General features: G+C 30.8%; 3 protein-coding genes across 14 annotated transcripts; 1 reads left to right on the forward strand and 2 right to left on the reverse strand.

The window, feature by feature from the left end:
• Positions 1-35297: 35297 nt before the first annotated feature.
• Positions 35298-43117, forward strand: LOC110410333 (U4/U6.U5 small nuclear ribonucleoprotein). 10 transcript variants are annotated; one of them, XM_089782581.1, is made up of 7 exons: positions 35298-36091; positions 36546-36678; positions 40321-40408; positions 40510-40587; positions 40674-40726; positions 40803-40923; positions 42798-43117. In XM_089782581.1, exon 1 carries the CDS (start codon positions 35431-35433, stop codon positions 36058-36060), a length of 630 nt encoding a protein of 209 aa, XP_089638707.1. In that variant the 5' UTR covers positions 35298-35430; the 3' UTR covers positions 36061-36091; positions 36546-36678; positions 40321-40408; positions 40510-40587; positions 40674-40726; positions 40803-40923; positions 42798-43117. The 10 variants fall into 10 exon arrangements, with proteins under 10 accessions (XP_089638707.1, XP_089638706.1, XP_089638708.1 ...); XM_089782580.1 differs by having other exon boundaries at positions 40321-40587; XM_089782582.1 differs by having other exon boundaries at positions 40321-40587; positions 40869-40923.
• LOC110410335 (ribulose bisphosphate carboxylase small subunit, chloroplastic-like) lies at positions 42044-44215 on the reverse strand. Its single transcript, XM_021419980.2, has 3 exons — positions 43355-44215; positions 43127-43258; positions 42044-42580 (listed from the first exon to the last, which is right to left on the reverse strand). The coding sequence occupies exons 1-3, from the start codon at positions 43499-43501 to the stop codon at positions 42356-42358; spliced, it is 504 nt and encodes a 167-aa protein (XP_021275655.1). The 5' UTR covers positions 43502-44215; the 3' UTR covers positions 42044-42355.
• A 928-nt stretch (positions 44216-45143) lies between these two features.
• Positions 45144-53052, reverse strand: LOC110410448 (VIN3-like protein 2). 3 transcript variants are annotated; one of them, XM_021420138.2, is made up of 5 exons: positions 52645-53052; positions 52291-52411; positions 50412-51090; positions 46715-47034; positions 45144-46559 (listed from the first exon to the last, which is right to left on the reverse strand). In XM_021420138.2, exons 2-5 carry the CDS (start codon positions 52307-52309, stop codon positions 45361-45363), a joined length of 2217 nt encoding a protein of 738 aa, XP_021275813.1. In that variant the 5' UTR covers positions 52310-52411; positions 52645-53052; the 3' UTR covers positions 45144-45360. The 3 variants fall into 3 exon arrangements, with proteins under 3 accessions (XP_021275813.1, XP_021275812.1, XP_021275814.1); XM_021420137.2 differs by having other exon boundaries at positions 52291-52385; positions 52645-53051; XM_021420139.2 differs by lacking the exon at positions 52291-52411.
• Positions 53053-72089: the final 19037 nt, after the last annotated feature.

Raw genomic sequence — 72089 nt, forward strand, 5'->3', positions numbered from 1 at the left:
TGATTTGTGTATCTAATTGAGACTCGACACAGAGATTTAGATTGGACTAAGATTTGAATAGTATATGTTCATGTCACTTAGGTGATCTGCTTCACGATTCGGGTAGACATACACCAATTACCATATATAATCAAATTAGAACACTTGCTTAATGAATTTTATTTAATTGATTACTATAGACATATAGTGACCCAATTAAGTTAGGTATTTGTGCAAGTATCTCGACAAAGACTTGTTTATAACTTTAGATTCTGGGTTAGTAAAACTACCTATGAATATAAATAATAAGAGAAGCTAGTATCAGATGAAGTGTTGAATGAACTCATAATTCTAAGTTTTAATATATTGTCTTTCTTAAATGAATTTTTAGTTTTTGTTAATTACTTTTAGTATTTGATTTAATTTAGTATTAATTAATTTTTCATAAAATCGAGTTACTTGAATAAGATTGATATATCATAATTTTAGTATTTAGTGAATAATTAGGAGCAAATATATATGGAATACAATTTTGGACTTACTGTTTAAATTACTTATCCGATAGGTATGCTTACGTGTGTAAAAATGACAACACCTTAAACTAGCATAACTTTCAACTACCCATCTTAACACATGCTAGTTTCAGATTCCAAGATAAAATACCTAAACCCTTAACTTGCTGAGATTCGACCTCATATTCAAATATGAAAATAATTAATAAATTAAAAATATAAGGCAACGGAATAATAAACTAGGATTAAATCAGAAAAATGGTCAAATCCTACAGGATCAATGTTTGTATTTTTCATACAATTTTTTAATTAATTATGAACATTCATAAGTTTAAGAGTTACATACCTTACTTTGGATATCGTAATCAAGAGCCAATTAAATCAAAATTTTTGCTTTTTTACTTTTAGCATTTATCAAATCTTCAGCCATCCAAGTGTTTGTCATCTAATAGTAATCTACGCAATGATCGAATAAAACCTTCTCAAAGGTAGGATTTAACTTGTGTTAGCAAGTGTTTTTTTTTTCTAAAATAAAAAACTAAAAATTTTTGTCGAATATTATTTTTGTCAGACAAAGAAAATTATTTTTCTTTTCTTATTTTATGAAACGGTTGAAAAGTAACTGGAGGCTTACAATTTTAATTTACTAACATAATATATTTATATAGCCAAACTAAGTTGAAACCCTAAATACAACAGTTTTATTTTAATTTAATTAAATCTTTGTGAACTTAATTAATTTTTCACTTTATTTTAATCTTTTTCAATTAAGTCCAACTTAGTTAATTATTCTTATTTAATTCCAATCATGTCACTTAATGTGTGTGACCCATTAGGTAATTCTAAATATAAATCCTAATCAAATATTAATTTGATAATTGATTTATATTTATAAATAATGAACGGCATTTAGCAATACATCATGACCACCAAAATGTTATAGAGTCAATTAAAGAATTTGGCGAAGCCCTTCAGTGATAAGTTTTTCAATGCAATAGGTCTTTTTGTCAAATATCCCGGATATGTTATAAAGCATGGCTCAGTGTCTACTTATAACATTCATATTAGTTCTTATAATTTATGACTAACCTTATGAATTTAGGAAACTAACTTTCCTCAAATTCATCATGCTTAGGTCAAAGATTTTATACAAGTTAATCAAGAATTGAAAATAAGTGAGATACATACCCTCATATCATTTATGGTGATGAATCTTCTCTTGACCACTTATTCACCTTCGCATGCTTCATGGCATATCGAAAAACTTCCTGTTTAGGCATCTAGTCACCTTCAAACTCGCAGGAATAAAATCAAACTATGTCATTTCCTATACAAGATGACCTGATGTCTCAATTCTAAGGACTATCATATGAGAACATATTCTTTAGACACTTGAGTGAAATACCAAATGGAGTTCTCATAGCGGGTCATGTTCAGTAAACTTGTCCTTTAACAAACACCTACATGCTATCCTTAAATATCTCATATACTTCAATCTATAAGACTGATTGCTTACTTTCCAAGTATGGAGGCTTAACATGTACCATTCTTTGAGCATTGTCAATGCCCTAACTTAACAATACAATGACCAAGAACAATTTTAGAAATATAGCTTTAATGCATAGTGATCTCATAATTGTAACAATTTTACAATTCTCTTGCAAACCTTTATGTTCCATGGGCTTCATCCAATTAGTCCTTAATAACTCTTCATTATTACACTAACATGAAGGAAAACCTTTATCACATATAATTATGCAATTAAGTATGAATTAAATGACAATATATATTACTTGACCAATCTAATTAGCTTAAGGGCATGTACTAACATAACTTAATGTTGATTCAAACCTTCTAAAACACCAAAATTCTAGTAGCTTAAGAGGAAGACCAATTGAGCTAAAACCATAAACAAATTCTTATTTTTGAACTAATTAAAATGTAGCTCATGGTGGTAAAAGGTTTAATCTTACCTCAAATATGAATTTTCAAGCTTCTAAATCTTTTAAATTAGCTTTAATTTATTAAGGGGATCTTAGGGTTTTGATGGCAGTAGGGAAAAGCTTTTTTTCTTTTGTTTTACAAATGGGTGGAATGCTTCAAGCTTATATATTTTTGTCATTCCAAAGGCACGTATCAATAAATTGGTGAATTTATCAATACATTCTTGAAAATTTTCTTAGAAGCTATTGATACATTTGTTAATGTATCAATAAAAATTAAATAAAATGCTCTATGCTTGAAATGTATCGATAGATTTGGGGAATCTATAGATACATTTTTCACAAAATGTCCCCTTTCCAAAATCTATCGATACTAGTGTTGATTTTATTGATAGAATTTCGACAGAATGTCTCCTACCTGAAATCTATTGATACATCCTTGAATTTATTGATAGTTTTCTTACATAATGCTTCCCAAAAGCATTTTGCTGAGAATGTATTGATAGGCCATTGATTCTATCTATACATTTGCTCTACAATGTAAATTTTTAACACTTTTAGTTACCTAACTCCAAATCTAAAACTCCCAAACCATTTCCTATTTCAACATTCATCTCAATGCAGCTAGTATGAACTACATTAACCAATATTAAGAGTCAAGGTATATCAACACATAGCTCAAGATCTTAATCTCATTGATAACATAACATTTCATCATTCATTAAGTCCACAACACATGGTCATTTATTCACATATTATGTACATATATTCAAATCTTATAGCAAATCACCACATAGGTCACACAAGCCATAAAACAGCTTAGGCAACAACATATATAGTTCGTATCCAAGTCAAGGTGTTACACTTTAATGCACAATCTTACTTTGTAATTAATATCTTTTCATGAATCTAATATCCTAGCAAGACATAGAGCATAACTCGTGTCTACTCAATGTTGTGTTTACCATGTTAGCTTTTGGTATTTAAAATCAATTTTTTTAATGAGGTTTGAAAACCATTTTCTCCAAAACCTCATTTTGCCTTAGCTAAAAATTCCTATGAATTATTACATATCAAGATGTAATAGGATATTCCCCTTAATATTACTTAAAGTGATGAATCCTTTATTGGTCATTCTTCTACCTCGATATGTTTCATGCTTTACTCAATATCCAACTTATTATGTATTCTTGATTAGGACCACTTAAGATAGCATCAAAATATAACAATCCTTATATAAGGCAACCTAATAATCTGATATCTAAGGATTACTTACACAACTCTCACAGGAGAGTGTCATACCAAATGAAATTCTTAATGTGGGTCATGTTCAATGAATTTGTTCATATAACAAGCACCATATATTAATTCAGGTATCCATATGCATTAATCTATGAGATTGATTGCTCATTTCACAAGTGAGGAACATAACTATGTACTAGTCTCTTAGCTTTATCAATGTCCAAACTCCTTATAGCATTGACTAAGAACATTTAGGAATAATGTTTTAATGCAATAAGGATATCAAATTTATTACATTTTATAATTTTTTCTGCAAAGCATGGATTATTCCATGGATAAGATAAAGAAAAGCTTATATTAATTAATGTAATGCTTAAATTAACTCTATACCCAACCCATTGGCTTATAAGGAATACATTATCATTATAAAAAAAGGGAAAATAATAATAATAATAATAATAATAATAATAATAAAGATACTAATCAAATATAAAATTAAAGATTATCTTATCAATGTTACAATGGGATAACAGGTGATTAATTGATAACATTCTTTGAGCAAGCACTGGTAAGGTATTTCTAATATCTTGTGTATAATAGTACTCCTAAACCTTAATTCTGTTTTGAAATCTAAAATTTGTCTTTTGTCATGAATCTAAATAAAACTTAGGATTTCTATTAGACAACATAGATTTAATTGAGTGGTTAATCACACCTATACAAAAAAGTTTCGTGGTAACTTCTATATTTGTTAAGTGATCTAGTTTTCGAATCTACACATTACAACATGTAGTAGTATGAAAAGTCATATATGCTTTTCCATTAATTAGTGTACACATGCAAGTATTACTATTGTAAAATGAGATCTTCATTCTTCGATGATAGCCTTTTGTTATTGGATCCATCTAGCCATTGAGTGATCCCTAATAATTAAGATAAATAATAAATAGTTGGAATAAGTAGAAAACATAATACTTTGAACTAAGAAACCAAAAAAGTTTTTAAAGTTTGTGTTATTTATAATACCTTCCTCATGTGTAACTATTGTCCCAAATCATAATTACATTTCAAAAATCTAAGCCCATCCTTAATAATGAATATAAGTAGAGCTTTAGATTTCTATTAAAAAATAGATTCAATTAAATGACCAATCACATTTATACAAAAAAGTTTGATCATAACTTTTATATTTTTTAAGCAATCGGGTTCTAAACCTACATGTTACAACATATGGTAGTATATAAAGTCCTATATGCTTTTCCACTAATCAGTGTACACATGCAAGTATTACTATATAAAATGGGATCTTCATTCTTTGATGATGGTATTTTGTTATTGTATCCCTCGAGCCATTGAGTAAGCCTTGATAATTAAGGAAAATAATAAAGAGTTGAAATGGAAAAAAATATAATAGTTTGAAATAAGAGAACATAAAATTCCTTAAAGTTTGTATTATTTATACCAATGAGGCCTTGATTCAATAGCAAGGAGAAGACCTTGGAACCTTTATAACATAGGTTGAGTTTCATCCAACTTTGTTTTGAGTTATTGGTTTATTTAGTTTGTTGATTAGTTTCTTCTTTATTGTAATTGCCATGTCATATATGTGGAGTGATGATTTAATCCATTATAATTTTCTTCTTGTACACATAATTTCATGAAAAAATATTTAATTATTCACAAACATCATTATTTTTGTATTTTATATTTGGATTTCAAACCATTTGGTACAATCTGATAATTAATTAGTGTTATAATCAAAGGCGGAGGGAGAGGGGTTAGTAGGGGCCCCCTGTCACGAATCTCATATTAATAAGAGATGGAGTGGGTCTTAAGTATATAAACATGGACCTATCATCACTTTTCAAACATGCTTTTTTTGTTAGAAATGTGGACCTATGACAAGTGGTATCAAAGCAGACTCAGATCTTAATTGATGTGGGGCTTTAATGAAAGATATAAAGGTCGATATAAACCTAGACTAATGTAAGAGTCTCCCTCCTTTATGGATAAAGAGCCAATATAACAGGGGCATTGCATTATTGGGTGAGGTAGAATGTTAGGAATCCCACATCAATGAGAGAGGGGGTAGTTTTTGGTGTATATAAATATGGACCTTCCATCAGCTATAAGGTATTTCTTTTGGATTAGAAATGTAGGTCCGTGACACTCCACTCCTTCAAAAGTTTTAAAATTTTATAATTTTCCCTTGCTTTTTTTAAAATTTTATAATTTTGATCACTTTTTTTAAATTTTATAGTTTTGTCCCTACAAACATTGAATTTCTAATATGACTATTTTATAAACATTATTTTTACTTCACAAACATGAAATTCTGGCTCTGTCATTGGTTATAATGCTATATTTAGTTTGATGTTTGAAAAACAATTGAAAGTAAAGAAATAGAAATAATTGTTTGATGAAATAAACAACTTCTACTTCAAAGATAAAAGTTTAGGTTTTTTAAAGATTGTGAAGGATCACATTAATGAGTGCTTATAGACAGCACTTGTTAAGATTAGATAAATTTTTATTTTAGAAAATAGTTTTCATTTAATGTGTTTTTATAACCAATTCAAAAATAAAAGATAATATATTAATTACAAATTTTTTGCTATAAATATCACCTAACATTTCCCTTAAGTAAAATGAGAAATATATTATTTGTTCCAACATTTTTGTGCCAATTGTTTGTCTCACCTAATATAACTAAAATCTATTGGTTAAACTTAAACATACATTAATTGTTGACTTGTAGATCCCATTATTGAATTTGTCCAATAAATTTTTGTTACGGCTAGTTAGATAAGAAATTGAGATAAAATTATTGGGGCAAGTAATATTACTTATAAAATGATATCTTTACTGTATGTATTAGAATTTATCACATTTGTTATCAACTATTCTATTGAAGGTAAAAATATTAATATATATAGCACCGAACTAGTACTTATTACAGATGACAAAAGCCATAAAATTAACTCACAACAATAAACTTTGACTTTAGATACACTTATTTGGGGGTAAAATCCAAAAACGTCCTCCAATCACTCTAGAAAGAAACTTTGCCGTTTCTTATTTTAAAATGATATTTTGGGTCTTTTGACTGTTAACATTATTAGTTAACAATTAAAAAAATACAATCCAATATTACATAAATATTTCAAACACAAATATCCTCTTTTATAAAAGGCTTATCTCTTTTCTTTTCCAAAAAACCTTAATAAAAAAAAACTGAAGGAATTTTGATATGCTTTCTTCAAATTTTCATCTTTTGCATTTTAATCCATATGAAGAATTTTGTAATAATCAACACTCATTTTTTGAATTCCTTCTTTTTCCTATAACTAGAAGAATTTTATCTTTCCTCTTTGGATCTTGTTTTCTTTTTCTTTTTCTCACAACTTTAGCCCTTTTTTAGATAAAATCATTGTATTTATATGGGAAGAAGCTACAAAGTGCTGTTTCAAGTTTTCACCAACTTAGTTTAAAGACTTTGCGCAACAATCTACAACCCCCTACAAAAACTACATAAATTTGGACCAGCATGAGTACTAGGTTGCCCTGCAAAAAAGATACTTAGGCTTAGTGTGATTTACAGAAAGGTTATCACACTCATTATTTGTGTCAATAACAAAAACCATCATAATCACAATTAGATGATTATCAAATTCAAACCTAATAACAGTATACACAATACCACTCACCAACAAGACCACTTGTTATCTAGGCCTTTAAATCTTCTGTAATATGAATAAAGCTTCCTTCCACCAATATAAAAAATCCTATCAGATTTCAAAAATCACAAGAATTAAAACCCCACATACAAAAAGAACCTGCAATAAGATCATATAAATCCAACATCCATCCATAGACAAATCAAACCTACAACCTAAATATGAGAGAAAGAGATAAAAATTATTGGTGTTGTCAAAATTTGACAAATTACAACTTTAGGTTTTTTAACTAAAGGAATTTTGATTAGAAAGGAAAAAAATTCAAAAAAATTATTGATATTTCTTGGCCTCTACCATTTAAAGAGGATAAAATTCAATAACATTGATCCCATGGAAGATGAATCTGTTGAGGTCTTGCGTTTCTTTTCTTCTTTTATATTTTTTTCAGTTTTTTATCTTTTTTTTTGTGTTCAAAATCCTATTTTTAACAATTTTTTTTTTCTGATCAAGGTTTTTGGAAGAGGATGAGAAGATTTTTATTTTTTTTCAAAAAGAATATGCCTAAATTGAAAAAAATGATATAAGAGTCATTGGTATCTTAAAATATTTATGTGATATTGAGTTCTAATATTTTTTTAATTGTTACTAACAAAGTTAACAGTCAAAAGGCTAAAAATATTATTTTAAAATAAAAAAGATTAAAGTGTCTTTTTAGAATGATTAGAGGGGGATATTTGGATTTACCCCTTTAACAACAATTACTGTAATTTAAATTTTTGGGTACATTTTTTCTCCTTTACCAACCATTAAAGTATAAACATTGTTAGCAACATTTCATTTAAAATATTTTCAAAATTTTATATAATACAATTAAATCTAAATAAATACTGTTAAAAACGTAAAAAGAGCGCAATTAAAAAGACTTTTAAAATTTATGTCGAAGAAAATGGAAACCAAAATTCAATTTTAATATAATAACTTTTGTAATTCATTTGGGCCGACAAATATTCCAATTAATTCTACTTCTTGATTAATTTTATTTTCTTGATACTATTAATTTTTGAATTGAAAGATGCCAATCAGTTATTGATATCTGTTAACCTCTTCCAAAAAAAACAAAAAATACATGTGTGGGTTTTCCATATTTCAGCAAAATTTCGGCCCAATCTTATGCTAAACCAAGATTCTGTACAAGCCCAATTCTATGACTGACCATGCCTGAGTGTATTTTTGGTATTAAACCACGACTCAAGAAAGCCCAAGTTTCATGGTTATATGAGCTACTGAAATGTGCTGTCACTGCAACTGCCGGTAAAATACATAAGCTTCTTTTAATACACTCCTTGTTGTTTCAAAATGTATTATTTGATTCATTAATTATTTATTATCATCAACAATTATTTATAAGTATGAACATTCTTAGTTACCCTCAAATAATTGACAAATAAGAAATACAAACAATATCATAATCTAACTAAATTTAGTAATAATAAAAATATTTTCTATTCAACGTTTATCAACTTAAAAAATAAAAAAAAAGATATGAGAAAAAAGGAAAAATTAAAAAAAGAAATAAATTATTTTGGACTATTTTATTAACAATTCAAAAAAACTCATAATTTTGAACTGTAAAAAAATCTGAAAACATTAAATAATAATATACTAATTAAATTAGATATAATTTTTTAATTGTTTTCTTTGTTTTTCCATTCCAAATTTATGAGCTTTGAATACCCTTTTTTTTTGGAAAATTAAAATTTTGAATACTTACATATTTTTAAACTTTAGTATTACATCAAACATTTTATTATAATTTGAATATAAAATGGATAATTAACCAAACATCTTTTTCTTATTGCTAGAAAACAAACTTCTTTTGCAACATCTAAAGGTAGAAATTTAAATTACCATTCATTAACCTAAAGGGAAAGGAAATTCTTAAGACATATTTTATATGTTTATTAAAAAAATAGTTTACCAAATAGGTCAATTTACTTTAAGGGCTTAATTTTTCATTTTACCATAATGAAAACTTGAGGTTAAATGAGTTTGTTAATTCTCTAATGAAGGGAAAAGGACGAGTTCAATATGTTGATTGCTTTTGCAACAAGTACTAAACTTACTCTAGTTTAGACTATCCTTTAGAGTGCTTCAAACACTTTAAGTAAACAAGAAATAGAAGATAAAAAAAGAGATAAAAATGATCACCTAACTAATTTAAGTAGTACAAACTTTAACTCAAACACTTTCACAAAGATATGAGTGAAATATAGGTGTAAAAGAGAAGGTTTTTGCTCTTTTAAACTCTTTCAAACTTTTAAGAACTTCTCTCATTGATTTTAGACAATTGGAGAGACTTTAAATTCTTGAAAAATCACTTTTGGTTGTTGGAGACAGAAATTAGTCATTACAAATAGTTCCTAGTGGTTATTTTGTCCTTTTGTGTTTGAATTCAAATATATTGATAGTGTTTTATTAACCAGTTAAAGACAAGTTTTAATCGATTAAACGTTCTTTAACTTGCAAACTATTTCATTGTGTTAACTAGTTAACAGTAGTTTTAACTGATTAATAACTTTCTGTTGTCAAGCACCTTTAAACATTGTTTTTCATAAATCATTCTTCAACTAATTAAAGCTTTTACTAACTGATTAAGGCTTTTTTTCCTTTCATTCTTAATTAATTAAAATGGGCTTTAACCAATTAACAATTCTTCAACTTTGAATCTCTTGATTTAGTGCCTTTAGACATTAACATTAATTTGAATTTGAGTTTAGGTGCTTCTAGGTGTTTTAAGTTTGAGTCTTAACCAATTAGCCCTTTTGCTTAATCGATTAACGAGCTTCTGTGTTTAGCTTTTAGCACTCTCTTAATCAGTTAAACCTTGTGCTAACTAATTAAGGCTTTTCTATCTTGCTTTTGTATAGTGCCAACTTTGCCTTGACTGATTAAGACTCCATGTTAATCAATTAATCAGTTTTGGTTAAGGGTAATTAGGTTTCTTATTTTAATCATGTTGACTAGATTAAGGCACAAAAAATTCATATTTTAAACATGTAAAACCCGCTTAACTTATGTAAGATATCCTTGACAAGTTCTTAAAATGATTTAACTCTCATATATTTGTTCTTCCATAGTTGCAAGCTTGACTTTTGAAGTTATTGAACTACATCTATAGCTTGTATGACTTAGTTACATGAGTGCTTATGATTCCCATTCATTAAAATTTAATTTAAAGATTAAAAAAAATTTAAATGCACTAATTAAAGGGGAGTTTTGAATATCTTTTTTAAGACTAAGTTAAATAGAGTTTGATAGGTCTTTAAGTTTAATTTATGTGTGTGATGGTTAGTTATGTTTTGTTGAATATTTTGTGCTAGTTATTATAGATATTCAATATATTTTGCTTAGCTACTATGGATATTGTATATCTTATTTAGCTACTACGGACATTATAAATATTTTATTACAAATCTTTAAAGAAAACTAGATGCATTAACTTATGGGGAGCAATCCTCATTATGCATAAAGATTTAAAGCATTCATACTAAACATAGACATTGCACTCTTAATTTAGGGGTGTTTTGTCATCATAAAATATAAGATAGAGAGAATGATGACTCCATGTATTTTTTATGATAATAAAACATTTCTTATTTATTAATGTCTAACTTCACTATTTGAGGGTACAAGATAAAGTTAATTTCCCTAAAAAAATTGGTGATTAAAGGCAAGTTCAATTAAAATATGGTTAATTAGTTAAAGTGAGAAAGAATGAAAGATTTAGTGAAAATAAAACCTCATTAACTGATTAAGGAAGAGCCTTAACTAGTTAAAGCTTAACTAAGTGATGTATAAAAGAAAGGCAAAAAAGTTTTAATCAATTAGCACTAGGCTTAACCGATTAAAAAGGTGTTGGAAGCTAAAGACAGAAGCTTGTTAACCGGTTAAGCAAAGGGGTTAATCAGTTAAAGCTCAAGATTTGAAGCATTGAAGTTTAAATTCAAAACGAAGATGACTATTAAAGGGAGCCAAAATGAAGAAATTCAATTCAAAGACTTTTTTTAATTGGTTAAAGATGAAGGGAGATATGCTTTAATCAAGTAAAGGGAAGGTTAACCAATTAAAAGAAGTTTGCTAGATAGGGCACTTTGAAAATAGAGACTTTTTAATTTATTAAAGTCTCTTTTAATTGGCTAACACAGTGAACAGAGTTGCCAAACAATGCAAGTTAGAGAAAGGCTAATCAATTAGAGCCTACTTGTAACTAGTTAACGGAACTTTGTTTATGTATTTAAATTTAAATGCTAGAGGATAAAATAATAACTAGAATGACATCAGAGTTGTTCCTAAAGGCTAAAGATTGTCTCTAATAGTAAATCTGACTCTCCAAGTATAAATTGAAGCTCCAACAGTCAAAGAAGTAAGAGAAAAGCTACCAAGAGTGATTTTGAGCTTAGAAGACCAAAAACCTTCTCTTTATATATGTATTCCAATCCTATCTTTGTGAAAGTGTTTGTGTTGAAGCTTGTACAACTTCAATTAGTTAAGTGATCATTTATACATCATTTTTTCTTCTATTTCTTGCTTATTTAGAGTGAGCAAGACACTCTAAAGGTAGTCTAAGCTAGGGTGAACTTAAAACTTAGGTTAACAGCTCACCTTGTAAAACTTAGTAGAAGCTATTAATTCTATTGGTTTTAGTGAACTTAGGTTGAAAACCCTTGATTGGGAAGTTCAAGGTAGTAGATGTAGGTAAGTTGACCGAACCACTATAAATATTGTGCTTTGTCCACTTCTCTTAGCTTTTCTTTACTTGGTGTTCACTAACTTTCACAAGTTCTCAACCATCTATTTTAAATCTTCTAAATGAATTTTAAATTTCGAAAGCAACCCTCAAAAATATTTTTAAAGTGCCATTCACCTTCTTCTAGTACTCATTTTGGGACCACAATCATGTACTTTTATTTGGATGAAATAAACCATTATGACTAATAGTTGACTAGCTACTAGTAATTAAAATATCACTTGTCATTTTCATATCTAGGTGATGTTGATGTGACATTTATATAAAAAGTAAAAAATGTCATGTGACCATATTATCATGATATATCAACATGTCATGTTGTAATCAATTATGACATATCAACATGTTATATTAACATCACGTGGTATAAAATAACAAGTGACATCTTGAATAATGATAGTCATTCAATTTTTAGTCATCAGGGCTTATTTGACTCATAATAAAAGTATAAGAGCTTGATTGAATGTAATAAAAGAATAAAAGCTCATATAAATTTTCTTAAATAGTTCAACAGCCTTTTTACGTCTCATGTCATTTTTCATGAGTTTTGTTTATAGATAGCATAATGCTTATTTGCTTGATGTCTTTGGCTTTTGAAAATGGTATATTTGTGTAGATTTCAATTGATTTTTTTTTTACTTTTTTTTTGGTATGGCAGTGAATTTAATCGAGTATCTGACTCAATTAAATCCAATTAAAATGGTCTTTGATAGTATAAAATGGATAAAGGTAGAATATTGATAGTGAAATTAATGCTCGAGTATGATTTCAAGGAAGATTCAACTTTGAGAATAAAGATACTAATAACTCCATGATATAGAGTTATTTAAGATTAATTTTGATAGTAATTTAGCTTAGTTCTTATAGTAATGCATAGAAATTAGTAAGTTTTATTTAAATTATTTTAAATTGGTTAATTTAGGAGAGTCAATCTAATCTCAATTAATTTTATTCTTATTTTGGTGTTAATGTGATTAAGATAGGTTGTTGTTGATTTATTCATGCTTTTATAAGTGTTTAATGAAGGAAGAATTTTAATGGAAGAAAGAGAGCAATTTTGATGTGTAGGCTTTCACTGCATATGTTTTGGTATTTTGACCATAACTATTTCTACAAAACTCCAAATGAGATAATTATTAGACCATTGGAAAACTAAGAGAAAAATATACAACTTTTATATTTACCACTTACCCCAATTCAGCATGTAAGTTAGTAAAATATCTTGTCAAATTTAAAGCACTACAACAATCTTAGAGCAATTACGATTTCTGATAATTAATTGGTCGAGGTTATGGCCTTGGTGGAGTTAGGCCGTGTCTCATGTAGTTTGATGAGGAAATCTTGATTGAAATTGACTTCTTTCTTTACCCAACTTGGCCTAATTTTAAAGTCTTATAAAAATAACATTTCGGACGACTTTTAAAGAACAAAGAAACACCATATTAAGAGTTAAGAATCAAGTCATAAAGTCATTGAAGTTGAGAAGAATTTGAGGGATTCTAAAAGATTTTGAAGATCAAGATTACAGTTCTTGGGTTCTATTATCTTTTTGTTATACTTTTGTTTCCTTAGTTTGATTTTAATGTTTAAACTTAATTTGATAATGATGTGTGACTTGATGAGAAATTAAATTATTTATTTAAGATTATGATTGAACTCAATATATAGTCTAATTTATGTATCTCTTTTTTGTTTATGTTTGATAGTTTTAAGTTGTTTATTCTATTTTATTCTTAATGCTTCTAAGTGATTGGCCACTAATTAGATTCAATTGAAGATGTAGATTAAACCTGGACAAAGGAGACTTAGGTAGATCTTGAATAGAATAGTATATGATCAAATGCACTTATTTGATTAAGTGGTTTGATTTGCAAACAGGGTAGACATATACCTATAAGCAACGGCGGAGCGTCCCTTTATGATGGCCCCCCCAAAGCTTTTGAAATTTTTTATATATTATATATTTTTTAATAATTTTTAAAAATATTTTTTATTAAATAATTAATATAATTAAAATATAATAAAATAACTTTATAAACTTAATTCAATTTTACTCAAATTCTTAAATTTTTTTTTAATTTTTTAAATTTCTCCATCATATTTCTCTCTTTTCTTTTCTATCCTTATATTGTGAAATTATAAAAAGATAAAATTTTTAATTAATTAATCAATTAATATTATTATTATTATTTATTTTTTTCAACACTATTCTATTTGCTAATATATTTTAAGTTTTTATAGATTTTCTCTTTTAAATTTCTACGAATCATCAACCATATTCTTTTTTTTTGTTATATAAGTTATATCTCCTAATTGTCATGGTTTTTTATTTTCTGTTATGTAGATTTTATTTTTAATAATTTTAATTTTTAAAAATTAAAAAATTATTGTATATGTAATTCTCAAATATAGGTTCTAGTGTTGCATTATTGGTTATTGTTTAAAATTTTAGTAATATATTATTTTTATTTGTCCTAATTATATAAAAAAATTTATTTTGAGTATATGTTTTTAATGTGCTTTACGTTTTATATTTTGTTAAAAAGAAATTATCTTGAGTCTAAGAATAAATTATTAATTGTTTATATCATATTTAACTATTTATATTTTATGCATTATAGTTTAATATTTAGTATTATAAACTTAAATATAATAAAATAAGAACATTGGATGTTGATTACATTAATTTTTTAGTAGTTTATATTGTGAAAGGTAAAACTTTGAAACAAAATGAATAATAAGTTTTTTACAAATAATTTAGTTGTTTATATTAAAAAAGATACTGCCATTGTCGAATAAAATTTTTTTAAAGCACTAATATAAGTTTTTTTCTTTTTATTTTTTTATTTACATGTTATAAAATTATTATCTATTATAAATATTTTGATTATTAATGGTTAAGTTCAATATATTAGTTTTAAAAATTTTTAACTTTTATTCTTCTTAACCTTTGACCCCTCCAATAAAAATTGGCTAACTCTGACTCTGCCTATAAGCCATATGTAGCTAGCATTATAACATGAACTTAATATATCTTTCTTCAATTTAATTTACGTAGATATATAGTAAGTTAATTGGGATGGATATTTTTATGAGAAACTCGACAGATACTTGTTAATAATTTAGCACTCTAAGTTAGCAACTTAATTCACTAAATTAAGTTAAGAGAGAAAGACAATAATTAGATGAAGTATTAAGGGATATCATAATCTTAGGTCTAAAAGTCAATAAGATTAAATAAAGTAATTTTGCTTATAGATTTTATATTAGTTTTAGTTATTAGATCTATTTATTTTTCTTTTTAATAATTAGCTTGTTTAGATAAAATTTGGGTGTTATAATTTTAGTAATTAGCAATTACAAATTAATTCAATTCTCCGTGGGAACAAATTTTACTTTCTATTGTATTACTTGTTAACGATACATGCATTTACGTGACAAATCAACAACAAATACCCATTACCCAAAACCATTTATAAATAGTAAGTTTTGATGGTAGGTGCCCATTTAACACCTGTTTATCTTTTAAGAAAAAATTTACAAATGAACAGATTTAAACCTTTGTCATTCTTTTCACTTATTCCACACCTTAACCAACAAGCATAGATTTTAATTATGTTATAATTTGATAAAATATTGTTGGTTTTGCAATTGATCCTAGTTTTGAGATAACAAAATCAAATAATCATAATTGCTTAAATAAGTTTTTGAAATGAAATTTAAGAAGTATGAAAAGCCCTAGATGTTTTAATTTCAAGTGGTTAAGTGTTTTGGCATGAAAAGAGATTCAAAACATTTTTAACTTTCATATCTAAGCTACAAGGATTGATCTCTAAGTTGTTGTAAGTGTATGTCCTAGAAGGCAATCGAATTGGATTAGAGACACACTTTGTTTCTTGTATTTTGGATATTCTTTTATCCTTTTATTAATAAATATTGAGGTGTTCACTTTATCAATAAGTCAATGCATGTGAAATAGTTTACTATTCACTTATTAGATAGAGCCCTTAGATAAACTTATGTCTTACAAAGAGATTGTAAATACTTGCAATTATGAGACTCTTGTGCAGTAAAGCATATATCTTACATGTTCTTAGCCATTGTATTACAGAGACGAGGCATCTATAATACCCAAAGGCCAACACATGTTATGTTCCTAGCATTGGTGGGCAATCGATCTCTTAGATTGATTGTATAGGGATACTTAGAACGAACAAGTGGGTGCTTGTTCAATTTAGAACAAGTTCATTGAACAGGACCTAATAAGAGAATTTCATTTTGTATCTCATTCAAGTGTCTATGGGATAATTCTCTAGTGACATCTATGTAAATGAATTTTAGACTTATGACACCATTTTTATCTTGTATAAGGAGTGTTATACTTTGATTCCATCTCTCTAGATCTATCAAGTATGCCCAAAAAGGATGTCAGTAGTTATAGCATGAATTATATAGAGTTATATGAACTATCTAGAAAGTAATCATTACCTTAAGTGATAAGCAATAAAAGTATCTCGTAGACTAGTTGTCTTTTATCTGCTCTTATGCAAATCCTTGACCAAGGTATAATAAAGATTTAGGAAAGATGAGTTTTCTCAAAATCTTCATTGAGCAAATTTCAAGGTCAATAGAAAACATTGAAAAAGGCATAAAGAGTAATCATTGAACCATGCTCTTTACTCATTTCAAGATACATAGTGATGGGATTATTACATAGATAAATTGTGCATTGATCAGGTTGGTCAAACCACATTGACCTTTCCAATAATTGAGGGCTATAATATGTAGCCAGACACCAATCTTAATCTATGAGTATAAATTGATCAATTAGAGAAGTAAGGATTAATTAAAATGAGGTTTGATTAATCTAATTTTAAATATAATTTAGGATTACAATTATACTCATTGTTAACATAATTAGAAACCTAATAGGTCACACACGTAAGTGAATTGTTGAAATTAATTTGAATTTAATTGGATGAGACCTAATTGATTTTATAAAGGCTTAATCCAATTAATCATTAAGTTAAATCAAATATGATTTAATGGAATATAAAGCAAGGAGAAATCGACAAGACCTGTAAAGCGTGGGATTTATGAATTCTATTGATTGGGCAAGGGATATCAGCTTAGCATGAATTAATCCCTTCGACTTTGTTTTTGACTTGATTTATGTGTTTTAATACAATTGAGCCTAGTTAGACATAAGTATGAAATTTAATTAAATAGGTAAAATACACTAACCCTTTTAAGTTTTGCCCTTAATTCCACATAGGTCAATTAGTTTGCAAAATATACAATTCACCCGAAACATGTAAATAGTATTAACGAGCAAACGTGAAATGTCTTAAATACCTTTATTCTTCCCCCACTCCTTTTCGTTATTTTCCTTTCTCTTAAGCCAACTGGCGACACACCCTTACACTGGCCAACCATCCAATGGTCAGATTTCCTAAAAGAGAGCATGATCTAGTCGCACACCATAGATCTCGTGCTCCCCTAGGGAGCACCAAATCAACACTCCCTTAAAGAAGCGTGTATTTTGGCACTCCTTTGGGGGATTGCAATCTAGCTGCACTCCCCTAAGGGAATGCGCATCTCGACGCCCCTTTTAGAAAGTGCAATATGGCTAAATCTGGCACTCCTTGGCCAAATTCAATCACGGGTGGCTTGCCAAAAAAGGTAGGGTAGAGAGAAGTTTTTTTAAATTCAAAAAAGTTTATATAGTTTGGTAATTTTTGAAATTGATGAAAAGTAAAATTGTACGAGAAATATTACCACGTCATCAAGCTAAGGGAAACATTAACAATTGACTAACAGTTGAACTGATATGTCTAGTAAAAGATTTTTTTTGGGGGTAGATTATTTATTGTTAGCACTAATGGACTCGTATGGATTTATGACTAAAACTTAAGGAGATCAGTTTGTTTTACATTAATTAAATTTATATAATTAAACAAAGGTCCAATCAGGCCTGATTAGCCCAAGACATTTTCTAATCCTTGTAGGACATGAAGTATGTCAATCCACTCTATAAAAAGATCTTTTAGGCACCCTTCAAACATATAGAAGAGTTTTGAATATAGTCTCTCATATGTTGACATAAGATTATAACCAAAAGAGAAAAACATAAGGGAGCTTAAAGTTAAGAGTTTGTTAGTATAAATTTTAGTTAAGGGATTCACTCACTTTTAATAAAGAGATTTCAACAAATCACTATATGGATCACCATTAAAGACAAGACAATTATGCTATTATGATTTGATAGGTCTTAATTGATGTACAAGAGAAAAAACCGAGGACTCCACCAAAGGAAAGTAGATATCAAATTTTCAAGTATATATCAAAATTTGTCTTATGGTTTTTCTAGATTTGTTTCAATTAAAATGATCCATGGCTTAAAGGATGAAAATTTTAATATTCGACTACATATGATCTGCCATAGCAAATCCCCATTAGTGGTATTAGAGTCTCCTTTAATTGATTTAATCTAATTTTATATTTAGTTATTGAAGATTAAAAAAACTATTGGGTTTATATGTTGATTTGATGCAAAGTTTGAAATAGTTTTTAGAACAATTTTGACTGGATTTTCTAAATCTGATTTATATTTTAAAAGACCTTAAAATTCCTGATTTATGGATTTAAAATTTAAATTTAATAAGTCTTTAATGAGTTTATAGATTTTTTTTAAGAAAATTAAAATTTGAAAAATCTGATAGAATAACGAGATCTATTTTGGAAATTTTTTTGAGAGAATAGAGAATGATTTTGTGCGTAATTTTTTGAAGGTAGAAGGTTAAGAGGATAATATCAACTGATGAAAGTTCACAGCATCCAAATACCTCATTTGGGTGGTGATCTGATGATGTTTTCACACAAACAGTTTGCTAGAAACTTGTTCTTATGTGAGAAGGACTCTTGCAAAATCATGGTTGTTTGTACTGAAAACTTGCTGAGGTTTGGAGAGCTTTTTGGTATGATGTTTAGGGAATAGGATGTCTCTAAACTATTGTCAAAATAGCAACAAACAATGAAGGATGGAGCTCTAAAGAATTCAAGATAGCATAACTGATGCAAACCTAAAGAAATTGCACTAGCTTGTGCAATTTCTTCTCTAAAGAAATTGCACTAGCTTGTGCAATTTCTTCTCTAAACAATTAAGAGCTGTACTAAATCAGTTATGACCTGCATTTAGACTGCTAATTGTTGTGGAATATATCCTAAAGAGTTTAGAATTGTGCTATGTCAGATTCTAAAATCATATTGGCAAAGCAGTAGGACTCTTGGTTATAAAGATCTAATTCAAATTAGACTAGGATTGTAAAATTGAGGATAATAAGGATTAAATTTCCTAATAGGATTAGAAAGCTTAATTGTCTAAGGATTCCTCATGAATATTAAATTTCTAATACGATTACAACTCTTATTGAGAATAAGGGTCAAATTTAAATTTAAAGTCCTAAAAGGTTTAGGATTACCAAGTCTATGCTTACTTGAACTCGTAGTTAGAATAGGACTTTTAAATTTGCACAAGACTTGTTATGGAATTAGGACATCTATTTTAATTGGACTTCCTAAAAGGCTTTAGGACAAAAGGTAATAGTTAGAAGTCAATATAATTAGGGTTTAATGAAATTTAATCCTATTGAATTTTTGGAAAATTATTTTCCATTGGCATCAAATTATTTAGTTTAATATCTTTAAAAATTGAGTGATATTACCACCAAACGACATATAAGATCTTGAGTTTGAATTAAATATAAGTTTTATATGTTCATTATATGATTATTAATATATGAGGATGATTATGGGCTTAGACCACTATAATGTGTTATGGATGGCTATGGTTAAATGCATTTGGTATTTATTTTATTTTATAAATATGGAGTGTGTGCCTTGCCTTTCCTTTATTTTATTTAAGAGTTGTAAAATTCTCTTCTCATTTTCCTCTCCTCAAATATAACTCGAGGTTTCTTTACAAATATGTAATTAGAATTCATAAGATTATATTAGGAAGAAAATTTTGTAATTCCAAGCCTATAGGACGAATGAGGCAAGGAGACATGGAGATTACAAGACTACAAGATATGGTAATATTTATACGTAATCCCTTAGGATTCGACAAAACTAGTTTCCTTTGATGGCTCAAGGAAGCTAGATTAGATAAAGTCCATAATCATACTAAGTACATGCGATAGATTTATTTATTTGATAGATAATTGTTATTCATGCTATGTATGATGAGACCTTAATTAAAATGAAAATCCCTCATACAATATTAAGTCCATGTTTTCTAACATGATCAGTTGCCTTCCGATTCTTGTGGCAATATAAACAAAAGTTCTTCATCTTAGAGGATTGTTAAGTCATTTAAGGTCATCCTTTATTAAGAATATGTTTATGATGTGAGAAATGGATCTTACTTAACTGATATTTTATGATTTGGATGTGTCACACATGATCATATAATACTGGAGGCAGTGATTAGGTAAGACATATATGATATGTTTAGACAAAGAGTTGTCGCCTAATTGATTTAGAAGTCACATGGGTTGTGATTGATAAGCTTTATTTTCTACCTAATTTACTTATCATAATATATTGAGTCACTCAAGGTTCTGAAAAGATAAATAGTACCCCACTAACAAGTCTTCCAAAGAGATTTCTTGAAATAATAGTGAAGGCTATTATCTTGAAGAAAATAGTGGAAGTAACTAATTAGAGATTTAATACCTCATTTTAAATTGGAATAAATACGTGGACTTATTGTTCTATATCTCTTTGAGGTTCTTAGAATGGTTAATATAATATCTTCACGAGGCATAGTTAATGCCATAATGCATGCTAGGCTAAAGTGTTTGGACTAGTAGAAACTGATAAGAAGTGTTCCTAATGATTTGCATAAGGAAAAGAATGCTATCTTAACATTGCTTAATATAGAAGTTAAGAAAGCAAAAAGGAATAATCCTACTCAATCTTATCTTTGGCATTGTTGACTTGGTCATATCAATGAGAATTGAATAAGTAAGCTCTTGTAATAAGGATACCTTGATCCATTTGATTATGAATCTTATGGAACTTGTGAATGTTGTCTCCTAGAAAAGATGATCAAATCACCATTTACTGAAAAAAGAGAAAGCATTGGAGTGCATTGGGTCTTGTACATTCAAATGTATATGGACCTATGAGCACAAATGCTAGAGGTGGATATTTTTATTTCATCACATTTACGAATGATCACTCTTGGGTGGGTTATGTATATTTGATGAAATATAAGTCTGAAGCTTTTAAAAAATTCAAAGAGTTCAGAATTAAGGTTGAGAAACAAATTAGGAAAAATATTCTTACACTAAGATTGGATCATGGTAGAGAATATCTAAGTTAGGAGTTTTTTGGATTATTTAATAGAGCATTAGGATTCTTTCACAATAGTAGAATGAAGTTTCTAAAAAGAGAAACCGAGCCAATCCATGATAAGCAAAGTCGATCTTCCTTTGGGATTGCTCTAGAAGCGATAACATACCTTGTTAATAAGGTTCCAACCAAATTGGTAGACAAAACACCATATGAGACATGACATGGCCAAAAGATGAATTTGTCTTGCTTGAAGATTTGGGGATGCATTGCTTATGTGAGGCATGCATCATCTTATAAGCTTAGAGTTAGATCAAATAACTGTAAGTTTATGGGGTATCCTAAGGAAACAGTAAGATATTACTTCTACAATCTACTTGAACAAAAGGTGTTTGTTTCTAAACATACTCACTTTCTAGAAAAAGAGTTTATTCAAGAAAAGAGTAATGGGAATAAAATTGAACTTGAAGAAGTTGAAGAACCACAAATAAAAAAGGAACCTGAGCTTATGGTAAATGCATTAGATGCACATCCAGAAACTCAAATACTTTAAAGATCTGGTAGGGTACGTCAAGATCTAGAGAGATATGGATTTCTATTGGAAAACAATGTATTCCCCATAAATGATGTGCCTACTAATTATGAGGAAGCAATGTTTGACATTGATTCTGTTAAATGGCAAAAGGCCATGAAATCCAAGATGGATGCCATGAATGCAAAACAAGTGTGGACTTTGGTTGATTTACTTGAAGGAATTAAGCCTATAAGGTGTAAATGGGTTTTCAAGAGGAAAATCAACATGGATGGCAAGGTGTAAACCTATAAGGCATGAAAGGTAGTGAAAGGCTATGGATAAAAAAAGAGTATCAATTATGAGGAAACCTTCTCACCAGTTGCTATGATTAAATCCATTCGGATTTTGCTTATTATAATGGCATACCATGATTATAAGATAATACCATTTGATTTGAAAAATGCCGAGGTAACTTATCAACGGGTTATGATGACTCTTTTCATGGTTTAATGCATAAGGAAATATAAGTATAAGTGGATGACATGATTGTGAAGGCTTGCAAGGTGGACTATCATGCAGTCAATTTTGAAAAGATGTTTGAAAGGCTACAAAAATTTCAACTTAGGCTAAATCCAACAAAATGTACTTTCGATGCCACTTGCGGGAAACTACTTGGCTTCATTGTCAGTGAAAAAGAAATAGAGGTTAGCCTACATAAGATTTAAGCAATCCATAATTTACCCCCTTCAAGGATGCAACACGAAGTTAAAGGTTTTTAGGAAGGTTTACTACACGACACTATTCATATTACAACTTAATTTTAAATACGATCCAATTTTCAAGCTTTTTTGTGAACACGATCCAAGGGCATGGAATGAAAAATGCCAGATTGCTTTTGACAAAGTTAAGGAATATCTTCTAAATCCATCAGTATTGGTACCACCAATAGTTGGAAGACCTCTCATTCTGTATCTAACAGTAAATGAAGGATCCATTGGGTATGTGTTAGGACAGCACGATGAGATGGGCAAGAAAGAAAGGGTTCTTTATTATTTAAGCAAAAAGTTCACTGATTATGAGTTTAAGTATTCTTCGTTGAAATATATATGTTGTACATTGGCTTGGACGGCGCATCGACTCCAACAGTACATGTTGTATCATACAACTTGGTCATAGCAAAATTGTATCCCATTAAATGCATCTTTGAAAAGCCATCCTTATTAAGGAGCTAGCAAGATCGCAGGTTTTGTTATCCAAGTACGATATTGTATATGTCTCTCAAAAAATTATCGAAAGAAGTGTGATTGTCAATTTTTTAGTAGAAAGAGTGAAGGATGATTATGAACCAATGAAATTTGAGTTTCTTAATGAATACTTGATGTTAATATGCCAAACAAGTGAAGAAGAATCTGAGGAAGATAAGAATTGGAAGATGTTCTTCGACGAGGCTTCGAATGCTTTCAGACATGATATAGGGGCAGTGTTGGTATCTCCAGAGAGAGACCATTATCCAATCACAGCCAAACTCAATTTCTACTATACTAATAATGTGGTTGAATATGAGGCTTATGTCATGGTTTTCAAGTGGCATTTTGAGAAGAAGATTCATAAACTAAAGGTGTATGAGGATTTCGCTTTGGTCATATACCAATTGTGAAAATAATGGGAAACATGAGACTTAAAGTTGGTTCAGTACCAAAAACATATTACAATTAGATTGAAAATTTTGATGAGGTCCACTTCATCCACTTATCTCAAAAGAAAACTAGATGGTCAATGCATTAGCCACATTAGCAGTTACGTTCCAAGTGGTGGCTAATGTTAAAATTCAATCCATTACAATTGATTTTCGAGAATACCTAGCTCACTATTTAAGTGTAGAAGATAAAATAGATGGGAAACCATGGTGCCCTGATATTGTGCAATTCCTCAAGTACCAACAGTACCTAGAACATATTTCAAAAAATGTTAAAAAAACCATCAAAAACTTGGTAATGAGTTTCTTCTTAGATGAAGACATTCTGTACAAGAAAAGTACAGATCAAGTGCTTTTGAGATGTGTAGATTTGACTGGAGCCCTGAGAATAGTTGAGGAAGTTCATGAAGGAATTTGTGGAACACACATAACTAGGCATATGTTGGCAAGGCAAATTATAAGGGTAGGATACTATTGGCTTACATTGAAGACAGATTGCATAAACTTTGCTCGAAAATGTCATAAATGCCAAATATAAGTAGACAAAATTCACACTCATGCAACTTCATTGCATGTTTTGACATCATCATGGCCTTTCCCATTATGGGGCATGGATATGATCGAGTTAATAATGCTAAAGGCATTAAATAGGTATTGGTTCATTTTGGTAGCAATCAACTACTTCACCAAATGGGTGAAAGCAAGCTCTTATGACAATGTGACTCAGAAAATAATATGTAAGTTCATTAAAAAGGAAATAATATGCCACTATGGTATTCCCGAAAGGATTATAATAGATACTGCTAGCAATCTCAATGGTCTGATGATGAAAGAAGTTTATGCTAAGTTTAAGATCAAGCATCATAATTCGGCACCATATTGCTCAAAGATGATTGGAGCAGTAGTAGCGGCCAACAAAACATAAAAAAGATAATCAAGAAGATGATTGATGTGTACAAAGATTAGCATGAAAAGCTACCCTTTGCCTTACATGCATATCATACAGCTGTGTGAACAATTACTGGAGCTACTCCATTTTCATTGGTATACGGGATGGAAGAAATATTGCCAATTGAAGTGGAGATTCCTTCTTTGAAAGTCCTTAAAGAAATGGAGTTAGAGGAAGTTGAATGGGTTAATGCTTGATATGAGCAGTTGAATCTCATCAAAGAGAAAAGGCTAACTGCACTTTTCCATGGTTAGTTGTATCAAAGGAGAATGATAAGAGCATACAACAAGAAAGTGCATCCCCGACAATTCCAAAAGGGAGAGTTAATACTGAAAAAATCCTTCCAAACCAATATGATCCTTTCGAGAAATGGGCACCAAACTAGAAATGACCATTTATGGTAAAGAAGACATTTTCAAGAAGGGCCTTAATTTTAGCAAAAATGGATGGAGGTGAGCTTCCAAACTTGATAAATGTTGATGCTATCAAGAAATACTATGCCTTAAAAAAAGAGAAAAAAAAGGATTCAATTTAAAACCCGCGAGGGCGATTTGGATCCACGAGAGATGTTTAAGACAAAAACCTGAAAAGGCGACATAGAAACGAAAGGGAATCAGGTACCAAAGGGCTACGAAGGCTTGACATGAAAGGGGTGAATCATGATCTGAGATATTCAAATAAAGACAAGGGAGTTGACACTTGTGCTTGCTTCAAAAATGACCATTATCCGTGCCCGTTTGAATAATCATTAGGAAAGAACTATACCCTTCTTCTAATTGAATTGAATTTTGCCTTCATGCAATATTCTTTATCACCATGCCTAATTTTTAACCCGCCCATATTTGAATGAAAATAGCCTTCTCTCCAACTATGTTATTATTGTTCTTATTTTCATTCCACTAATAGAAAAAACATGGGTGCATTGCATTTGTCATAAAAATTTGAATGATATATAATAAAAAGCACAAAAAGATAAGAAAGACATTTGCATTAATTTGAAAGAGAATCAAAGTTGATCAGAAAACAAAATGGAGTTTGGCAATATGATGAGAAAATAAAGAAAGAAACAACAAAGGAATGAATTATACAAATAGTAAAAAAACGCAAAATATTATGAACTATGCAATTAGTGAAAATACAAACAATCACGAGCAATAAATCAAAGGGATAAAAAAGAGAGGCATGTTTGGTTCATCCCCCATTGACCAATGAAAGGATCCTAATGCACCATGAAACAAGATTAATGAAAACTATTAGAATCCCTAAATAGTCATCCTTAGAACCTTGGGATAATCATTTTTATTAAAAGCACCTGGATGTTGCTTATTTTTCAAATTGTTTTTAAAGTTGCCTAAGCCTCAAATGAGGAGTTGTTTATTTTTAAAAATGATTTTAAATTTGTGGAGCCTCGGATGATCCGAGAAGTTGTTTATATTTTTCAAATTGATTTTTAAAGTTGTGGAGCCTCAGATGAGAAGTTGTTTATTTCTCAAATTGATTTCAAAGTTATGGAGCTTTGGAAGAAGAATTGTTTATTTTTCAAATCAATTTTTAAAGTTGTGGAGCCTCAAATGAAGAGTTGTTTATTTTCAAATCGATTTTAAATTTGTGGAGCCTCGGATTAGGAGTTGTTTATTTTTTAAATCGATTTTAAAGTTGTGGAGCCTCAGATGAAGAGTTGTTTATCTTTCAAATCAATTTTAAACTTGTGCAGCCTCGGATGATGAGTTGTTTATTTTTTAAAATGATTTTAAAGTTGTGGAGTCTTGGATAAGGAGTTGTTTATTTTTCAAACTAATTTTTAAAGTTATGAAGCCTCATATAAGGAGTTATTTTTTTAAAAAAAAATCAATTTTAAAGTTGTGGAGCCTCAGATGAAGAGTTATTTATTTTTCAAATCAATTTTTATCTTGTGGAGCTTCGGATGAGGAGTTGTTTATTTTTCAAAATAATTTTAAAGTTGTGGAGCCGCGGATGAGGAGTTGTTTATTTTTCAAATTGTCTTTAAAATTGTTTCAACCATGGAGGGGAAGTTAGTTAACTAAGTTGAATACAATGTCTATGTCTTTGCACTATTCCTAAACTAAGGAATACACCAAAAAGGGCAATTGTAAAGGCTTTATTTTTATATAGGAAATTAATAATTGGTTTATATGTGTTTTCATTGTTTATTTTATTTCATTTCATTTCATTTTTTATTTTATTTCATTGTTACCTTATTTTTCATTTGTTATTTATTTATTTACTTACCTTTCTTATGTCATTAGTTTATGGTCAAAGTTAATTTAAGTCTAGTGGACTTTGTTGTTTCGGGCTTAATCCTTGTATTACAAAATTGTTTGGATCTTGGCAATGATTAAGTTAACACTAGACCTATTTCAACAATTGGGCCTGCTATTGGCAAACAAGCCCAAATGATTAAACTTGAACTAAAATGGATCAAATTAGCTAAAACGTGATTAAGCATTGTAAACCAAGATTAAAACCAGCTGAGAGGAAGAACATTCTAGACGCAGGAACAACCAGGAAATCAACCAACTGGCCTAAAATCGAAAAGAGCCAAAAACAAAAAATGTACCAAGCCTTTGCTAAGAGTGCCTTAACACCCAAGCAGAGGCCATTTGGTTGCTCCACCAATTATGGAGTGCATCCAATGGCTGGCAAAGTCGAAAATCAAAAGATTTACAAATCCCTTGCACATATAAAAAGAAAAATTTTCAATACAAGAAAAGGGCGAGATTTAAACAAAAACCCTAAAAAAAATTCCCTAGTAGCGACAGCTAAAAAACTCTAGCACCCAAGAAAACCTAGTAACCAAAACCCTTAGGCAAACTCAGCAAAAATCCCTAGAAGGAAAAAACCAAAAGCCCTAACTTTATTTACTAGCGACCAAAGCCATAATCAAGAAATCAAGAAAAAATCAAAAAAGACAACACAAAACCCCTAAAATTTAAAACTAGAAAAGACCCTAGGGTTTTGGTTATTGCCTCTTTTTTGAGATATTCAAGGGGTTTAGGTGGTTTTCAATCGGTGGAGGTTGAAGACTTTGATAATCTAGGGTTCCTTTTAAAAGAAGAAAGATAGGTTTTGACTTTTGGGTTTAGAGAAAGGAAGGAGAAGCAGCCTATTAGTGAGAGAAAAGAAAGAGAAATGGGTAGAGAAGAGAGGAAAAAAAGATCTTATACCTAAGGTTTCTAACCAAAGAGAAAGGGAAAGAAATGACGTCATTTTGAGTAGCTAGGAAAGCCATTCTTGATTATGTCAAACAACGCCATTTTGAGGCGTTCTGAAGCTAAGGCTTGGTGGACTATAGTAGGTTTAGGCTTCTTTCTCGCGGGCCATTCCTAGTCCAGTAAGGTAAAACCTCTTACTTTTTATTTGTATGGGTTTGCCATGGATAGGTTTATTAAGGCTTGCCCACTTATTTATCTAAAAATACGTTGTTTAAAGAATTTGATTAGCTGAAGGAAGATAAAAGAAAATTATGAAAAATTACATGATGTTTAAAAGTAGAAATATAAAAGTAAAAAACAAAAAGCTATAAATAAAAAACTAGATAAACACTTAGCTATAAAAAATAGGTTTAGTTAAATAAAATATATGTATAACAACAAAATGTATGTTTAAACTTAGATGAAAACAAAAACAAAAAAAGAGATATATGAAGAGAATTAAATAAGTATTCTGTAGTAAAAAAATAGATTCAAATAAATGAAAGGTGAAAAGTATTTAGTTATAAAAGAATATATTTAAATAGATGAAAAACATAAAAATATATAAATGTATTTAGTCATAAGAAAATAGAATTTATTTGATCATAAAAATAAGATATAGTAAAAAGATAAAAAAAAGATATTTATTCTCAAAAGGGACAAATTAATTAAAATATATATATATATATATATATGAATGGCAATAGGGCAAAAAAAATAGATATAGTTAAAAAAATAAACATTTGTAACTAAATACTAAAAATAATAAGGTAAAGAAATAATATTAAAAATAAAACAAATGTTTAGAGTCGCTATTAATAGATAGGAAGGCATACAGGTTTTGTTGAGAAGATGTCATAATATTAATCATGGGAATAATATATTAGTTGCACCGATGATGGAATGTTCATTGGGAACACAAGATATCACAATTTCGAATGAACTTTTCTAGGCTAGTAATTTCAATTAAGACCCTACAAGTACAATGGGAGGGTTCTAATTTTGAATCCCTATGTTTGCAATTCTAAGTAAATGAAAAACATGTTAACTTAATTACTAATCAACAAAACTATGAAATAAATAATAATAATAAATACGATAGGGAATAGATAAAAAATATATAGTTTTAAAAACATAAGATTATATAAAATAATGATATTCATGATAAATAAATAAATAGTAATAATAAAAATTTCAAAGATAGTAAACTTGTAATAATAATGAATATAGAGAATAAAAAAATGAATATTGAAATTTATAGACATATCACACATCATCATTGCATCGTAAAATGTCATGGCACGTAGACATATTGTGTGCACAAGTTAAAGCCCTGATGATGGGACTTTTCAAGGAAACTTGAGAAAGTGAGCTTTCTCAAGAAATTTCTCAAGTGAAAAAACACCTTCAAGTTCCACCAGTATGATGGGAGGGTTTGAAGAATGTCTTTAATAAAAGGCTTTCGTCCATATTAGGGTTTGTATCCACAAAAAATATTATTTTTAAATACAAATGATTACCCTAATGATGGGATTTATTCGTTATGCTTGTGAAAGTGAGTTTCTCGAGTAATTCCCTAGGTAAGAGAACATCTCTGGATCCCACCAACATGGTGGGCAGAATCGAAAAATATCCTCAATAAAAGGTTTTCGTTTGGCATCATCTAAATTTTACACCATGCATTTCATAATTGCATCATGTGCACATCATACTCGTAAAACCGGATAAAATATTTTAACTTGCTAATAAAATAAAAAATAAAGTAAATAAACAATAATTAAGGAAACAGAATGAAATAAATTTAAAATTAAGGTTTTAATAGAATAGCATATGATTAGATGGTACTGTTTTTGGAACCGGCATCATAGGGATGCTAATCTTTCTTTATGCGTAATTGTACTCCCAAACCTTAACTTTGATATACGCAAAATGAGTCTTGTTCTTTAGATGAACCTAAAATCAATTTAAGACTTCATCGAGAAGAACAAATTTAATAGGTGGCCAATCACACCTAGATAAAAAAGATTGGCGGCAACTCCTAATTTCCCCCACCTAGAGGTTAGGTTCCCAAACTCATACATTACGATAATGTGTAATGCACAGAAATGTAGAAACAAGGTTTCTTAGACTACTATGAGAAAAAGGCAATAGGTAAGCTTATCGTCTGAGTTTGCATTCTTGAGTTCATGTGTATGGTTATCGAGTTTTAGAAAGTATGTCTCGATGCCTTAGTTGAAATATGAGTTCATGAGTTAGCCTTTTTGGATGCCATTTAACGATTTTATTCTCAAATTGCATTTTAAGAATTATGAGACCTCAAAGGTATGAAATGTATTTTCCCACATCGTTGACCATGATATTAGTTTTAAATGTTTAGTTCATTCTTCTAAGGAATTTATGAAACTTGTTTGAAAGCATGACTATTATCTTACAAGTTCATTATATGTGTTTCAAAGATCATATGTGCATGGTTATATAAATATTCTAATTATATAAAAGCTCTAACCCCTTGACTTGTCCCCTTCTCACATCAATTCATAAAGTCTTTATGACTCATATGTTAGTTTTTTCCATTTTTGTTGTAGATTAGTGATAGCTATCAAGCACCAGTGTCACAAAAACACGGTCCATTCTTCCTTTGGTATGTGACGTAGTAGCCTTTCGAAGCTCAAGGAGTCAAGTCATATTTCACTTGACAAGTTGATCTTTATGTTTCTGCTCATAAATACATGTTTGTGTTTGAATGATAAGCCAATGGATGGCAAGCTACTTATATTAATTGATGTACTGTTATGGATGATGGCCTGAGGTTTTATGAGCACTTGGGGTGAAAACTTACAAATTTTATATGAAATGTACTAGGTACACTTATTATGAATAGAAAATGCATACACATAGTTATGTTGAGAAATCTATAATTATTTGTTACACCTATGTATAAATGTTATGTTTATGATGATGAATGCTTTACGTACAAATGATAATGATGGCGAATGAGCCAAATGTGATTGATTGATGATAGAATGATGAAAGAAGCTTACTAGGGTTTAGTGGGCCATAACCATATAGGTCCTAATGCCAATCATAATCCCTCCAAAATATAAGATGTAATAGTTTGCTAGCACAAACTTTGGCCAAGGGATTTATTAGCTTTATAATGATTATAGTTTTGATTATGACAAAATGATCAAATTTGCTTAAACATTATTGTAATGATCTTTGACAAATTCTTGAAATGATATAGCTCTCAGACATTTGTTCTTATATTATTACAAGCTTAATTGTTTAGTTCTATGAATTCTTAAAGTTATTGAATTACCACACACTTGTTCTACAAATGTCCACTAGCTTGAATGACTTAATTATATAAGTGTTAAATTTGCTTAAAATAGTTCTATTTATGATCCCTCTAACATTTACCTTTACGATGTTGAAGTTACAAGATAGGTTCTTAAGTGATGGACTTTATCTCGAATCACTTAAAGATCATCAATCTACACTACACCAAGCTTGCTTTAAGTCGAGAAACCCAATCATCACTCAACACTTGATCAAAAAGAAGAAGCAACAAAGAAATAACTGAAGTTAAGTGTCAAAATGTCAAGGAATTTTAAACAAACAAAGCTTCAATCGACCCTAGAGTAAAGCAAGTCGATCTTATGGAAAAATAGGCAAAAGCAAACAAAGAAATTTGAAAAGAAATAGCCATAATTGACCCCATAAGCTTTATAGTCGACCTTAAGGCAGATCACTTGCAAAATTTGAAGAATTAAGAAGACATAGTTGACCCTAATGAAGCCATAGTCGACTACACTAAGCCAGACTTCAAAAATACAAGCTTTCTGAAAATGGATCTATTAGAGAACTTTTATACTCGACCATAGATGATCGTTAGACACAAAATCTAAAATGAAAATAGCTAGTTTCTTATTTTAATTACCTCGAATGGCTCCAAGACACTTTCAACTATAAAAAGGAACATTTAGATGCATTTCAAGTTAAGGAAAAAGAAAGAAAAAAAGGCTAAACTCTTAAAGATCAAAGTCCTAAATGAAAATAAGCAAAACCAAGCCTTCTTAAGCTAAAATTTCTTTATGCTTTCACTCATATCTTTATATCATATCTTCATATCCAATGTTAGGCATTCTTCCTCCATTGTACCAAATTAGCAAAATCCACCTCCTAGAGGCACATTTGCTATTCCTTGTAAAGGTTCTAACTCATCCTTGAAACGTTAGTGTGGGCTTGTGGTTGAACTCGAAAAAAACCATGGGTTTTGCTTGATCCTAGTAAAAAGCTTTGTGATGGTTATGGTTACTTTCATGAAAAGCCATTGTGAAGGTTTCACTTGATTTAGTAAAAAGTATTGTGAGGGTTTCACTTGATCTTATAAAAGGCTATCGTGATGGTTTTGCTCGATCTCATAAAAAGCTCATTTCGCTTAATGGATTTGAAATTCTTTAGTGTTCTAAGAGAAAGGATATAGGCATTTGAGAAAGTCGACCCTTTATAAAATTTTTGTGTCTTCATTTTTATTTTTGCTTTGATTTGTTGCATTTCATTTTAAGAAAACCCATGTCATAAATTGCTTGCATTTTGATTTATATTCTTCACATGTTGATTTGTCTCTTTGTTAAATCTTTTCAAACCATTATCTTTTGTCTATCACTTGTTGAAAAAAATTTCTTGAAATGTTTTTCTCTAAGTAGCCTTTATTTGATTTACATTTGAAGAATGTTTTTAAACATTTCAAAGTGATCATTTGCTTATGTTTGATTGAATAGCCTTGATTAAAACTTACATGTATACCAAGGTGTTTGTCTATGATCGATCCTTAAGTTTTTATAGTCAATCACGAGTTTGTTTGAAAAACATTGAAGTTGCTCTGTTAAAAGAACTATAACCATAGTCGACTAGAGATTCTTTATAGTAGACGATAGAAAATTGTTTTACACTTCTCAAAATTTTTAAAATCCAATTCACCCTTTTTTGGATATTTTTGTTACTTTATTCAATGAGTTAACATTCTTAATAGGATTCACTCACTTTTGTGAAGAGATTTAGGCAAATCACTCTATGGATCACTATTAGAGGTAGGACAATTATGCTAATATGGTTTGATAAGTCCTAGTTGATGTGCAAGAAGAGAAAAAACTAAAGAAGACTCCACGAAAGGAAAGTAGACATCAAACTTTCAAGTATATGTCAAAATCTTTCTCGTATAGTTTTTCTAGATTAGTTTCAATTTAAGTGTTCCATAAAGGGATGAAAATTTTTTAATATTACACTACATATGATCCACCTTAGCATGTTTCAAATTCCCAACAATCTTAAGGATCAATCGTTTTCAAACAGAATGATTTTTAACATTTCTTGCATGCTAGGGATCGATTTTTCCTTTAAGGAATCCTTCCCTTTTGTCCAAAGAGCTTTTGAACAATCCATGCTTGTAAAAAGATCAATCCTTTCCTTTAAAGAATTGATTCTTTTTAAGTCGAGAGCAAAAAATTCCTCATTACTTTCCAAGGATCGATCCCCCTTTAGTAAGGGTTGATCCCTCATTCATAATTTCAAATTTAATGTAGCATGGGAATCCCTCCTTATAAGGATTGATCTAGAGTATGCTTTGATGGTTCCAATGATTAGTTTCTACGTTTAATGAACCCTAATGGCTCTGAAAAGCTCTCTAACTATAAATTGAAACTCCCAAGCACATTTATGAAGCAATTAAACTCAAAACAACAAATCATTATGAGAGAGTAACCTTTAAACATCAAATTCTTATTTTCTCTCTCAACAATCAAGTCTTCACTTGTATTTATTGTTGAGCTCAATTTTCCTTATCTTTCAATTATTACTCTTGAAATTCCTTGTACCCACTAAGTATATCAGTTTTAAAAAGGCATTCTACCTTTGTTTATTCCTCATTATTGTAAATTAAGTGTGGTTATACCTTAACCTTTAAAAGGTAGTTGTGTGGTTATACTTTAAGCATCAAATAGTTTGAATGCAAATCCACTCACAGACAAAAGATATCTTTCTGACACTAGTTACTAGTCTACCAAGACTTTGCTACATGTAGAATCTAAAAGCTCCAACGGCATCAATAAAAGTCAAAAATCTTCATTGATCTCATAACTTTCATAAAATACATAATACTCTTATTTTTCAACCAAACCCTTATCAACCTATTCTTAAATCTAAAACCCAACACTAAATCTCCTTCATAATCATATTCTTTTAATACCCACAATCCAAGTTTAAGATAAATTTACCTTAGTGAGCTTGTGTTAACAAAGTTGAATAGGACTTAACATTTTAGAGTGAGAAACAGAGTTTTAGAAAGAGAGACAAAGTTGAGATTGAAACCCATGGATCTTAAAAGTAGTCGAGTTGAGATCTTACCCTTAGAATGTTTAGATAGCAGAATCCAAGTTGAAATCCATGTTTGATTGGTGAGAAAATATGGAAGGGAGGTGAGAAAGAGTTAAAGAGAGAATAAAGGCAGAGAAAGGCATGAGAAAGGGAGAAAAGACGTTAGAGGCTTAAAAGAAGAACAAAGGTTTTAAGGATTTCAAAAAATTGTCATTTTTTTCTTTACTTTTCATAAAATGTGTGTAAGTATCAATACCTAAGACTCAAGTATCAATACTTTTGAGGCAAAATGGTTTTCTTTAGGTTTTTGAGTATGAAGTATTGATACTTTTTAAACAAAATGAATTCTGGGTATCAAGTATCGATATCTTTAAATCGATACCTCCCTTATAGTTATCAATACTTTTGAAACAGAATGTATTTTTCAAGTATTTTGAGTATCAAGTATTGATACCTCTTTCAAGGGTATCGATACTTCCATTGCAAAATGCCCCTTTTCTCATAGAATGCACCTTGTTGGTTACTCTCATCCTCTTTCTGTCATATAAACTAATGGCTCGTAAAAATTAAGTTATCCAAGGGATAAATTTTAAGAATATTGGGTTAAAAAAATGTTTCCTAAACTCACTAAAGGATCTTACCATTATATCTTTATAAAAAATGTTGGGTTCTATAGAACCGATAGAATAATTAATTTTTTTTTTAAATCACTAACTTAATCATGTTGTAACATATGATTGGATAAAAAAACGAAAGAATCATCCTTATTCAACAACATTTAATATCATGTTATCAGTCACGTGATAATAATTTCATCCACATAACACGTCAACTTATCATATAATAAATTACATAATATTAAAAGTATCAATTATATCATTAATTAATAAAAATTAATTAATAATTAATGAGAGAAACTTATTTAACTAAAACAAAATTTCATGAGTTTAATTAAACACAATGAAAAAATAACTTCCTCGATTTATTTTCGTAAAATTCAGGTACTTATTTAATTAATATATATTCCAGAAAAGTTCAGGTTAAAACCACAAGAGTTTCCGTCTACCAAAGTACATAAAATCGCAGTTCCCAAAATCCAGACTCCCTTTCATCCAAACGGGAATTACTGGACGCTATTCCTTCCGTCGTCCACAGCTATCCACCACAATGTCAGACCGCGACTGGCCTCGCGATAGGGACCGAGAACGCGACCGCGACCGGGACCGTGAAAGAGAACGCCGACGCGACAGAGAAGACCGCGAGCGAGACCGAGACCGAGATCGGACACGCAGCAAGAGATCCCGTACACCAGAGCGCACCCGATCACGTCACATGCGCTCTCGAACACGTTCTCCCGACCGCAACCGATATCGTTCACGGTCCCGTTCTCACACGCGCTCCCCGGAACGCTCCTCCCACCGTCACCACCGGCACCGGCACCGAACCCCATCGGCGGAGCCGCCAAGGAAACGGAACCGCCACGAAAGCGAGGAGAGGGACAAAGAGAAGGATAGGCAAAAGGCGGTGTCGGATTTTGTGGACGAGATAGCGAAAGAGCAGCAGCAAAAGAAAGAAAATAACAGTAACGAGAACGAGAACGGAGATGGAGGAGAGGAGGATGAGATGGAGATGATGAAGAAGTTGGGGATTCCAGTTGATTTTGATTCCACGAAAGGAAAACATGTTCCTGGTGCTGATGTCAGTGGAGTTAGGGCTGTGACTAAGCGGCAGCCCAGGCAGTATATGAATCGAAGAGGCGGGTTTAACCGTCCATTACCCGCTGAACGCAATCGCTAGAATTCGTTAATTGATTGAAAGCGTTTTCAAGGTTAGGTTTTTGCTATGGTGACTCTGCTGATTTGTGTACTTGTTTCGTGATTCTATTTTTGGTGGGTTTTCTCCTTTTTCATGTTATTGTAAGCGGATTTTTGTTGCTTTATCAGCTCAATTATTGAACTTGGAATCAAACCGTTATTTAAGTTTGTTGTTTGATTTTTCCTTGTTATGTGCTGCTGCTACTACAAGGAAGACAAATGTTGAAACTAACTAGCTCTAAGAAAATTTAGCATGTGCTTGCTTAGCGAAAAAATTGGTTTCTGGCGTTTGAGTTCTTATCAGAGTTACTGTGAAATATGAGTTGCTGCTCTATTTAATAAGAATGTTTAGTTTTGGGATTTAGAAGCCAACTTATCATATTACAAATTTGTGTAATGTGCGTGTGTGTGTGTGGCTATGTGTTACTTTTTAAAACTTAGTCTATCCCAAGTTGCTGTTCCATACAGGTTAGTCATCTTCCTAGCATTGGCGATGGTCATCCATTTTGAGTGCTGGCATGAAAAGCAAGGCATATATTTAATGATACTTGATGTCAGAAAGACGTCAAGCAGCAGTCGTCACTAAAGATGTGAAAGTTTGGTGAGTTAGTTACAAGGTTCAAACTGACAGTATATGTGCTTGACTTGCTTGATGTACTTTGCTAAGGTATATCTGTTAGATTGAATGAAGGCTGATTTTTTGGAACTCGGTTTCCTTAGCATGGGATGCCCATATCAGTGGCTGTCTTAGTAGTCTATTTCTATGTTTTATTCAATTTCCTCTGTTTTCTCAAAATGTCAGACCAGGAAATGGCCATAAAACCTATTCAACTAGTTGTCCTGAATCACTTTGGTGCATCACACAATTACGAGTGTTATAGTGCTGAAAATTCCTGAGGAATACTGCTGTATCTCTACAGAAATAGTACCTTGATATATATAGATTCCAGCATCTCTAGTCGCATAAGGACTACTTTAAACCCTAATATACATGAAAAATACCAATTATAATCTTAATGCCTTAATATCTAGAGAATAAGTAAAATACTAATGCATAAAATAGTCTAAACAAGTTAGTAATCCGAAATGTTTATAATAAATTACAATAATGCTCATAGTATATGGCAAAATCACAAAATAAAATCTTCTGTAGTTTAGTCCCCCAAGCAACTCTTTTCCGTGCTGTATCATCCATTGTCTCTATGAGCTTATTGATGGCTCCAATTAGTAGTTTATTGGGCTTGACCTGGTGATTTAGATCCACAATATCAACTGCTCATGATAGAGATGAGTTTAATATTCTATACTGGTAGAAACCAATGAAAGAAGCTAGAAAATTTTTCTTATATGCTTTTTCACAGCATATGGGTCAGTCAAGTGGAAGAACAGGAATTTCAGAGCTTGTGATGTGGCCACAAGATAGATGGAAGAGTGAAATAGTATGCAGTATTTGTACACCATGTCGAATAGGGTTTCTTATAACTCGAGCTTAGTAATGATAATAATTGGGTGTTAGGCCTAGATTGCATCAAAGTTTGCTTTTCTTTTCTCTCATTGGTGTGGAGAAGCTTTTCTCCAAGATAACATAAACATGTTAACCGTTTGAACTTAACCTAAAACTGCCCACTTTTAGGGTTTGTGATGTAGCAGCAAGAAAGATTGAAGAGTGAAATAGTATGCAGTATTTGAACACCATGTGTATTTGGGCTTCTGTTAACTTGAGCTTAGTAATGATAATAATTGGGTGTTAGGCCTAGATTGCAATTAAGTTCACTTTTCTTTTCTTGCATTGGTATGGACAAGCTTTTGTCCAAGAGAGCAAACGTGTTAATCTTTGAACATAAGCCTAAAATTGCCCACTTTACGAGCACCATGTCTAACACCATTGAGTGGTAGAAAAGAAGGTTGGAAACATACAAGGAACATATTAGCTTATAACTTTGTGGGATCTCAAATTAGCTATATACCTATTGGTTTTTTACTTTGATGGCCAGAGGATATATACCTTGTTATTTTTTATGTTTAATATGTATAAACTATGCTGCTTAACTTTTATCATATTTCCTAAATTACTCAAGCCAGACAGATATCTGATACCTTGTAGTGGAGAATGTGGCCTTTATCCTCTAAATATAAGGAAAAACTTAACAACGATTAAACATACCCATGTCCAGTACTTGCTGACAAGTCTGAGCAACATAACTTATGAATCCTTTTCTAACGGAGCCCCTAAGTTGAAAGGAAAAAAAAAAAGAAACAGGCAAGCTAACAGCCAAGCACCTGGACATGTATTATGTTGAATACTCCCTCCAAGTTTTCAGCAATATAGACTTCCACCAATTCTAGTTTACTTTGAGGGATTAACTTAAGATTTTATTTTGTTACTTTGTAGTATTTATAATTGTAATATTTTGTAGATTTAGGGTTATATTTGGTATTTTATATTTATATTAGGGTTTAGGATCTTAGTTGGCGTTTTTCCTATCTTATCAGGTTTTGTTTTAAATTAAGGTTATTAGTTTTCTATTTAGAGTGTTAAGTATTGTTTTGAAGTCCTATCTAGATGAGCTCTAGTTCTTTTGGGTTAGGGATGCTAGGAGTCTATAAAAATGAATGTACTCTTTCTGTTGAGATATGCTTCTATATCAGAGAATTTCCAGCATTATTCCTTGGTGATTATGTGATGCAGTCAACCTTAGGTGCCACACCTAAGCAACCAGGTGTTAAGCTCAGGCTGTCTCTCTTAATTGTGTTGTGCAATCAAGAATCCCTAGCTGTGAAGCCGAGGTTCTTTTCTCTCTTCTTGATTTTTTGATTCAATCAAGGAATCCTAGATTTGAAGCTTAGTTTCTTTCCTATTCTTGTTCTCTTTTCTTTGTTCAATATTTTCTCAAGAATATCAGAATACAAAACAGTATAAATTCCTGGGCCCTTGCTGTGCTACATCACTCTAACTTTATAACGTCTGTTATATCTCATGCCTGGAAAAACACTAGCGCAAAGCAGTTGTCAGGTACTCTTTTTAACTCTGAGACTTGTCTTCGAAGTCCATTATTTTCAGCCATGGTGTAGTACAAGGGAGGCAAAGACAGAGGAAATGGTACACAATAAAAATCAGAGGGAAAGAGGAAGACAGCACAGGAAACTGAAGGAGAATATTAAGAAACTGAGAGAACCAATGGGGAGTAATCTCCGTACTCAAATCTCAATTTATAGTCTCTACAATCAAATGCTAATAACTCAAAACTTAATACTTAATATTATCAAAAGCTACTAATCTGAAATAGTTGGTTTTTATAAATTTCTCCTATAATGTAATACCTGGTAAAAAGGGTATGCACAGTTTAGGCTTTCGTTGCCTTGTCCAATAGGCTGTTTGCAGGATAAGGCGAGACAGATAGAGAGATCTCATTAAGAGAGGACGGGACTTACTCTTACTGAAGATTAAGAAAGTCTTCTTATATACACAATTTGATGTCGTAGGACTGAAATAAGTAGAGACTTTTCTACTTTAAGTAGAGCAGAAAGCAGGTCAGATGATAACAGAAATGTACTAAGTAGTTTCAATGACTGAAAATAACCTTAAATATATTAAAATTACAACCAATTTCACAAGAAATAAATTTAACACTCTGTCATTAGTATTATGTCATATGGTTTTCCTTGATTACATTTGGGATAGAATGGTAAATAAAAGGATTACATTGGTCAATAAAGCCTTTATTCTTCACTTGCTTGTACATCCATGGACTTGATATTTGAACATTTACACCTAACTTGCACAACCTCAATTGTTAGCTTAAAATACCTACTTCTTGTTTGTTTGAGCCTTTAGATGGTCATAGATCATGTTCCACTGATTTGTCAGCCTTTGCCTACCTTGATTCTTCAATACTTGATCCTTTGTTTGTATGGTTGTAGTCTTTGAGCTCATCAATCAAGGGTGCATCCACAACTTTCAAGGATGCTCTGTGTGTGTGTGTGCTTGTGTGCAATTTGTTACCGTTAAAATGAAGGTTATTCTCATTGGTTTGTTGAGATACCATGAAAGGAAGGTGGTTCTCGTTGGGTAGATGATTTCTTATTATGAACTCAACTTGTATTAGCTGATAGTTTGAATGTCGTCAAAGATGTGGCAAAAACTTAAAATGGCATGTGTCTTAAACAGTAAAAATGAACATGTAATTGGTTCGGTGATCTGTTTAACGTTAATAATCTAAGCAATTATGTGTATTATATTCAGGGAGTAAAGGAAAAAGATCCGGGATTCAGAAGTTCACTGCCTTACGCTTATTTAATCTCAATCATTTAAGAACTGGACATGTTTTCCGGTAATGAGTATTGGTTTCTATTTTCACGTCAAATTTGTGTCTACTCATCTTTAGAGAATTGGAGGAGAACGTAATTTATAGAGAGGTGCTTTCTTTTGCAGAGGCCATATTTTATATGGAAATCATCTTCAAAAATTCTGGTTCCCTATACATACAAGAAGGCATCTTGGAAAATTCTGGTTCCTCAAAGTCTTACCATACTGATGAATATTGTTTGCGTATAAAATTGTTGTATTTTAATGATTATAGTTTCTATTTTCTGCAGATGGCTAGTGGCCTTTTAGCCAGTTGAATCAGGGGTGACAATCAAAATAAAATGTGAGGCTTTTGAGATCTTTGCATGGTGCTTTTAGTAACTCATTTCTTAAATTCTGATTCTTGTATTAATATGTAGCATCTTACTATGCATGCCAACCGATTTCAACTGCTGGATTTGGATGTGGTATCTTTGAATGCCCAGAACCATTTTCCTGCATTTGGTGTGGCTTTCTTGTTTTCTTCCACCCCTGTTTCAGGTACTGTTTTCATGCGAGCCAGGATTTTCTTTCTACCTCTTAAATTGTAGATTTGATATTAAACTAATGATAATTTAATACATTCATTTCAAAGTTAATATAAATTTAATCAAAGAAATTTTCAAAATATTTAAGATAAAATGCCTTGACTTTTTTATTTTTTAATCATAATATCATGAATTCATTAATATTCAAAATAGACAACTTTTTTCAAAAGAATATTTTTGGTTGAACACATAAGATTAGGTATTAATCAATTGTTAATGTTTTTTATAGTTTGACGATGAAGTAATATTTTTTAAATTAAAAATTATTAAATTATATAAATTATAATTTTTTATTTAAAAAAATTCTCTTATTTAAAATAAAAATCTTTTTACCCTACTTCTTGTCGGTTGACCATTTGACATTTTCAAGATCGTGCTCTTGTTGGAAATAAAAATCTTTCCAAGGAAATGCACGGTGCATCCCATGAAAGTGTTGATCTCTCACTCTCCAGGGGAGCGCGAGATCTGAAGTGCACGATTAGATGTAGAGTGCGGCCAGATTGTGCTTTAGTGGAGAGATCCGACTAGTATAAAGAAACATTGGTCGATTTGAGAGAAAACAAAAAAGTGAAAAAAATAAAGAAAAAAAAATATTAAAAAAATATTTAAAATATTTATGTGAAATTATGATAAAAAATTAAATTAAGATATTTTATTTAAATACTTAATATTTAAATTGCAATAAAATACAACTTTGAACTTTAATTTAATTAATTAATAGCAAGTAAAAATGATGTTAAAATTAATTTAATCTCACGATAGACTAAAATTCAATAAATTTGTAATTATATAAAAAGTACTGCAGAAAAGGGAAAAAAAAATAATGAATATGAAGTATATTTATATTTTCATCTAAATTTAATGCTATTACCTTTTCATGAAGTCATAGGGTATTTTCCAAACTGAAAAAATATAAGTGTAGTTCTTTTTTATCAAATTTCAAAGAGTTTTTGTACTTTTCAAATTAAATAAAACATTTGGCATAGCCTCAGTAATATTACCTTGGTTAGCATCCAGCTCCTTGTGAACATGAAAAGGTAATCAAGAAAAGGGAAAATGCTACAGGTTATTAGTGGAAACATCAAATACAAAAGACAAATCATACAAGAAATGGGCTGGGGCCGATTCATGTTAGCATATTATGCATTATTTAGCAGGTGGGGACAGTGGGAGCAAATCCATTGGCCAAAACCATGTGCTAATCCATAGAAAAGGTTTGCAGACATCATTCTAATAAAAGCATACCAGTACCTCAACAAAGCATTCATCCACCGTTTTATTGGCATCCATAGGAAAATGAAAGAGGGGGAAAGGATGAGGGATCATGCAAGTACAGGGAAGTCCACAAAAGCTCTGTAGAGATTAGGGAAAACCCATTTGTACACTTAGGTAGGTTTCTGGATGAGAAAGGACATGCACTGAGCCTGTCGCTTATTGTCAAATGCCAGGCAGCGGATATAAGCATTTGGATATGCCTTTCTGCACTCATGAATTTCATTCAGGACTTGAGCGGAGTCGTTGCACCCAAACATTGGCAGCTTCCAAAGTGTCCAATACCTTCCATCATAGTACCCTGGAATTCTGCTATTCTCCCTTTGGACAGCCCCCACCTAGCATTTTCATAAGGAAAGCCATTTTTGTTTAAACTGTTAGATGTTGACACAAGCTAGGCAAACCCAACCTAAACTATAAAGAAAGAAGAGAAAACAAAACCATTCAATATATATTAATTGATTTCTAATAATCTTCAGGAAGATACTATATACCAGAGAATCAGGGTTAAAGAAGATGTAGACTGCTTGTCTGATTCTTGGATTTTGGTTACAGCTCAGTGTTTAAGCAGGCTATACAGAAAAGAAGACACTAAAAAGTTGAAGGCAGTAACTGGGCAAAAAACATTTGCAGCTGGGATCTTGAATCAGAACAAGGAGGTTTCATGAATAGTGAAGGAGCAAAACAGTACTCTGCAGCCATTCTGTTTGAGCATAGACGCTGGATTGAGAAATGTTTATCCAGAGATGCAAGTGGCAGAGGACTGTAATTGCAATTTTTTACACGTGAGTGATCAAAATAAAATTATCGGTTTGTGGAAATTGAAAAAAGTTGCTATTTTTTATTACTGAAGCTGGAAGTGGAACATATATTGTTCATATTACCTCATCAAATTCAAGGCAAGGGATCCAGCCCTTCTTCATCATGTAATCAATTTCCCTTGCAATCGAGTCATCTGAGAGAGGTGGAAGATAAGAGAGCGTCTCAAACTTCTTGTTGTTGATTGGATTCCATGTCTGTTCAATCCAAAGGCTATTACATAATTAGAAGTCAGTCAAAAAATATGATCAGAAGCTAAACAGTTACCAGATATTTCACTCTGATCACGGTACCTTCATGCAATGAGTTCTTGAACCATTGGAGACAGTTTTCCGGCTCCATGCAATAGAATCCTTAGCTGGGAGCAGCTTTGGAACATTTGTTTTCAAGCCAACATAGCTAGAACCGGCGACTGGAGCTGCAAAGATTCCGGCAGACATCTTTGGGGCAGCAGGTGTTTAAAGAAAAAGTTGAACAGCTGTAACTGGAGTGAGTGTATTAGGACAAATGATGAATAGTTTGTGTTGAGGAAGTGGGAGAAATAGAAGAACAGAAGGAGCTGGCCTGATGCCTGTAAGCTGATGTATGGTTTGTTAAAGAGAAACAAGGTTAACTGGGTCAGATTTGTATTAAGATAGTGGAGGGGTTATTAAGGCTCTTGGGCTTCGGTTTTATCACCAACTGGTCTGCTTTTGTTTTACTATCGCCCGTACGTTTGTCAAGCAGGGAAAAAGGCGGTTGGGACCCGCCAACCCAATGATTCCACTGCGGTGTTGAAGACATCAGCAGCGTACCGCTTGAAAGCAAGACAATGGATGACCGATGATTCATTTCTATCGTCTTGGCGTTTGCCCCAGCTGAGTATTTAACATCGGTGGGTAACTTTTAAAGCTCAAAGAGACAAGACACCCAAGTTAGGTAACTTTTAAACCCATCGACCAAGATTTTGTTTTGACCCAACCCAAGGAATAAGGGGCATGTGCACCAAACAAGATCCCCACTGACTGAAGAACCTATGTGAAACTAGAGCTGTACACTCATCAGCCGTCTGACGATCTTATTGCTACCTTTGCTTTATAAACTGCTAATCCTGATGTTAGTTCTTGTTATCCTAAATTTCAATTTTATTCACAAAAAGCTCTGTTCGAGGTAGAAGAAACTTTTGATGTTTTGGTACGGTGGAAAAACAACCTAAGTGCTTGGCCATGACACGTGATGTAATAATCTCTTTCATGTATCACGAGAAAATTGATTCTATCTTACATCGGATAAAAATGAGAGGTCTTGGACTTTTTATAAGTGGTGTGCTGCATACTCATGTAAGCGTGTTTATAGAGAAGAGGGTAATAATCCCGTGACAAGTGATATTAAAACGAATCGGATCTCGTCTGACTCACGTCAAGCACCCGGGTCCAAAGAGACCCACGGTAAGTAAGATGGTCGACGGCAACGAGGACGTTGTTGAAATTAGGTGAAAAAGAATATCACGAAAAAAATACCTCTATCTCATATCAGACAGAAACAAGAGGCCTTGAACTCTTTATAAATGAGTGTACTACACACCCTCATAAACGCGTTTATGGGGAAGAAGGTAATGACCCTGTGACCCCCGTGACACATGTCCATAGTTGCATCAAAATCATGTTCTAGTACAGATGGTAAGAGTTATTGATGAAATGTGCAAAATAATTAATACATTGGCTAAATAAAAAAACAAAAAGAAAGGCTTCACTGTGATTTGGATTTGATATTTTGCAGCATGATTGTTTCCGGTCTTCAATTTTCCATACAGTACCTGTGTACACTGTACATAAGGTTGTTTCAACTACGTTTTCTTCAATATCAACAAATAAAAGCTGAGAAAAGGCACTCAAAATCCCAGCATGCAAATGTGATTTTACCTATTTCAAGTCCTAAGCAGTAAGCACTACCAACCCCAGAAACTATATATTTAAAAAAAGAAGAAATTTAAGGGGTTAATGCCTGTCATCCTGTGTGGATGCATCCGCTACTCTGCCTGTGACTCTTTGATTGCTAGTATTATTTTGGTTGGGACATGCCTCAAGAAATTATAGAGAAAGAAACCGAAACACCATAAGCCATGGACCGTTCTATAAAAGGATGAGAATTCTGGCATTCTTACATAATCATAAGAATGACAAAAGCTAATCGTAAATATAAATCATGGTTGGTTGACAGTCTAAATGAAGAATGTTATGGGTCTAAAGAATTATACTAACACAAACCCTGAGCAGGTTTGCACTCAAAAACTACTTGATCTCAGGAGGACCCATGGATGTCAGTGCCAAAGCTTCATGCAGAAGCCAGCAGGCACGACAGATGATTTTTTGCTTGAGATACAATCAGAAAATGTGTCCACAAGCTGCTCTGCAAGAGATGCTGGATCTGTAATGAAGATATCAACAAAGACCTTCACAATCCTTACCTCCTGTGGGGTTGCCCGCAAGCTGTACCAGGTGAGGAATTTCTGCCTAAAGTTTTTCTCAATATGTCCCTTACACTCTAACCATCTGATCACCTTCACGCAATGCTCAAAATCCGTATCTGAGAGACCATTTTCCACACATTCCTCATCCCGCCTCTCCCCACTTCTCTTCTTTGAGGTGCTGCCATCTTGGGGTTCTTCTCCTTTCCCAACACCATTCTCCAGGTCCTTGTTGCTGGACTTAGATCTCCCACTCCTTCCTGGTCCATCTTTAATTATTTCCATCCTGCAGGGAGTAATCGGCAAGCCAGCTTCTGAGCAACCAAGAAATGGCACACACTCAGTACCAGTCTGAACTGGGGCATCAGAGCCATCATCCGTGCTTGTCTCCTCAGTAATTGGGTCTTCTGATGTGTGCTTTTTCTCAACATTTAGGACAACAGAATCAGGCATAGGTCGAACTATCTCCATGGCACGTTCCCCACCCAACAGGGAAACTGCATCTGCTGGAACTCCATCTTCACCCAGGACAGTGCAGTTGAGAGCACCTTTAGAGAGATTCGTGGAAACAATTTTATCAGTGTCCTTGCAATATGTAACATAATTGTCTGCTCGGTCATCGTTCTGATCACTGTATGGAGTAATGTTATTAGTTTCATCCTCCACCGAAGATGGATTAGAAAGGCTGCTACAGTTAGTCACTGGGCTTTGACTTCTTTCCATCACTGGGCAGCTTGGGACTTCATCCCCACTACAGGCTGTTGAAATTCGAGCTTCCCATGGACCAAACTCTTTTGTACCATTAAAGGAGACAATTTTGAAATGATACTCAGTAGCTGGAGTTAGCCCTGTGACAACAAACCTTCTATCTGGCACACACAGAGTACAAGTTGATTTAATAGGGTAATCCCTATCATGAACCTTGCGATGCCATAAGGTGTAACCAATACTACTGCCTGGTAAAGGTTCTTCAGAACCCACAATCACAACAAGGGAAGTTGGACGAACATCTTCAAAGCGTACTATTGCTGGAGGAATTGAACTTGAACCAGCTGAAAATGAAAGACAAGTTAATAAACAAAATGATCAAAAAATATTTCATCAAAATTCACTTGAAATAAAAGATTACACAGGATTAACACTTCATCTGACGCTATAGAAAACCCATTTAATTTTGATGCTAAGAGTCCTACAAGCTAAAGATTACCTGCTACTGAATGATTTGGTGAAGAATGTGAGATTGTATCAAAAAGGATTTTATCTAGTGACTCCACAGCAGAAGAACAGAGTTTCTGAACTTCTGGCCCTGAAGAAAGCCTGTTGACAATACCCCTACCCATCTTCACAGGCAAACCAGTTAATGGACCTACTTCAGCTTCAAGCTTCTTAACAGCTTCATCAACAATCTCAGAAAGCTTTCGGTATTTTTCAGTCCCATTAAGAAGTTTTTGGCCTAGAGAGACACGATAACAAAGTATGTCCACCCTCCTCGTATCTTTTGCAGCCATCAGTTGTTTTCTCCAGCACCTAAATGCATATGGGAACTGATTCGAATCAGACTGTACATTGACATTCTTGATCGAATAAATGGCAAACATATCATTTAACACAATCAATATTTTTCGTTTAGTATTTTGCATTTACATGCATTCTTCCTAATATAATGTTGTAGCGGGCATTAAAAGAGTATCAATATCAAATTTAGTTATTACAGAGTTTCTATTTCCTCAACTGTTTTGCAGAAATCAACAGTGAATTCTAGGTTTTTCCTAGAAGATAAGAGAAGGTTCATAAACTAACATTCTCTGCAGCTTAGAGCCAAACCAATGAATGAGAATTCGATAGTGGCTTCCAGAATGCATTACCAACATTTCAAACATGCACAAGCGTTCAACAGAGTAGTGAAGTAAAACCGAGCCAAAAATACTGAAGTATACTGTTTTACTGTGACAAATATGTACATCAACGAGAACAAAAAATTCCATGAGGAAAACAATATCTTCGGTTTCAGTATCTAGAAATAATCTAAATGAATAGAGGAAAGGGAGAAGTTTCCTTTGTTCTTTCCTCTCTGTGTGTGAGTGTGCCTGTGCTGCATTAAAGAGAAGAGAAATCACAGAACACATGCAACATGATGCTTCATGAAACATGCAATTGCTGATATGGAATAACTAACACAACAAAACATGTAATTTAACATTATACCTTGAGCATATTTTACGTTTCTTTTCCCTATCAATCAATTTATGTTCCATTCAACTTTGTCTCTAAGGAGACATAACTGATTCATATCCTACTACAGCAAATAGCAAATAGTTGAAGTAATACTTATGGCTCATGCTGTAAAGCATAGGCATATATCACATGGCCAAGGTACAGCATAAGAGTACAATCCCAGCCTAGAAACATAAAGCTACGCAAGAAATGGCAAGAATGAATGCCCAGTAAAACCTTTAAAGTGGGACTTATCAGGTCTACAATGTGACATGATGGTGTAGCATACTCCTTGAAAAACCAAATTCAAGTAATCAAGAAAAATATCAACTGAATTGCATTTCATCGTGATCTTTGAGAAACTAACAACCTTACAGCTTTAAATTTGTAATGACGTATATAACTCCTGAAGGAAAAATCAGTCAAAACTAATTCTGAAACATACAAGAGGTCTTATAAAGGCCAGTGTAACCTTTCAAAAAAAACTAAAGGCCAGTGTAATCACGTAACTACTCTGTAAAATTAAACATGATGGTGCTTGGAAAATACATTGATCAAGAAAAAGATTATTAAAAGTAAAAAACTGTAACTTTGGCACTTCCACATCCTATATGCCCTGGAAATTACAATGCACCATTTAAACTCACAGAAGAAAAGTAACCATAGGAATCATTGGTTAAAGATGCACAAAACAACTTCATAAGTGAAAACAAAAAAGCATGTCAAAATGCCAGTATACACAAGATGACTATGATAACAAATACTCTAGGCTCTAGAAGATAAAAGAAAGGAAAGCAACAACAAAATATCCTTACGTTAACAAATCAACCGACCAGAGTTAAAATATTCAACCTTTTTCTTGCACCAATCTAGCAAAATTAAGCTGAAAATTAGATTCACAAAACCAAAAGATTTACAATGATAATCATACTGCTAATTCTTGAAGTACAACTCCAATCTTCATGCTTGGAGGTAATTCAACTGCCATAACTCAATTGCTTATTCTCAAAGAAGTAGCAGAAGAGACGGACAGATATAAATGAAGGGAAAGGAAAATTAACATATGTTCAACTGGCATATTACAACTGAAGTGATATGAAACTTTAGTACACTAATATGTCATGGTGCATGAGCCAGTCTGTAGCACAAAACAAACCAGAGTTTTCTTGATAATAAAGCTGGTATGCAGAATTAGTGGTGTTATGCAACTATGTCAAGCTAGAGATGCTAAATCGAAGACTGAAATTCTTTGGAGAAAACAGTAAGATATACAACAAGAAGCCACCTAACAAAGGCAAGAGATAATTGGATTGAAGATTAAGGGTTAGTCATTAGCAATTGCTTCTAAAATACCATAGAAGCCCCATGAAAAGCCAGGATTATCCATTCAACCTAATCGCAGATGAAAACGATATCGACAAACCGCCATGAAATGTATAACTGAGATAGAAACTCAAGATATATAAATTTAATTAATGATACATCAGGAAATTATTGTTGAGGGCTTATTCCATACCTCAGAGCAGGTATATTCCATGTTGCCCAAACATTAGTTTAGAATGCAGAAGAACCAGCATAAGACGGCATACATTTCTCCCCAATTAAAATGAGGATCCACGTTCCAGCTCCCTAGATCCCTTATATGATCCATAAAATATTATAATACTATCAACAATTTCCTAATTTTCAAAAATTTTACAAGTTATACATCTACATCAAAAATTCCTCAAGTCAGTAAGTACCTTAGTATATCTTGAACAAGTGGCACTCTTTTTCTTCAATTTACAAATACTTGTACTCTTAATTAAGTTTTTAAAATATGTTGTTTCACATTCCAATATATTCTCTCACCACTCCTGCAACCAAGTAACAAGGTATCCACATTCATTGGAATTTAAGTGTGAAGATATCGTTTAAGCATCTTGGTCCATTTTATTCAGAAGATTCAGCCATGGCAGCTACTCCTTCAAGCCAGATCAACCTCTCTCCATTATGAAACATTTCCTTTATTGTTATCCATTGAAATATAAAAGTTCTGAGTTAATCCCTTCATAATATCACATTGAGACCTTAAAGAAATTCTTCAACTTAAAAATTCCGTCATCAGGGGCTGATGCTAATAGTATCTCAACCATTCTGTTACATAATTGCCAAACAATTCAAATTAATGTCAACAAATAAAATTAGGAACAATTGGAAAAAGCTGGATGGAGAACAAAAACCATCCATAGGCAACAGCAAGGTGAATTCACTCACATGATTAAACAAGCTGCAGAATATCATCAGAGGAAAGTTTCATATTATCTAATACCAGCAAAAGTTATTTGCACATCTTTCATCTCCAAGTGCTTATTAATCACAAGCATGAGGATAACAATTGAAAGAATCAAAGAGATAAATTTAGGATCTTCTTTAAACAAATTACAAGTAAAAAAGAAGTGTTAATCAATTAGCAATTATGGTCATTGATAAATATCCATACTGTCAGGACCAAAAGATCTGCAAGCACCACAGTGAAACAGAAAAAAGTAAAAACTCACTGAACACTATACCACAGAAAGAAACACACACACAAAACAGAAACACAGATAAATATAAATATAAATATATATATACATATATATATACAGTGAGAGAGAGAGAGAGAACGAGAAAGACAGAGGGTATAGAGAATATCTAGGAGAATTTACCCGAGCAAATCATTTACTTTCCCACATGCTACACAATAAAAGCTCCCATCAAGTCCAGCATGTCGTCTATCTTTTCCAATACCAGACTTCTCATGTTTTAAAGCACATTCAAGATGACATGACATGCCACAAGAATTGCCCAGGAAAGGAGGCTCTGAGCTACAGATTAACCACAGGCTAGGATCCTTGTTGTCATCAAACTTATAACAGATGCAGCAGGAACACCTCTTGCAAAATGCATCTTCTTGCCTCAAGGTAGCTTTGCAAGCTGAGTTTTTGCAAAAAATAGCATTACTCATGTCATTGCCACCAGTAGTGATTGCCAGATCATTCACAGGTACAGGCAGTCGGGAAGGATTATCAGTTTTCCTCTGCCTTTTGGATGTTCTCTGGCCATTTGTTGGGGAAGGTTGGGATTCCGGATCTGTTACACCCTCATGTTCACCAGAATTCTTTTCAGCTACAATTTTCAAAAGGTTTTCTATAATTTTCAGCTTAGTCAAGCCAGTATATTTCCTTTCCTTCCCCATCTCTGCACATAGGATCTGTAAAATCTCCTGACGGCTCCAAGATTGTAGCATTTCAGAGGCCCTATGTGTCCTCTTTGATAATTCATAAACAAGTTCTCTCTTTTCGTCCATACTTAATTTACTACATTTTGATGGATCAAGTGCAACTCCTACAGCCAAGGGGACAGAATATTGCAGGTTAACAAAGTGGAAGCAAGAGAAGGTACCCAGATGAACATGAAATCTTAATACTTGTATTAACATGACAAAAATGTTGGAAATATTAAACAAGAAATTTATATAATTATTTTAAAAAATATATAAAATAAGAAAAAAGAGCATTATGTAAAGATGAGAAAAAACAGTAAAAACCTCTAACAAATTCAATAATCAACAATCCTTTGTATCTTTGCCTGCCTCAGAGATAACAATCATGTTTTCCACGCCAAGCACTTGACATGCAACAATGACAACCAAAAAGGTAACAAAAGCACTAACAACAACACTGAACCTCCTAAAACTCTTGATTGCTGTTTGCTAATTACTGTTACTAACCAATTATGACAGTCATTCGAGAAGCTTCACAAGAATTAACCTAATATTAGATGTCCTAATAAACTTAATTAATCAAACTAATAGTTGACTTGCACTAAAAAGGACATTCCAACTTACATCAACTACCATGCATTGTTTACAGGACAATCCAATATATCTTGATATAGCCACCTCAAGTAAGGGATTGAACACAATGCCCTTTGACTTTTGAAAACCTCTGGCTCTTCACTTTCAACAGGGTTGTCAGACAGGGTTATTTAGGACGGTAGCGTGCTCATTAAATATGAAAACATGATATATTATAAGGTTAGTTCTGCTTCACATACGTCTATATAATGCATTCACATAATAATATGCTGAGAAAAGACACCACTGGCATTATGCATAATGAAAGCAAATACAGCAAGGTAACAGTCAAATTCACCCACCACAATAAATTTCTAAGAAACCAATATACAGGATGCTGAACAAATCAAAAGACAAGATGGTCTCAACTTTCCACGTATTTCCAGAAAAAGAAAGAATAATTTAACAGAAATCATATATATTTAAAAAAAAAACATATTTACTGATGTCCAGAGACACCCAATAACTCGATTAACCACAAGAATCAGAAAACCAAGAAATAGACGAAAAACTGAAGCAATTTGACTATCATGCAAATTGCGAGTCCTTTAAAAGATCTAAACTTTATGACTTTAAATAAACCAAAACCGAAAGCAAAAACAAAATATTCAATGCCCAGATTACATATCCCTCACAAATCTGAAAAGAAAAGGAAATTACATTACGAAAGAAGAAAAATAAAAATTTACCCTCAAAACAGGAATCCATGGCTAAAACAGCTGAATAATAGGAGAGCACTCAACACAACACCCACATTACCATCAAAACCCCAACTTTTTGAAGCCTGTGAGCAAAAAAGACAGAAACTTCCTATTAAAAAAAACCACCAATTAGAAACAAAAATACTAACAAAATAAACAAACAAACAAATTCCTTTAAGAAAAAAAAAAAAGAAAAGGGGGTAGAGAGAGAGAGAGAGAGAGAGAGAGAGAGAGAGGGAGAAATATGATGATGATGATGATGATGATGATGGGAATAAGGCATAACAAATACCAAGAAAGGAGGCTTGAAATTCAGCCACAACAAAAGAATCCATGACTTACTTGGGGTTGAGAGTTGAAAGCCTTGCTTATTCCTATTCCTTCTCTCCTCTCTACATAATATGCAAAAACAAAAAAATATATATATAATTTTTTTTTGTTGTATTAAATGGGTCCTCCCTCTTTTTGTTGTGGGAATTCGATTTTGTTTAATTTTTTATTTTGAGGACCCGAAGCAGTAATGAAAGGGAGATTCGAGGAGTGGAGGAGTTGTTCTAATGTGAGAGAGAAAGAAAAGGGAGGAATTATATAAATACTAAATAATAGTTATAATAAGAGAGAAAAGCGAAGGAAATAGTTGAGTGTGGAGTTCTATGGGCTATGAGAGATGAGGAGGCGATGCAGTTGAGGATGAGAATTGAGAGAGAAAGAGGCCGAAAGCCGCTGCATGTCATCTTCTTTTTCACCCTCTCTCTTCACGTTACTCCCTTTTTTTATATTTTTTCTTTCTTTCTTTTTTAATCCAATCATTTCTTTCCTTTTTTTCCTCTTCCATTTAGATATTTTCTTTTTTTTTGTGATAGTAAACATTAAAATTAATATTAATACAGAGTCAGTCACATAAACAGTAACAAATTTAAAATTTTATGTAAAAAATAATTATAAAAAAATTATTATATATGTATCAAGTTTTATATATTTAAAAATTAAAAATTAAAAGTGACAACTGTCATCCTGAATTACACTCAAGTATGTGATTCATTAATTGATGTATTATCTTCTTATTTAAAAAAATAAAATTCAAATCTCTTTTTTCGAATTATATAAAAAAAAATGTCATCACCAATCACTCAACCAATAAATATAAATAAACTGAAAAAATAGAAAAAATACAAGTTTAAAAATAAAAAATTTGAAAAAATAATAATAACTTTTACCTACTCAGACAGGTGCAGTCAAAATATCTATTTAGGGACAATTTTAATATATAGTTATACAAATATGATATTAATGTCTACATAACACTAATCTATACAACCATTTTCCTCAACAATTAAAATATACTTTTTGTGATTTAAATCTTGTTCGGTTTTCTAGACATTGTCTTTAAAAGGAAAACTTTTATTAAAATTTCCCTCAATTCAATTAATTCAAATAAATTTTAAAAATAATTTAACCTGCTAAATCAAAACCACCCTTTCAAGTTTCATCCTTGTTTTGCACGCGATAATTAGTATCATTTTATTCTTGAGGGGATACAACATGAATTTTCAATTTTAAAATCATATATTTATACTGTTATCTATTGTCGTATAAATCATATTAAGTAAAGTTTTAGATGTTTGAAAAAAGAAATAAAAGTAATCACTCTCAACTTTTTGTATAAGTTTATATATGAAATTTTTTGACAAAACAACAAATACTCTATTAATTAACATAGTTTACAAGGCAACTCCAAATTTGGAAAAGAAAAAATCGAATTTTATTTTTTAAATAAAAAATAATGTACTAATTAATAAATTAAATATTCAAATATAAATTAAAAAATTATTTAAGTAGTATGACATATCTTTTTCCAGGCAGTTACTTTTTTATCTGTTTTATTTTTGCTAACACGAAGGAAGAGGTGCAAAGTACCGTATATATGTATCAAAAGTGGTCCTATAAACCTTGGTCTGACACTGCCTTTCATGGTTGGATAGCTCTTGTTTGTACCACTTACGACTCGGTAGAAAGGTCCAAGGTAAAACTGTAAAAGTACCATATTTTGTTATTCGTCAGTTTTTCCGTTGTCCACAAAGGTTAGGGGGTAATCCACTTCACTCCACCCAACCCAAGTTTGGATACAAAATTATTATTAATTTTTATAAATAGTTTAAAACTTCACTGTAAGTTTAGACGAAAATTAAAATATAATCATCTTAGTTTTGGTACATAAATCTTGTATTATGAAAATTGTGTGTTACTACATAGATGAATGAGGTATATCCTATTCATAATTTAACTCTAATTAAATATTGTAATCTAATTAGATGATAAAGTTGTATTATGATCTTAACTAAATAATTTATATAATTATTTTACCAATTAATTTGAAAAAGAGGCGAGTCAACTTTAATGATAAGATATGAGAAAAAGAATACTTGGTATTTAAATATTTGTGCTCCAAAAAGGGACTCCTTCAACCACAAATCCACGATTCTCTTCTTGTTGCGACAAAGCAGGTAGAGAAGGAGAAGGCACACTTTGCAGAAGTTGTATCATGTGCTTCTATCCCACCGCACACAAATTAAATAAGAGAAACAAATCATACAATCCATAGTATTAAATTCAAGAGATAAAAAGGGTGTTTGATTTGGCCACTTTTAAATGGGATGGCCCTCTCATATTTAATATACTAGTGTCTTTTGGTGTCTGAAATCCCTGCACCAACGGGCAAAGGATGGAAGTGGTCGATGACAGCAAAGGCAGGCAAGTTTTTTCTTCTTCTTTTTTTTTTTTTTTGAATTTGAAAAAAAAATTAAATTTTATTTTTAAAATCAAATACTAATCAATAAATTAAATATTCAAATATCACAACAAACAAGCTTGTATCGGATTGACATCTTATTATACTTATTTGTACAAATGATAATGCTCCCGATGCTAGCCATTTGCCTTATTACTACGATTTTGCCATTTTCAAGCTTAACGCTCGATAAGTATTATTTTGTCCAAAATGATAATTTTTTCCTCATAAAAGTTAGTTACTTCTCCTACCATTATATTCGGTCTCAATCTTTTCCAACTGTTTAACATGCGTTGCCCGTAATTTTAGTCCTGATATGGCGGCCAAAGACTAAAATTTGAAACTTTGTCTTTTCTCAAATGGTTAGATAAATGTGGTTTATTAAGTAATAGTTAAAATAGTTAATTACTTTTCGTTATTTTATAAAGAGTCAATTACTTTTTGGGTCACCTAATTTTGTGTAATTTTTTGTTTTAATCATTCAATCTAAAAATTAATGTATTGATCATTAAGGTTTATAAACATTTGTTTTGTCACTAACGGATTTTTCATCCGCTCTTTCACGTGATTACATCCGCTTAGTAATTTTATTTTAAAAAAGAGTTTTTTTATTAATATTATTGTCACAAAAACATAATTATGTGACAGAACAATTGACATGAAATGCAAAATAGGTATTTGTTATATTTTAATAGTGAATGACTAAAATAATAACAATTATAAATATGAGGGACAAAAATTTTACTTTCCAAAATTAGATGACAAAATAAAAAAAATCTTAAAACGCTAAGCAACTAAAAAGGGTAATTTCCTCTTTTAACAAAGTAATCTTTCTTCTTCTTTCTCAACAAGGAAAGGTGGCAATAATTTTAGTTGTGCACTGCAAATACTTCTTCAAATTAGAGCTCTTAGTTATGAGGTCATCCTATTTGTGATCTTAAGTGATGATTTTCTCCATCACTTGAGCTTAATATATCGTATTAAACAGCAAGGTGATAATCACATTAACGCCACTCTTTTTCCAAAATCTCATTGATGCTAGATCATCAATTGGCATGTATATAATTTAGTAAAGCATATACAATTTGATAGGCAATATTGAAATAAATATACATAAATATAAGTTGATATGAAAATAATAGTATAAATTACACTTACATATGTTGTGTATGTTTGCATATCTATTCTTGTTTATGTTTCACTCGCACACATACATATAACTTAACATCAAACTTGGTACAATTTATGCAGTTAAAATTTAAATATTGTATCACATGCTTAATATTCATAGTTTATACTAACCTGTAAGGTATTGTCCACTCTGATATAATTGGATTTCACTATTTAATCTCTTTCACGATTTTGTCTCATTAATGAAGTTTCATAAGTTAAAAATGATGTGAACACTTAAATACTCAATTTCACTCTAATACATACTGGATTTGAAATTAATGACTCTCCTTTGAGACTATGACATCCCCCACTCCAATTGGGATTCATTATCCTCAATGACAGATCGCTAGCTAGTACCCTATAGTCGATCTATCATGGTCCACACCAACTTGTAAGGTATTGTTCGCTTTAATTTCACTAGGCTTTATGGTTTTGTCTCACAAAAAGAACCTTACAAGTTGAAAAGGTGTAAATACTTAAATACCCAATCTCATTCTAATACACAATCGATGTGAAATTTATGACTTCCTTCTAAATATGTGACCTTAAGGCTATCACTTTCCCTTAATTCTATTACTTTAAACATACTCCTTAACCAATGAGAAGTAATTAAGACTTGAAGAATGCCGGTGACCACACACCCCAAGTGGTACATGATTAATTAGGATTCCACGTTATTGGTGGTGTAGAATCAACAAGGGTGATAAATTACAGCCCCATAATGCTCTGAACTGAGCCTTACTATATATTGACCTTATCCATATCTTATGAAACTTTCATAGTGAATATTATATATATATATATATATATATATCAATAGTTAAATTCTAAATTAGAATATTTTCTCTCCAATTTAGATACAATAAAGATTTTACTTGGTTGTTCTTAGATATTGCAATTTGGGTGTAAATATAAGAGTACTTGCTATCACAATTTATTTACTCATATCATGCAATTATTATTCATGAATTTTTTTTATGTACTTGTTTCTTAACCATTTTCAAAGAAGGCAAGAACAAGTGAACAACAAGTGTATCAAACTAATGAATGATTTCTATATCTCGGTAGAAAATTGTGAAAGATGATTTATTGACTGAAAAACATATCAAAATGACACTTTAATTTGTCACTATATTATGACTCAATATTAAATTTTATCATTTTACTTTAATTTTAAGGGCATAATGCTAAAAAATTCCATTGAACTATTTAAGAAAATTTAAATAAGTCTTTATCCTTTTATCATGATCAATCCAATCTTTGTATCTTTATTTTTAATTAAATAAGCCTTTATAACTAATGATTGGCTAAATGCAATTAAACAAAATGTCTATTGCCATTTTATGTTCATATAGCGATGACGTGGTGCTAATATAAATAGTGAAAAATACAATATGACTATGTCATCATGTAATATAAATATATCATGTCATTATCTATTATGATATATTAACATGTCATGTTAATGCCTGATCAATAATACTTGATATACAATGATAAGTGACATTTTGAATAAATCAACTATTAATCATAAATATTTATTTGACTCTAAAAAAAGGTTTAAGGACTTGATTAAATATAATAAACGTATAAAAGTTTATTTAAAATTTTTTAAATAGTTGAGGGCTTTTTGTAGATATTATGTCTAATTTTATTGAATTTTGACACTACATTTTCAATTATACTAATTTTAAGACAAAAAGTAACGGAATTGAAATATTCCTCACAACATCCTGTTAATGCAAGCTTATCTAGAAATTGAAGGATCCGTGTGCTTTGAGCTTAGGATACGTTTGGCAACATCATTGCACCACTGGTTCGAAAATTTGCTAAATTTGGAGCAGATTTTGCACCATGTTACTTTTTCTATGTGACAAATGGGCGATGCCCACGAATTTTGTCTGCTCTTGGGAGTAACGACGACTCCACGACATGGACTGGATGCCATCACCCACTTTTCATGAATTTCAATGTAACCTAAGTACCTAACCCCCTAGCCTTTTGCTTTCTTTTATATTTATTTTCCAAAATTGACAGCTGATAACCTAATCCTTTCCTATTAGTTACATGCAATTTACCGGATTGACTCAGCTTCTACAGCATGCAAATCTAGCATGCGTTGCTTTTTCTCTTTTGTGCGCTGTGGCTTTTCTCACTTCATCATGCGTTTCCCACTCGAATTTCAACTTCACAAGAGAACAAGAAGCTTTTGGAACAATATTATATCCATTGTTTGATTTTGGATATCCTAGGTTAGAATGAATATTGAGGGGACTGGAAATCCATAAGATAGGAGAAGGGATACCTTTATTTGCATATATATCCCAAGACTTAGTAATCCTTATAATTAATTACCTACCAAGTATATCATCGTTGTCACCTATATGTATTTGTAAAAGGGAATAAGAAAAACTATATATTAACTATACTTGCATCTTTGTGTACAAGTATATTAATTTATTATCAAAGTACCTGCAAAATTGGATTTATATATGTGATTTGCTCGTATGAGGAAATATTTATAACGTGTAGCTGGCGTTGAAGCCTTGAAGAGACTTTGTGCTTTCATACCAAATAACTTGTAAAGTAATGAAAACATTTTTTAAAGACTTAAGATTTCCTAGGTGCTATATCTTTACTTTCATTGTAAAATATCTTTTCTAATTAATACTACTAATTCATCGAAAGCAACATAAGATTCATTCATGATCATAAAAGGACACAAGTGCCCCTCTCAAGTCAGCTTCATGCAAAGATGCTTATCCAACAATAATTCAAAGAAAAATATAAAAAATTATGATGCGGTCACGTTAACGTTCAACTCCACCAAGTTGCTCATCTCTTTATATATAATCCGTTCAATTAAGCTAAATACATCATTGTTCATACAAGAATATAAAAATACCCCAAAAACATAATTGTTTAAATAGTTAGAATTTGAAATTTCATTTTGGAGATAGATGAAGTTCATCAAATACTTATAATAAACGAATTACCGTATGTAAAATATAAATACAAGAAGAAAGTCTCTACACTATTAAAGAAAATTAAAATAAGTCTTTATGTTTCTATTATGTTCAATCAAGCTTATGTATTTTTATTTTGGACCAAACATATCATTATGATTAACAATTGACTAATTATTATTTATCAATATATTTTTTATTATTTTATACTCACATAATACTAACGTGATCATGTCATCATGCCATATTAGTATATCATACTATCATCTATTATAAGATGTTAATATGTCACATCAAAATCATATGACATAGAAATGATAAATGATGTTTTAATTAATTATAGTTAGTCCATTATAATTTTTTTATCATTAATTATAAAAATTTATTTTAACTCGAAATAAAATATAAAAATTTATTAAATAAATAAAAAATAAAAGTATATTTAAATTTTTATCTGAATAATTCATAAACTCTGAAATATTATGCCTGGATGATACAAGTTTACATGGGTCATGTTGGGCATGTGGAATGATGCTATTGGAGCTTTGAAAGAAATTGATGCAGTGTAAAGCCATATATCTGAGTTTTAATAATACAACAATATTAGAATTATATAAATCGAGTGGAATTTAAAAATATATAACTGATGGGTGACCGTGAACTCGACATCTGCCTAACGGGCCACAGAGATGATAACGAGAGATAAGGAGCAATATGGTTGGACGCCGACATTAATATTTAAAATTTGTCAAAAAGGATTTGCACAGGAATGAGTGGAAAGCAAGGGGAGGCAAGTAGTTTTCACGACGGCGCCTAGCGGTCTGCCACCTGGATTCCTAACACCGGTTAATCGCCGTGAATCGGACGGTCAATGAGTGGGTTCATCGTTTTGGTTGTGACAATAGCAATAATCAAAGTCAATGCATCAATTCATGACTCTTATGCGTCTCTTCTAGTGGTGCTAAATTTGATATGACCACTAAAGTCTCAACACATCTCTCCCTTTGATTGTCAATATTTTTAATTGTCAATATCAGTACCATAATAATACGACAAAAATATTATCTACTCCTATTTATAGTTATTTCACATTATTATTTTTAGTCAATCCATCTGACAAAGTGTATATGTTTCTATTGCTTTGTGCAACTCTTAGTTTAAAAGGGGCGAAAGATTTCTCACCATAAAACAGTCTTATCACGTTTATTAATTTTCTTTTCCTTTTATTTATTTATCAATATTAATTATTAATCGGATAGAAGTTAAGTTAAGGGGTACAGAACCTTTGTAAGGTTAAAATCACCTTTATATAACTTTCATTACTTTATTAAATTATTATTTAATGATAAAATAAATTTTTTTAAAAAAATTTAAATAAAATTAACGGTATTAAGTAGAAAAGTATGAAAATAAACCTAAAATAGTAAAGTGTCAAATTTTAAATCTGATGGGACAAATTCATTCTACTTCAAACCACAAGTTATTTTTCTATAGTTTACCATTTATATTATAGGCTTATAATTACATAGAAAAAGTATCGGGTTTAATTAGGATATAGTTTCGATTTTTATATCAATATCTATATATAATACTTGACATGTAATTTAGTTCAGCTGCGAATTTCACATAAAATAAGAACTAATATAATAAAGAAAGTCTCCAAAAAATCCTAATGGATAGAACTAGAATTTCCAATTAAGAGATTTTGAGTTTGAATTATGAGAGGCAAATGATATGAGATATTATGTAATAAGAGAAGCTACCACTCATTATATAGTTCAAAATTCAATATTTTGTTTTATGTTTTAAAAATATATTTAAAGTTAGAAAACTAAATAAAACCGGTACCATGATGCAATACAAATTGTTTAAAATTTGATATTAGAAATTTTGAGTAACAACTGTGCAGCTAGTTGGAATATATTTTAGGGTCATGATGCACACAAAATCTTTTAAAATTTGAAATTTAAAAGAAAAATAAAGAAAAGATGTTAATCCATTTGAAGGTGGGGATCTGCATATGATGCAGCATATATACATTCAAGCGAGCACAAGATAATTATAGAAAGAGAACCCAAGATCAAGACACTGAAAATGATGGAAAAGCATCCTGTTTTCGCTATTTCCTAAAATGCCATTGAATAATAAATTCGTCCCAGTCACTTATGGGCAGCATATATTTCCAATCCTTTGCCAACCCACAAATAGAGAAGAAAATGATTAGGCGAAGATGAAAAGGGACAAATCCAAGGTGAAGGTAAGCGTGTTTTTCTATATAGTAATTGATGCTCCAATTTCGCATACAATTTTATTACTTGGAATATTGTTGTTGATATTAGAATATTATTGTTGATATCCATACAAATTTAATGTACGGTAAATTACACTTATCCTAGGATTTTTATCATAGTAGAAATTTAGACCACATAAAAATCTATGATTTTGATAATGAAAATAATATAATCATCAAATTAATTGTTGAAATTCAATGCACTAAGTTCTTTCTCTCGTCTTTTACAATGTATTTAACAGGTGAAAACTTCAATATGATAGACAAAAGATGAGATGCAACCTTCTTTTTGTAAAGGTGAATTATAGGATTTAAGACTTTTTATATAGGCATACACATTATGCTGTGTAGACTATAAGAGCGTAGCCTATATTATTAGATCATATTATGAATTATAATAATATTATCTTATTACCAAACCAAATTAACTTAACTTGATTTCGAAAAAATACAAAATAAATAATGTAAGTTTATACTTTAATTATACGAAAAATCTAGCAATCTCCTACTTGGAGTACATTATTTAAATTCAAATTAAAAAAAATTCTTAAAAACAACTCACAAGACAACTGAAAACTTTATGAGTCAAATAAAAATACAAACTAGTAATGAGACTACTTCTAATATGATTTTGTCCAATAGAATTTATGATATTGTTGAACAATAGTAACTACATCTTATAAAGATACAACACTAACTATAATTACATATATAACGTTATACTGCCGATATGAATTCAATTTGATAGTGTAGTATGAATAACAACACTTCCTTGATGATCTATTTCACATGCTGTATTCATCCATCAATCACTTTATTCTCTACTTTATATAGCTTAAACTTGCAAGAGAAACATTTGTGGTTTATTCAATAGACTTGTATGTCTACCTAAATTACATACCTCAAGATGTACTTTAAGACTATCAATTTATGTCCTAGCCTATGCTCAAGACTAACCCATGTCTTATGTCTTCACATATACAAAAAAATATATAACACTTTATGATTGAATATCACAGAATAATTATTATTAATAATGAACCCAAATACATCATCTAAGGTGTGTTCTAAACAATTCAAAAATAAAATAGAAAAATGTCAAATCTCATTAACCAAATATACAAAAAGACTGTGCAACACCCATATCATAAACACTTCTTGAAAGTGATAGAGTATAGTCCCTTGGTTAAAGAATTAACTATCAGGCCATTAGTCCCAATAAGGTCTACTAAATTGTTACCATTTTTTACAAGTTCTTTATCTATCAAATATTTTATCTTCGTATGTCTAGCTTTTTGTGATACTTTTATTGTCATTAGTGAAAATTGTTGCAATATTATCACAATACAACTACATGAGCCTAGAAATAGAGTCAACTACCAACTCTCTTAATGAGATATTTCAACTAGACAGCTTGTGTAGTTACACCATAGCATGTTAAAAATTTTGCTTGCATAGTGGATGAAGTCACAAGTTTGTGCTTTACAAATTTGCAAGATATTGTACCACTTGTTATCATAAAATGTATCCTAATTAATGTGGACCTCGTATCATCTCCTATCATCTAAACAAATGGTAAAATTAAAATTTGTATAACTTACGAGTTTAAGGTCTATAACCTTTTAATAAACTTGAATATAGTCCTAATTCTCTTCCAATATCTCATCATCCTTTTCAAGCTTCCTAATAATCATCTTTACCAAAATTAGATAAATATCTTCCTAAATGCTCACTAAAAATGCAATATCAAGCCTCGTGCATACCTGAGCATACATTAGGCTTCGTACTACACTAGCATATGGCATCACTTTCATAGATTCCCTCTCAATATGATTTTAAGGACATTGGGTCAAGTTCAATTTATCACTTTTGATAAATGACACATTTCCATCTTTGCAAATGAGTATAAAATAAATCTACTTAACACACAATTAATGTATGCACGCCGAGAAAGTTGCAACAAGTGATGAGATCTATCTCTATGAATTTCAATCCTTAGGACATAGGATACTTCCTCAAGATTTTTCTTAACTACCTAGATAATGAATTTTTAGTCTCTTGTAATATGCCCAAATCTACTAGCATGCAAGATCTCATCAACATACAAAAAAAAAAAGCGAACTTGCCCCATTGATCTTGAGATATATGTATTGATCTACCTTTTTCTTAATAAAGTCAAAATAGGTGATCACTTTATCAAATTTTAGATATCATTGGCAAAAAGTTTGCTTGAACTCATAATAGACTTTTTGAGTCTATATACAAGTTGATTTTTACTATCCTCCTTAAATCCTTTAGGCTACAACATATACACTTCTTCAACAAAATTCTCATTCAGGATGACAATTTTAATATCTATTTAAATTCTAACCTATAATGAGATTCTATTGACATAATTAATGTAAAAGCATCTTTGAAGGATACAATAAAAAAGGTACCATTGTAATCAATGCCTCCATTTTGTGTAAAACAATCGACAACCAATTTGGCTTTAAACCTCTTAGTCTTCCTTTTGAAATCTTTCTTGGTCTTGTACACTTATTTACAATTAATAGGTTTGTAACTTTTAGATAACTCAACAAGTTCCCATACATAATTTTGTGATACAGATTGCATATCATCGCTCATTGCAGCCCACCACAAATATGATTGAGGACTAGAGACAACTTTTGAAAAAGTTACTATACCAACTATGTTTCTAATATTATAATCACCTTCTCCAAGATAAAACTCATAAACTATTGTTGCTCTTATACCAATTGAAAGCTTTATGTATGATGAATTAAACTTATTCATGATATACCATATTAGATATTTAGAATATACAAGTGTGCTTAATTTTGATAAATGATTTTGGTAGCGAAAATAATACAATCACTAGACTAATAGCTGGAATTTAGCGCACTAGGATCTTCCTTTCCTTCGCAATAACTTTCTAATGGGTGATTCTTTTATATAATGAATCCTTGGCTCTACCCATTATCAGATTGAGAATTTCCTACATAGGCCTACATACCTTAGCCCACATAGACTATTTGAGCCTACCCCACTTTATTATATCTTATTATGAATTATACTATTGTCTCATTTTCTAGATCAAATTAAATTAGTCTGATTTTGATAAAATATAAAAATAAATAATGTAAGTCCACACTTTAATTATATGAAAAAATCTAACAATTCAAATCAAAATTTTATGCTTACTTTATATACTCATTTATTTACCTTTTTTTGTTTGATATTTTTACTTTTTGCTTCTTGAAAAGTTGTCATAAAACAAAAGCTCAAGGTGAAAATTAAATTTATAATTGATTATAAAAAGACAAAGGTTCAAAATATAAAACCTTTCTTATCTATCACAATTACATAGTTTACTCTAATCCTTCAAAAATATCATTTGCTTTTTATATAAACTCACTTTGTTTTTTTCTTCCAAAGTAAAAAAGAAAGTAGTAAAAATACCACCTAAATGAAACTTTTATACATATAATGTTTATATATACAAAGGAAAAGGGAAAGAAAAAGAGGTGATTTTGATATTTATATAAATAAATAAATCAAACTCGCTTTGTTATCATTTCATTTTGATCATGAAATCCAATTCTCTTATAAATGGGAGGCAAATATGTCAAAAAGAGGTGATTATTATCTTTTGTTAGGTGGAGTTATCTAAACATTTGTGAAATTTTTCATTAAAATTAAAATAAAAAGATAAATAAATGAATCATAAAACTTAATAAGTAAATCAACAATATGTAAAGAAATAATTAAGATTAGGCTAAATGCTCAAATTAGGGTAAAACATTTAGGCACTTTTTTAATTAAGGTTCAAACGTTTCAATTGTAATAATCAAGGGTCCAACGTTTTGATTCCTTACAATTAAGGGCTAAGTTGACAGGTGAATGGAGTATATATCACATGTGATAAAAAATTGCGTCAGTTGATGACATGGTAGCTGACTTGGCATGTTATCCAAACAACATTATTTTGATCTAAATCCTATGCCTAATTTTCTCCCAATGTCACCTGTTTTGCTTTATCTCCTCTCCTATCCACCTTTTCGATCCTCAAAGATGGGTATGTGCCTGGTCACTAGTAAGGTGATCCAACTCATGACATTGAACATTGCGAAATGTATTAACTCGTGTCTGAAGCATGCAAGACAAATGCCAATCACCATTCTAATTGAGTTCATTAGAGACATGTTCCAATGTTATTTCCATGAGTGACATGAATAGGGCTTCAAAGTTTTCATGCCTTGTAGGCCTTGGGCTACCTCTCCATTGAGCCAAAAATTCAATTAAGCACATCACTTTACAGTTAAATCTATCGATCGAGTGGATGATTTGTATATAAAGTGTTAACCATTTCCATTATAAGTTAACTTATTAATGATTTGTATGAAGTGTTACTAATGATTTGAACAAAGTATTGATATACTAGGATTTTTATGATTTTTGGGTATCTGTGAAATTTTCCTTAAAATATGGAAATATGTAAGAGGCCAAGCCTGTATAATGTGTCCTTAAATGCCATGGTCGAAAAGGTTGTTCTACAACATGTCAAAAAAATGATGTTATCACACGCCATTTTCTAAATATTTGTTACACGTCAAGTTGAGAAATGTTATTGTTACTTGTTGTGGAAAAAATGTTGTTAATGCCATGTTGAAAAATGTAGTGTTATATACCATGTTCTAAAATTTAGTTGTTACACGCTATATTGGAAATATTTTTTACACACTATGTTGTAAATGTAGTTGTTACATGCTATGTTCAAGATTTAGTTGTTACACTCCATGTTGAAAATTTAGTTGTTACATGTTATATTGAAAAATGTAGTTGTTACACGTTATGTTAAAATATGTATCACACGCCATGTTGAAAATTTATTTGTTATACATCATATTGAAAAATGTAATTGTTAGTTGTTACACGCCATGTTGGAGATTTAATTGTTACATGCCATGTTGAAAAAAATAGTTGTTACATACCATGATAAAAAAGTTGTTACACAGCATGTCATAATTTGAACTGTTTTGACTTGACAGAAAATATTTTGTAACAAAACTACCCTTTTGTGCCTTACATGACAAGATGTTTCATCTCTTTTTAATTTTTGAATTGCTTAAAGTTGTTACACAGCATGTCATAATTTGAACTGTTTTGACTTGACAGAAAATATTTTGTAACAAAACTACCCTTTTGTGCCTTACATGATAAGATGTTTCATCTCTTTTTAATTTTTGAATTACTTAAAAGCTAGGGATATTACATGCCATCTTCTACTGAGAGTAGAGCATTCGAGCAGAGCATTCTCATTCCTAAAGATAGCAAAGTGTTTGAATAAGTTCAAAGCAAAGTTTTCACTCACAGCAACAAGTTTGTAATTGCGTAAAAAGGTAAATTGACAAATAATTGAGTGGGTTTTGTTGTTTGAATTTTTTGACAAGATGAAAATGCAAGGCAAACCTAACTCTTTTTGGTTTAGCAAATGGTGATGGGAACCCACAAATAGGCAATGCTTGATAAGTTGGCAGCGATAGATACCCAATTGGATGGTGAGGCAGTGGAGAGGGAAAACGATTGGAGAAAAGAAGTGGATCGAAGAGGAGTAGAGATAGAGTGTGGGTAATTTAGGTCAATGGTGGGAAAACTAAAATGGTGGCAAATTTTAACTGATGCGAGTAATTAAATAGGGGGGAAACAGAGTCATTTTTGCCTAGATAAAACGACGTCAATTGCCTAAAATCCAATTCACCTATTATGTCAAAGGCAAAAATTCAAGTCAACGTCCATGCCATGCTTGTGTCCTCCACATGCCAAACACCTCTCTGATAGCCCTTAATTGTAAAGAACAAAAAACATTTGGCCCTTAATTGTTACAATTAAAACATTTGATCTTAAATTGATAAAAACCTAAAAGTTTTAGTCCTAAATTAAGCATTTAGTCGTAAGATTAATAGGATACTATTTTATTTCTTGGGGCACTAGTCAAATGAGAGACAAAAGCACATAACATTTCCCACACCTATGGAATCCGGCAAAAGATGAACACCAAGCTAGGTTAACTGAAAGAAAAATCGAGAGTGGCCACATATATATATTTAGCCCTCTTATTGACCAAAACATAGTTATATACATAATGCTAGGCTAGCGATTAGAACTTAAATAAGTTGGACCGTTCTATCTTACACTTTTAACCTAATAATAGTTGATCACCTAATTATCAATCATCTTCACTTTTAATAATCTTGAAAAGGTCTAGCCATTTTTGTTAAGAAATTTACATAGAAATAGCTTCTTCTAGTGGGGCTTTTTGAAATGATCTTTATAATTTTTTAAATTTGAACCATTGTGTTATATTTTAAATTTACACGTGAAACTCATTAATTATTTATTTGACAAAACTTATAAAAATCCTTATTTATCCCATTAAAGTTTTAAATAATTGATCGACCATCAAAATAATTTTTCAGTACAAATCTAGTAAACAAAGGTCAAATTTATTAGCTACGTACAAGTAAATCATGAATCGTTGACAATTGTTAGTGAGAATTGTCAACATGATTCGAAAATAGACTTGTTTATTTTTTTACAAATTATATGCTAATAAATAAGTTGACAATAAACTTGTTCTTTTAAAAACTATAAACAAGTTGACAATAGACTTGTTCTTTTAAAAACTTTGTAATAAAATAAGTTGAGAATAAGCTAATTAATATGAACATTGAAACTACATCAGCCCTTCAATTATAACAAGAATAATTGCTTATAAATTAAAGAATTGACTGCCCAATGATTTGATTAAAATTACTTGAAAGCCAAAGTATGTTCACAAAATGAGCCATTTTTCAGCTAATAAGATGCCTATACTCTTCGAGGAATATTAGTTATGACGTTTTTGTGCTGAATAAAAAAAAAAGGAATAATAGGAATTTTGGCTAATTCTATATATAAAATGGTTTGACAAAAAGTGCAGTTAATTCCATTCATTGTTAATATTCCTTATTGTGGCCAAATAGAACGAGAAAACAAAAGTTAATTATTTACGTAGTGATTCACATAACTACTACATGGTAATATTTAGAAATTAAGCTTTTGTTTGCCTTATAAGGTTCGCATTTTAATATCAATGCTAATGCCAATTTGCTTTCTTTGTTTTTTAAATTAACAAGAGAGTTATAGAAATTGAATTTATGCTTTTTCAATAAAAAATTATTGTCATCAAATTTCATCAAGGATAAAAACTGAGACGGAGTTAGCCAACTTTTGTTGAAGGGGTCAAAGATCGAGGAATAAAAGTGAAAAGTTTTTTAAAAACTAATATCTTGAACTTAATCAATAATTAAAAGATTGATAATAAAAAATAATTTTATATAGTATGTAAATCAAAAAAATAAAGACTGAAAATAAATTTGTGCTCGATCATGTTTTCTAAATTCAAATTCACCAATTATTAATTATGTACAAAAAAACATCTATTTTTTTAGGATTGAGTTTTGGATATTTTGATTCACATTGCTATTGTTCATGAATTCAAACATTGAGGCTTGGTCGCTCAAAAATAGAAGAATCATTTAGATGATTTGCATCATTTCTTTTAAAAAATTTGTTAATTATTTTCAACTTATACTTTAATCAAACTTGCAAAAAACTTAATGCAGTAAACATCAAATATTCTTATTTTATTTATATTTAAACTTATAATACTAAATATAAAACTATACTGCATAAACTATAAATAGTTAAATACAATACACAAAATTAATAATTTTCTCTTATAAAATCAAGATTGTTTAAAGATTATATATTCAAGATAATTTCCTTTCAACTAAATATAAAACATAAAACACATAAAAAAGATATACTCAAGATAATTTTCTCTCACATAATCAGGATTAATAAAAAAAATGATACGTTGATGAAATTTTAAGTAATAGTGCAACACTACAACTTATATTTGAGAACTACATAATAATTTATTAATTTTTAAAGATTAAAATCATAGAAAATAAAATCCATATAATAGAAAAAAGAAAAACAGGGCAAGTAGAAGGTAGAATCCACATATGATATAAAAAAAAGAAAAAGAGTATGATTGATTGTTCGTAGAAATTTGGAGAAGAAAATCTACAAAAACTTTAAACATATAAGTAAGTAGTATAAACAAATATAAATAAAAAAATAATTATATAATTGAAAAAAGAAAACAAAAAAAACCTTTAAAATTGAATGAGGCATGTGGGATCATTTTTTGTTATTCTTTATTTGTATTAATTATTAAATAAAAATTTATTTTAAGAGGGTCATTAAGAGAATATATTAAGAATTTTAAAAATTTTATATGGTATAAAAAATTTTAAAAATTTTAAAAATTTTGGGCCCCCACAGTTAAATGAGGCTTTGCCTTTAGATAAAAATTATTATTGCGAGTTAACGAAGTGCTTAAATTTGTAGATGAAGTAGGAGCCTAGTTTGATTAGCTTTTATGTGATATGTTTGTTATGTCTATGTTCGAAGTCTATGCTACATGATAAACCCATGATAGTACAAATGTATGCCCTACAAGTTGATCAGATTGATTTTATGGATACATTGTAACCGATTAGTGCATTTAACCAAAAAAATATCCATTTTATCTATTAAGTGGTTGTAGTTACATATTGATATTAACTTATAAGATAAAGTCCATGAAATGAATAAGTCTTACAAAAGGATAAAGAGTTTAATTATGAAATCCTTATTGCATCAAAGTATTATTTTTAAGTTATTCATATTTGATACCTTATCAAGACTAACATTGATAGAAGTTGAGGGATTAACACATGTTATGTTTCTTACTTATGAAGTAAGCAATAGCTTAGATAGATTGAAGTATGAAAATACTTGGAACTAACATGTGGATATTTGTTAGAAGAACAAATTCATTTAACATGATTTATCATGAGAATTCTATTTAGTTGTTCACTCAAGTGCCTATGAAAATATTCTTATGTGCCAAAAGTGTAAGTGATCCTCAAACTTGAGTATCATTAGGTTATTTTATATGAGAATTGCTATATTTTGATATTATCTCATGTAGTTCTTGCTAAAGATGTACAATGGGTAAACATCTAGTATGGCATGAAACACATGAAGATAAATGAATGATAAATAAAGGATACATCAACTTAAATGATCTTAAAGTAGATCTTCCATCTCTTGGCATGTATTAACTCAAAGAAATACTTGGCCAAGGTAGAATGGAGATTTGGAAAAAAGAGTTTTTTTGATAATGTTATTAAGTAGTTAAGAACATGCTTCAAGAACTAAAATGATACAAACGAATATAGAGTAGATACTGCACTTTGCTTTATGTTTTATTAGGATATTGGATGATGAAAGATTGAATTAGACCGATATATAGGGCATTGAAAGGTTAAGATAAACCTCTTTGACTTTTTTAACCATAAAAGTAGCTGTGACATGTTGCTAAATGTCAATCTTGAATTATAAATATAAAATAATCAACTGGGGAATTGATGATGAATGCAAAATAGTATGATTCATCTAATCTTTAGTAGCTTTAAATTATATCTTATATTTATTGCTAATATATTAAGAACCCGATGACTCACACATATAAATGATGAGAAGTTAGAATGTAAAAAATAAGTAATTAAGTTGGACTTAATTGTAAAAATGTTTTCACTTTCAAATTGACATACCTATTTGACTTAAGCCTATATCTAGTACATCATATGCCCAACCACAAGCTTAAAATACATAAGAGCTCTGATGATTTCGTAGGATTTGTGAAGCTTTAGAGAGATATGAATTTCTTTAGACAAAGATGTAGTACTCATGGATGATGAGCCTGTTACTTATGAAGAAGCAATTTTAGACATTGATTCTAATAAATGACTTGACGCCACTAAATCTGAGATGGATTCCATGAATGTAAATCAAGTATAGACTTTGGTCGATCCACCTAAAGGTATAAAGTTGATAGGGTGTGAGGGGTATTTAAAAGAAAGACCAACATGGATGGCAATATATAGACATATAAGGCTAAGTTAGTGCCAAAGGTTATAGACAAAGATAAGGTGTTGCCTTTGGAGAAACCTTATTACCAATAGCTATGCTTAAGTTTATTCGATTTTTCCTACTATAATTACATACCATCACTATGAGATATGCCAAATGGAAGTGAAAATTGCATTCCTTGATGAGAATTTTCAAGAGGAAGTGTACATGGCACGTATAATGTTTTCACATCTAAAAGGAATGCCAATAAGGTAAGAAAGATTCAAAAGCTTATCTATGGACTTAAGTAGGTATCTTAGAGTTCAAACATTTGTTTTGATGAGAAATCAAAGAGTTTGATTTCATCAAGAACAATGATAATGCTTGTGTATACAAGAAGACTAGTTGGAGTGTAGTTGTTTTCTTAGTGTTATTTGTGGATGACATATTGTTCATAAGAAATGAGACACCACTGTGTCAACTAAGATTTGGCTGTCCAAGAAGTTCTCCATGAAAGATTTGGGAGAAATAGCATATATACTAGAATAAAGATTTATAAAGA

The sequence above is a fragment of the Theobroma umbraticum genome, unplaced genomic scaffold (genome assembly GCF_002168275.2).
Source record: "Theobroma umbraticum cultivar Fairchild unplaced genomic scaffold, ASM216827v3 scaffold_56.0, whole genome shotgun sequence".
Lineage (NCBI taxonomy): Eukaryota > Viridiplantae > Streptophyta > Magnoliopsida > Malvales > Malvaceae > Theobroma > Theobroma umbraticum.

What these genes read in the sequence shown, in the direction of transcription:
- LOC110410333 (XM_089782580.1), top strand. Translation starts at nt 35,431, where the DNA reads ATGTCAGACCGCGACTGGCCTCGCGATAGGGACCGAGAACGCGACCGC.
- LOC110410335 (XM_021419980.2), bottom strand. Translation starts at nt 43,501, where the DNA reads ATGTCTGCCGGAATCTTTGCAGCTCCAGTCGCCGGTTCTAGCTATGTT. An exon ending in CAAGAACTCATTGCATGAAG is followed by an intron (nt 43,259 to 43,354) that starts GTACCGTGATCA and finishes TGGATTGAACAG; the next exon opens with ACATGGAATCCAATCAACAA. An exon ending in CTTGCCTTGAATTTGATGAG is followed by an intron (nt 42,581 to 43,126) that starts GTAATATGAACA and finishes TGAAAATGCTAG; the next exon opens with GTGGGGGCTGTCCAAAGGGA.
- LOC110410448 (XM_021420138.2), bottom strand. An exon ending in AAAGTAAATGATTTGCTCGG is followed by an intron (nt 47,035 to 50,411) that starts GTAAATTCTCCT and finishes ATATGCATTTAG; the next exon opens with GTGCTGGAGAAAACAACTGA. An exon ending in ACCAAATCATTCAGTAGCAG is followed by an intron (nt 46,560 to 46,714) that starts GTAATCTTTAGC and finishes TTTCATTTTCAG; the next exon opens with CTGGTTCAAGTTCAATTCCT.